General features: G+C 39.8%; 4 protein-coding genes across 6 annotated transcripts in view; 3 read left to right on the plus strand and 1 right to left on the minus strand.

Annotated features, from left to right (window-relative positions):
• The first annotated feature begins 1,849 nt into the window (after window positions 1-1,849).
• LOC110146782 (olfactory receptor 8S1-like) lies at window positions 1,850-2,779 on the plus strand. The gene has a single exon (XM_020907796.2). It carries the CDS (start codon window positions 1,850-1,852, stop codon window positions 2,777-2,779), a length of 930 nt encoding a protein of 309 aa, XP_020763455.2.
• Window positions 2,780-31,969: 29,190 nt separating this feature from the next.
• On the plus strand, window positions 31,970-32,968 carry LOC110146765 (olfactory receptor 8S1-like). The gene has a single exon (XM_020907758.2). The coding sequence runs from the start codon at window positions 31,970-31,972 to the stop codon at window positions 32,897-32,899; it is 930 nt and encodes a 309-aa protein (XP_020763417.2). The 3' UTR covers window positions 32,900-32,968.
• Window positions 32,969-52,600: 19,632 nt separating this feature from the next.
• ZNF641 (zinc finger protein 641) lies at window positions 52,601-65,900 on the plus strand. 3 transcript variants are annotated; one of them, XM_020907751.2, is made up of 7 exons: window positions 52,601-52,735; window positions 52,862-53,077; window positions 57,988-58,196; window positions 58,818-58,909; window positions 60,600-60,729; window positions 61,354-61,467; window positions 62,302-65,900. In XM_020907751.2, exons 3-7 carry the CDS (start codon window positions 58,013-58,015, stop codon window positions 63,051-63,053), a joined length of 1,272 nt encoding a protein of 423 aa, XP_020763410.1. In that variant the 5' UTR covers window positions 52,601-52,735; window positions 52,862-53,077; window positions 57,988-58,012; the 3' UTR covers window positions 63,054-65,900. The 3 variants fall into 3 exon arrangements, with proteins under 3 accessions (XP_020763410.1, XP_070310603.1, XP_020763414.2); XM_070454502.1 differs by lacking the exon at window positions 52,601-52,735 and having other exon boundaries at window positions 52,802-53,077; XM_020907755.2 differs by lacking the exons at window positions 52,601-52,735; window positions 52,862-53,077 and adding an exon at window positions 54,937-55,327.
• A 5,865-nt stretch (window positions 65,901-71,765) lies between these two features.
• The window catches only part of H1-7 (H1.7 linker histone), a 22,633-nt gene continuing 22,309 nt past the window's right edge, over window positions 71,766-72,089 (minus strand). The window contains exon 4 of the mRNA XM_070454848.1: window positions 71,766-72,089. This exon is cut by the window's right edge and continues 722 nt beyond it. Coding sequence (XP_070310949.1) covers window positions 71,881-72,089 — 209 coding nt within the window. The 3' untranslated portion in view covers window positions 71,766-71,880.

Below are 72,089 nucleotides of genomic sequence, written 5' to 3' on the forward strand. Positions count from 1 at the left end.
TTAAATAAACAACAGTTATTCTCTTATGATGTAAGTAGATGGAAATGGCAAGGAAGATGTGTGAAATGAGGTTTGGGGAGAGAGGGAAAGAAGGAAGGGAAGTCAGACTTTTGCTGATGGGTTTCAATATTAAAATACACAGGGTAAGTCAGTGTACCCCAGCAAGAGAGAGAGAATGTCAGGAAAGAAAAAATAAAGTCTTGGCAATCAGGCTGGGATGAATTGGGAACCAGAAAGCATGTTTCTTACTTTAAAAAAATATATTTAGTGAAAACAATTTTGCAACATTGGTGAAATAATTAGGAAAATATATATATAAACTAAATACTCAACAGATCACAAATTTTCATTTACAATAAATGGTTTCACTCTTGTACATATATAGAAGTTTTTTAATTTTTATAAATTAAATAGCAATGAGTCATTTTATTATAAAGATTTTACCACATTTGGCCTCATTTTTTTCCCCAATTTTGACTTGAGTAGGTTATGTCTTGAATAGATTTCATAGCCAGTAATTAACAAGGACAATCTGACTCTTGAGTCTAGTGTTCATTTTACATTACAGAAGCTGCTGTAGAAACCTTAGGGCATACTGCAAATGTACATGACAAAGGAAAGTGGGGGTCACTCCTTACCTCCCAAACCACACCAGTCTCAACCACAAACCCTTTAAATACACAAACATTTGTTGTCTGTGTGTGAAACACTAGAAAGAGAATTCGTTGTAAAATCAGAAACCCTGGCCTAGTCCTGGCTCTGAGATATCTAGATATGGTAGAAGTCATGTCACCTCTCTGTCCCACATTCTCATTTAAAAATAATGACATCAGATAACAGGTCTCAGTTAACATGTCAGATGAGATGTGCCAGGAATTTCAGCTTTTGAATTGAAGTTCTGAAAAGTGGTCATGCAGAAAAGGATGTCATTTGCTTCACCAATGGGGGTCTTTCTGCTTTTGAAAAAAGGGTTCACCAGGTGTTGGATGATATGAAGTGTTGAAGAAAGGCTGGGGGAAAGAGTGAGAAGCTAGAGATTGTAAAGGTCTATTACCTAAGAATTCAGAGGATGGTACCAATGAAGATTAAGACAAGAGATTGCGAGCAAGCATTCATTCTTTCACTCCATAAATGTTTACTTAGAGCCCTATAGCTGGGTCTACTAAATTTCTATGACTAGGACAATTTCCTGATCCTCTTCTCTTACTCAAAAATTATGGAGCCAGTAACTATTATTGGTACTTACCAATTCATCCATGGGGGAAAAAACAAAGATCCTTGCCTGTGTATGATATAAAATTCTATCAGAGATATAATTTTTAATGTGCTGAATAAATCTACTATCCAATATGTTAGGGAAGTGTTACATGTCATGGGAGGGAAATCTGAATTTGATAGAGTACTTAAGCAGGAGAAGAAAAGTTGTAGTATTTAATAGGGTACTAGAATTGACAGATTCTTCTTTAACCTTGGTTTCAATTTCTGACTTCTAAAGGTGGATGCACAAGTATATGCTAAATCACTTCACTCGCGTCTGACTCTTTGTGACACTATGGAACATAGCCCGCCAGGGTGCTCTGTCCATGGGATTCTCCAGATAAGAACAGAATACTAGAGTGCGTTGCCTTGCCCTCCTCCAGGGGACCTTCCAGACCCAGGGAGCAAACCTGCATCTCTTACGTTTCCTGTACTGGTAGGTGGGTTCTTTACCACTAGTGCCAGCTGGGAAGCCCCCAGAAGTGGATATTTTATAGACTAAAAAGTCCTATTCACTGATTGTGACTCATATCATGGTGCCACTAAATGAATAAGTATTTGTTTCTCACAGGGATATGACATATAAGAAACCATGAAAAACCTTAGCATTATTGATGAATTTGTGCTGCTGGGGTTGTCTATTGACCCAGATATCCAGACCATGCTCTTTGTTCTCTTCTTGGGAATTTACATCCTGGCCCTGATGGGGAACCTGATGATGATCCTGGTGATCAGGGCTGATCCTCACCTGCACACGCCCATGTACTTCTTCCTTGGTCATTTGTCTTTCCTAGACATATGCTACTCTTCAGTCACTGTGCCCAAGATGTTGCAGAATTTCTTGTCTCAGAGGAAAGCCATTTCAGTGTGGGGATGCATTACCCAGAGTTTCTTTTTCATATTTTCTGGAGGCACTGAGGGCTGCCTGCTCTCTGCTATGGCCTATGACCGCTATGCTGCCGTCTGTCACCCTCTGCTCTACACTGTGATCATGAATGGACCTCTGTGCACCGCGATGGTCAGTGCAGCATGGCTGATGGGGTTTCTGAGCTCACTAGTGAATAATCTTTGTGCCCAGAGCTTACGGTTCTGTGGTCCCAATATCATCTCCCACTTCAGCTGTGAACTGCCTTCACTGTTCCCTCTCTCCTGCAGTGATACCATGCCTAACACCAGCCTGCTAGCTGGGTCTGCTATATTTCTAGCACTTGTGACACTGCTCCTGATCCTCTTCTCTTACTCTAAAATTATTCTTGCCATTCTAAGTATCTCCTCTAAAGGCGGAGTCAAAGCCTTCTCCACTTGCTCCTGCCACCTCACCGTGGTGCTCTTGTTCTATGGGACGGCTCTATTCAGGTACATCAACCCCTCTTCAGGATCAGTCCTGGAGCGAGTTGTCTCTGTACAGTATGGTGTGATCACATCCTTGATAAACCCCCTCATTTACAGCTTTAAAAACCAGGAGGTGAAGGCAGCTCTGCAGAGGATGCTAAGGCACCAGATATGTGTCTCAGGGTTTTAAAAAATGGCAACAGGATGCTTGTTCTAACAGAGAACCAATCTACAAGGGAAGAGAACTTTGTAAGTTTAGAGCTTGTGTGGTTCTTGATTTTTAATTAAATTTAAGTGTATTTATTTCTTATTCAAAGTTACATGACTTCCAAAAGCTAAGAAATGTAGTCAGAGAAGTATTTTGCCCATCCTGGGTCTGAGGGGAAACATTTAGAGACACCAGCTTTTACCACAGCATCTGGAAGCTAGTCCAGAAGCAGTGACTTCACTACAGTTGAGGGGCCAGAACCAGAACAAAGACCCTGACAAGAACAGAGATCCAGAGCCTAGGACCTTTACCTATGGAGTTACAAAAAGAACTCTATTAGAACAAAGGCAAAGAACAAGTAACCTATACACATTTAACTTCCCAAAATTAGTGAGTTCAGCATCCCCCATTCACCTGACTTGATGGCATCACAGGCATGAAATGGCATGTGTGCCTGCAAATAGTCAAAGAGTAGTGAAAACAAAGGATGAGCACGTTAAATATCTATGAGCAGATGAATGGATAAAGAAAATGTGGTATATGCCTACAACGGAGTATTATTCAGCTTTGAAACAAGATGGAAATTCTACAATGTGTGACAATATGGATGAACCTTGAGGACACTGTGCTAAGGAGATAAGCCAATCAGAGGAGAAAAACCATTCTGTAGTTTTACTTATATGAGATATCTAAAGCAAGCTCATGGAAGCAGAATGTGGAATGGTGGTTGCCAGGAGCTGGGAGAAGAGGAAATTGGGAAGTTGCTATTCAATGGATACAGAGTTTCAGTCAAACAAGATAAAAAAGTTTTGAAGATCTTCTACACATCAATATGCATATAGTTAACAATACTATATGCTTAAAATTTGTGAAGAGGGTAAATTTTATGTCATATGCTTTTTACCACAATAAACATATATAAGAAGACTGAACATACTGTTATACTAAAAACCTTCTCCAAAGTGAAGATGCAAACTGTCCTAATACTTATTGTATCCACCCTGGCTAAATTCATCACTACACATATTCCACCACAGTCCCACTGAATAGCCTGTTCTTTAAAGATACAAGTGAGATCAGCAAAATGAAGGAATAGTAAGGCTCAATCCTTATTCCCTCATAGAAACAACAATGTAAAATGATATATGAACCAAAATGTCTTTATAAGAATTACAGATAGAACAGACTTGTGGACTCTGTGGGAGAACGCGGGGGTGGGATGTTTTAAGAGAACAGCATCTAAACATGTATATCTAGGGTGAAACAGATCACCAGCCCAGGTTGGATGCATGAGACAAGTGCTCAGGCCTGGTGCACTGGGAAGACCCAGAGGGATGGGGTGGAGAGAGAGGTGGGAGGGGGGACCGGGATGGGGAATACATGTAAACCCATGGCTAATTCAATGTATGACAAAAACCACTGCAATGCTGTAAAGTAATTAGCCTCCAACTAATAAAAATAAGTGGAAAAAAAAAAAAAGAATTACAGATAAGATGTTTCAGCACCCCCAGGGAAGCACAGTAACCAAGAACAGTCACATTGAAACAGGTAAGAAGAGCACTTTCACTTTTCCTGCGTTAACCTCCCCCCCAAACTGTGCAGCCCAGAGCCAAGGCCGATCTGCTCAGCCAGTGACCTCTGCCGTGGTGGGGAGAAGAGAATGGCGTGGGCACTCAGCCTCCCAGCCTTTCAGTGCACCCACTCCCCAAGGGGCCACGTCCTACCTCTCCTCACACCAGGTGTTGAAGAAACAGCATAGTCCAGATGCCTGAAGCAGCTAAGAACCAAGGAAAAGCAGAGGGTATCTTCCTGCATCCAGCAAGGATCTTCAAGATTGGGAAAGCATGCGGAACCGAGGCTTCTCCCTCAGAAGGGAGTAAGAGGAGTGGGGCGTGCCTCCAACGCCCTCATCCTTTCAGTGCAGTAACTCAGGGACCAGTTCCTGTGTAGCCTCACATCAAGTGCTAACAGAACCAGCAAAGTTAAACACCAGAGGGAATAAGAGACTACAGCCTCCATTTAAAAAAAAAAAGACTGGTCATTTTGATAATTTAGGAACATAGGCCAATAATCTCTGGCCAGATATATTGATGAAAGTCTTTTCCTGTCAGTCATCATATACACTGGGAGAGGTATTTGTGACTTGAAAAATGCAGACATCAGCACAAAGCTACAAGGGACTTGAATGATCAGGAAAACTATAACATAATCAAAAGAGTAAAATAAATCTCTAGTAACTGACCCTAAAGAAATGGAGATCTATGAATTTGCTGACAAAATTCAAAACAATCTTCTCAAAGAAGCTCAGAGAATTACAATAGAATTCAATTAAATGAATTCAGGAAAATGATACAAGAACAAAATGAGAATATCAATAAAGAGATAGAAACAATAAAAAGAAGAACAAATCAGAAATACTGGAGAGGAGAGGAAACTAGTGGTTGCTATAGGTGGAGGAGTTGGGTAAAATGGGCAATGGTGGTCAAAAGGTATTAACTCGCAGTTACAAGACAAACAAGTCCTAGGGATGTAATGTACAGCATGAAGATATGTCAACAATGCTCTATAGTATATTTCAAATTTGCTAAGAGAGCAGACCTTGAAAGTTCTCATCACAAGAAAAAAAAATCTAACTATGTGTGGTGATCATTTTGCAGCATATATTAATACATATATCAAACACTATGTTGTGCTCCTAAAATGAACACAAGGTTATGCATCAATATCTCAAAAAAAAAAAAAAAACTCAACCATTTAAAAAATGACCATAAAGATATAGAAAAGGAGAAAAACTGGCAATGACACTATGGATTTAAAATGAGAGAAGGGACTTCCCTGGTGGCCCAGTGGTTAAGAATCTGTCTGCCAATGCAGAGGACACAGGGTTGGTCCCTGGCTGGGGAAGATTCCACATGCAGCGGGGCATCCGTGCATCACAACTACTGAAGCCCACATACTTTACAGCCCATGCTCAGCAGCAAGAGAAGTCACTACAATGAAAAGCCTGTGCACTGCAACTAGAGAGTAGCCCCCACTCACTTTAACTAGAGAAAGCCTGCAAACAGCAATGAAGACCCAGTGCGGCCAAATAAATAAATAAAAATTTTTAAAAAGAAGAAAGACTTTAAAAGATAAAATGAGACAGGAATAGTTGCTAAAGTCCATGTGAAATTTCAACAAACTGCTTTATTGATGATGGACTAAAAAACATACTTTTAAACTAGCTTCCATAAGCCCCTACCTCTGAAACATGACAGATGTTCTCAAAACCCAGGAAAATGTTGGCATCTCCCACCCATACTAACTGCATTTAACTCCAGTATACAGGTGGTTTGCTGACCATAAACACCTCTCCCTCCTCTCCTCTCCAGTATTTCTGAGCCAGGGAGAACTGAAGTTCTATCACTTACCTTCTCTTTCCCCTACCTAATCTTATTAGCCTCTCTCTCTCCATCCATTCAGAAACAAGTCCCAGAAACAATACGGCAGTAAGAGGGGTTCTGTGGGTCAGAAACTGGAAAGGGCACAGCAAGGATGATTTGTATGTGCTTCACCAAATCTGAGCTTCAGCTAGGAGGAGTCAGAGGCTCAAAGGATAGGGAATGAAGTCACCTAAATGCTCATTCAGTCACAGTATCTAACACATAGGCTGAGAGAGCTTGAAGACAAGGACATTCCATCAAAGCATCTAAAGAAGGCCTTACCATGTGGTTTGGCTTCAACAATGCATAGTACCCTTAGGATAGTCAGATTTATGCATGGCATCCCAGAGCTCTGAGTATGAGAGGTCAAGAAAACAGGGTAAAAGTATCATAGCCTTTTCTGACCATACCTTGGAAGTCATCCAACATCACTACTTAACTCTTATTACAAGACAGTCTAAGCCCACTCAGATTTGTAGTCAAGAGCAGACCCACTAACCAGTGATAATGTCAAAGGAAATATCATCTTTAGATTTAAATCTGCCATACCCTGTAAAAGTAATTAATAAAAAATACTTGAGCTAAAGAATGCAATGATTGCAATAAAAAAATCACTAGTAGACTTGATAAAACATAAGAAGGAATCAATGAACTCAAAGATGGAGAATGTAAATTATAAAGTCATAGAATCAAAGAAAAAGGAATGAAAACAATGAAGAAACCCTAAAGGACTCAGGGAACTCTTATCAGTTGAACTACACATCTTAGGAGTCCAAGAAGGAGAAGAGGTGGTGAAGGGGGCAGAAAACTTATTTAAATAAATAATAGCTGAAAACTTCCCAGATATAAGGAGGCTAACTGGCATCCATATTCAGGATGCCAAAGGATGTCAGAGAGAATAAATCAAGTCTATACTGACACATTATAATTACATTTTCAAAGATAAAGAATTTTGAAAGCAGCAAGAAAAAAGCAACTCATCACATGTTAGGGAACCTAAGTCTATCAGTGAATTTCTCAGCAGAAACCTCTCATGCCAGGAAAGATTCAGATGATATATTCAAAGTGCTGAAAGAAAAAATTAACAACCAAGAATATGGTAGCCAGTAAAACTCTTCCTTAGAAATAAAGACAAGGGGGGAAGAAGAGGGGGATGAGATAGTTAGGGAGTTTGGGATCAACATATACACTGCTATATTTAAAATGGATAACCAATAAGGACCTACTGTATAGCACAGAGAACTCTGCTCAATGTTACATGACAGTCTGGATGGCAGGGGAGTCTAGGAGAGAATAGATACATGTATATGTATGGCTCAGTCCCTTTGCTATTCACCTGAAACTATTACAGCATTATTAATTGGCTATACTCCAATATAAAATAAAAAGTAAAAAAATGTAAAAAAGAGAAAGAAAGGTAAAATTAAATTCTTCCCAGAAAAACAAAAGAAGAAATAGAAAACCTTCAGTTCAGTTCAGTTCAGTCGCTCAGTTGTGTCTGACTCTTTGCGACAGCATGAATCTCAGCCCGCCAGGCCTCCCTGTCCATCACAAACTCCCAGAGTTTACTCAAACTCATGCCCATCAAGTCGGTGATGCCATCCAGCCATCTCATCCTCTGTTGTCCCCTTCTCCTCCTGCCCCCAATCCCTCCCAGCATCAGGGTCTTTTCCAATGAGTCAACTCTTCTCATCAGGTGGCCAGAGTATTGGAGTTTCAGCTTCAGCATCAAGCAACATATTAATGATCTCTTATTCAAGAAAAATATTACATCCTATAATACAAAATTCCATCCTTTCAGGATGTTACCTCTCAATTGTGCCATAACTGACTCTTCAGTAAGCCTGTCCCATCTTTCAGATAGCCAAGTCACTTCTGGCTGGTGGGGTACATGATAAGCATGATTAAATTCATGGGCATGAATTTGCTTATTTGTTTTAGGGAGGCCATTTAAGATCTACTCTCTCACTAACTTTAATACAGTATTGTTGACTACTGTCAATATGTTGTACATTATATTTCCAGAACTTACTTATCTTACAACTGGAAGTTTGTACCCTTTGATCAACATCTCATTTCTCCTACCACCCAGCACCTGGAAATCACCATTCAACTCTATTTCTATAAATTCAGTTTTTTTTATATCTCAAATATAAGTGAATTAATTCAGCATTTGTCTTTTATTATCTAACTTTTTTCACTTAGAATAATGCCATCATGGTTCATCCATGTTGTTGCAAAAGGTAGGATTTCCTTCTTCTCTATGGCTGAGTAATAGTCTATTATATATCATATATAACAGATTATTCTATACACACACATACACATATATACCACTGGTTCATTATCTTTTCATCTATCAATGGACACTTAAGTTGCAACCGTGTATTGGTTATGTAAGTAATGCTGCAAAGAACATTTCTTTGAACTAGCTCCTCAATATATCTCTTTGATATAGTAATTTAATTTCCTTTGGGTATTATCCAGATGTGCGATTATTCAGAGGTGGGATTATTAGGTTCCAATTTATAGTACTTGGATTTTTAGGTTTTAGAAGCACATATATACTGTTTTCCACAGTGGCTGTACCAATTTACATTCCCAAGAACAGTGCATAAGTATTACCTTTCTCCACATCCTCACCAGCTTTAATTATTTTTTAATTAAGTATAGTTAATTTACAATATTTCAGAGGAACAGCAAAGTGATGCATTTACATATATACATACACATACATGGGGCTGCACCCCTTGTTCTGGGCAGATATAGCCCAGCCTTTAAGTTGGGCTTCCTTGATGACTCAGATTGTAAAGAATCTGCCCGCAATGCAGGAGACCTGGGTTCAATCCCTGAGTCAGGAAGATCCCTGGAGAAGGAAATGGCTACCTATTCCAATATTCTTGCCTAGAAAATTCTATGGACAGAAGAGCCTGGCAGGCTATGGTCCATGGGGTCACAAAGAGTAGGACATGACTGAGTGACTGACATACATACACATATATGGGCTTTCCTGGTGGTGCAGTGGTAAAGAATCCACCTGCCAATGCAGAAGACATAAGAGATAATGGGTCTGACCCCTAGGTTGGGAAGATTCCCTGGAGAATGTAGTGGCAATTCACTGTAGTATTCTTGCCTGGAGAAGAGACAGAGGAGTCTGGAGGGGCACAGTCCATGGGGTTGCAAGGGTTGCAAAGAGTCAGACATGACTGAAGTGACTGAGCATGCATGTATAGTACTACTATGTACTATAGCAGTACTGTATATAGTAGTGTATCTGTTACATCCCAAATTCTCAATTTAACCCTCCCCCTCACTTTTCTATCTGGCAACCATAAATTTGTTTTCTATATTTGTGAGTCTATTTCTATCTTGTTTAAATTAATTAATCTATTTATTTTAATTGGAAGCTAATTACTTTACAATATTGTGGTGGTTTTTGGCATACATTGACGTGAATCAGCCATGGGTGTACACGTGTTCCCCATCCTGAACCCCCTCCCACCTCCCTCCCCATCCCATCCCTCAGGTTGTCCCAGTGCACCGGCTTTGAGTGCCCTGTTTCATGCATCGAACTCGGACTAGTGACTTGAACTTGGACTATTTCACATATGGTAATATATATATTACCATATATATATATATATTTCAATGTTATTCTCTCAAATCATCTCACCTTCTCCCACAGAGTCCAAAACTCTGTTCTTTACATCTGTGTCTCTTTTGCTGTCTTGCATATAGGGTCATCGTTAACATCTTTCTAAATTCCATATATATGCATTAATATACTTTACTGGTATTTTTCTTTCTGACTTACTTCACTCTGTATAATAGGCTCCAGTTTCATCCACCTCATTAGAATTGATGCAAATGCGTTTTTTTAATAGCTGAGTAATATTCCATTGTGTATATGTACCACAGCTTTCTTATCCATTCGTCTGCCGATGGATGTCTGGGTTGCTTCCATGTCCTAGCTGTTGTAAACAGTGCTGTGATGAACACTGGGGTACACGTGTCTCTTTCAGTTCTGGTTTCCTCAGTGTGTATCATTTGTATCACTATTTTTAGAGTCCACATATAAGCGATATCATATGACATTTGTATGTCTCTGTCTGACTTACTTCACTTAGTACGATAATCTCTAGATGCATCTGTGTGCTGTAATGGAACTGTTTCATTCTTTTTTAGGACTGATATCCCACTGTATGTATGTATGTATGTTATTTACTTATGTAAGTAAGTAAAGGACTGTGCTCAGTTGTGTCTGATTCTTTGCAGCCCCATTGTCTGTAGCCCACACAGGCTCCTCTGCCCATGGAATTTTCCAGGGAGGAATACTGGAGTGGGTTGCCATTCCCTACTCCAGGGAATCTTCCCAACCTAGCAATCAAACCTGCATCTCTCACACCTCCTGCAGGTGGATTCTTTACCACTAGCACCACCTGGGAAGCCTATACATATAGATTTAGGTATATATATTTACACACACACACACACACACACACACACACACACACACATATATAAAAACACAGATACATATATATCACATATTTACCCATTCATCTGCTGATGGACATGTATGTTGCTTCCATGTCTTGGTTATTATAAATACTGCTGCTGCTGTGAACACTGAGGTGCATATCTTTTCTAATTAGAGCTTTCATATTTTCTGGATGTATGCCCAGGAGTGGGATTGCAGGATCATATGGTAACTCTATTTTTAATTTTTTAAGGAGACTCCATACTGTTCTGCATAGTGGTCGTACCAATTTACATTCCCATCAACAGTGTAGGAGGGTTCCCTTTTTTCCACACCCTCCCCAGAATTTATTATTTGCAGACGTTTTAATGATGGCCATTCTGACCAGTGTGGGGTGATATCTCATTGTGATATCTCTGCAAAGTCACCTGAGCGATTGCCAGAAGAAGCCATTCAAAGGGTGGTGTCAGGCCAGCAGCACCCTATTACAGACATGCAAGGGATGCCAAGGAAGCCATTCATGAGAGGTGCTGAGCTAAGCCCTGCTGAAACCAGGCACTACATAAGCCATTCGAATTAGTGAAGCAGGCCCTGTATAAGTAATATGCACTGAATGAGCCTGGCATTTCAGAAGTAATGAGAACCGCAGGAGTAATGCAGAAGACACTTAACTACAGGAGCCTGCCTAGGGGAGTACACCAGAACCAGAAGAGAACCTCTTTCTTTACCACTATCCCTCTGCTGCCCTCTACTGACAAAGTTAAAATCATGTCAGCTGGCAAGGGAAAAATATTCAGATTCCAGCTCTGTTATCAGAGATCAGGCAATGAAAGGTAGATTCGGAGCTAAGGAGCAATAAATTGATAGCTGGCACAGTCGATTTGGGAAAGATTGACATCCTTACATTGTTGTGCTTTTGAACCCATGAACATGAATAACACACCATTCATCTAGTTCCTAAATTTCTCTAATAATGTATTATAGTGTTCTATGTAGAGATAGTGAACATCTTTTTATTAGATCTATATTTAGGTATTCAGTGTTTGTTGATGCTATTATAAAACTGAATTTTTATTTCATTTTCCAATGGCTTCTTATTCATAAAAATACAATTTCAGTTCAGTCAGTTCAGTCACTCAGTCGTGTCTAACTCTTTGTGATCCCATGGACTGCAGCATGCCAGACTTCCCTGTCCAACACCAACTCCTGGAGTTTGCTCGGACTCACTTCTATCAAGTTGGTGACAACATCCAATCATCTCATCCTCTGTCATCCCCTTCTCCTGCCTTCAATTTTTCCCAGCATCAGGGTCTTTCCCAAGGAGTCAGTTCTTCGCATCGGGTGACCAAAATGTTGGAGTTTCAGCTTCAGCATCAGTCTTTCCAATGAATATTCAGGACTGATTTCCTTTAGGATTGGCTGGTTGGATCTCCTTGCAGTCCAAGGGGCTCTCAAGAGTCTTCTCCAACACCACAGTTCAAAAGCATCAAGTCTTCAGTGCTCAGCGTTCTTTATGGTCCAACTCTCACATCCACACATGACTACTAGAAAAACGATAGCTTGAGCTATACAGGCCTTTGTTGACAAAGTAATGTCTCTGTTTTTTAATATGCTGTCTAGGTTTGCCATAGTTTTTCTTATTTATAAAAGTACAATTTAATTTTCATATATTGACCCTGTATGTGGTAAATTTCCTAAATTCACTTGTTAATTCTAATAGTTTATCTGTAGATTCTTTTGATTGTTCATAGAATATCATATAATTTTCAAATAATGGCAGTTTATCTTATTATTTCCAATCCTTACAACTTTTATTCTTTTTCTTGCCTATTGCATTGGCTGGTGTTTCTGGTATAAAGTTTAAGCTGTATAGTGGGTATTCATGTTTCATTTCAAGCCTATGGGGAAAAGTTTTTAATATTTTACCATTAAATACGTTTGTTGCAGGTTTTGTGAACACTGTATCAGAATGAAAAAGTTCCCTTCTCCCTTTTATGTTTAGTTTTCTGACAAGTTTTAAACATGAAAGGGTGATGAATCTGATCAAACAATTTTTCTATATCTACTGAAATTCATATGATTTGTTTTCATTTATCCTGTTAAGTAGTGAAGTTATACTGATCTATTTTTCAGATGTTAAAGCAATGATACATACTATAAATAAATTCAAGTTGTTCAGGTTGAATTATAATTTTTCTACATTTACTGAATTATGTTTGTTAATACTTTGCTTAGGAATTTTACATCTAGGATCATGAAAGAGATTGGCCTGTAACACTCCTTTATTGCAACGATTTTTTCAGTTTCAGGGTCAAGGTTATATTAGGCTTGTAAAACAAGTTGGAAAGTGTTTTTTCAGTCTCCAAAAGAGTTCGTTTAACATCGGTGTCACTGTTTCTTTAATGTTTAAAATATATACTGGTCAAGCAATTGGACCTGGAGCTTTCATTATGCAAAGATATTTAACAATTTTTGATTAGGTATAAGAAATGATTCTGATGCAGAAAGTATAATGAGTTTTAGAAAAATACAAATCTACCCCCTTTTGTATTATAGTGAAATTCAGATCATCAAAAACAAAAAGACCTTAAAATTAACCTGAAAGAAAAGGTTTATATTCTACAAAGAAACAATTTGACTCTCATCACAACAGTGAAGTCAAAGAAAGTGGAATACTACCCTCAAAATGCTGAGAAAAAACTGTGACTTATAATTGCACAATCAGTAAAGTCTTAATTCGACAATAAGTATAAGATTAGCTTTTTCAGACAAATAAATGCTATAAAAGTTCACTCTCCCTGTTAAAGGTTGAATTTTGCCTCCAAAATAGGTATGTTGAAGTTTTAACACCCAGCACCTCAGACCTTCTTTGGAAATAGGATCTTTACAGAGATAATCAAGTTAAAATGAGTTCATTAGGATGGGTTCTAGTCCTATATGACTGATATTTTATAAAAGGGTGCAATTTGGACACAGAAACAGACATATAGAAAGGAAAAATGACAAGACACACAGGGAGTAAATGACCACGTGACTGGATTAATACACCTACAAGGAACGCCAATGATTGCCCCCTCCCAAAAAAAGAAAAAAACAAACAAAAACACCTAGAAGCAAGAAAGAATTCTTGACCAGAACTGTCAGAGAACACAGCCTTCCTGACATCCAGCCTCCAGAACCACGGGACTAAACACCTGTGTTTTAAGCTGCCTGATTTTCGGTAATTTGTTACAGAAATCCTTGAAAACTAAAACACTGAAGTAGTTTCTAAGGGATTTCATCAGTTTTTCATTCATTTACAAAATAGTCATTAAGTTATTATACTCCAGGCACTGCTGTATGCGCTACGGATACAGTCATGAACAAAATAGATAAAATCTATCTTCATAGATTAATACTCTAATGAGAGGAGACAGACAATAAACAAGCAAATAACATCATATAACATGTGACACAACATTGAATGCTATGGAAAATCTAAAGCAGTATGACAGTATGACATATATGACAGTATGCTAAAACTTTGATATTTTTCATAGGTGACCATAGAAGTCTTCTCCAATAAGGCGACATTTGAGCAGAAGTAAGGGGGAGAAAAGGCGTTAGTGAACCATATGGCTATCTGGGAAAGTGCACTATGCACAGAGCAGACAGCAAGCACAGTCATAAAATGGAATGTGTGTTGTATATCCAAAGAACAGCAACAAGACTAGAGCTACTGGAGAGAACTTAGAATGGGTAGTGTGGGAAAAGATGAGGTCCTAGAGATATCTAGGCCACATCACAAAGATCTTGAGGCCACACTAAGCATTTGGCTTTTATGCTGAGTGATAAGGAATATCTCCTAAAAAGAAGAAAAATAACTCTAAAAGGAAGATCTAAAGTACAACTAGGAATAATAAGCAAAGACATTAATAAACATGTGGGTGAGGCAGGGTTCTATTTTTTTATCCCAATCCATTCTTCCCTTGATCCATGGTTCTATAGTTTTAGCTGGACACACGGCTACCCAGCTAGAAACTAAATTCTGTAGTCCTCCTTATAACTAGGTATGTTGGGGGTTCTCAAGATCACTCCCAAGGCTTAGTGATTTACTAAGAGGACTCACAGAACTCAGCACATAGTTGTAGTAAGATACAAAATAAAATCATCAGCAAAAGAAAAAGGTACATGGGGCAATGTCCAGAGGAAATGAAATACCAGCTTCCAAAATTCCTCTCCCAGTAGAGATGTGTGCATGCTAAGCCACTTATAGGACACACTTATTCCTCAAGCAAGGAGTTGTGACAGCATATGTGAAATGTTGCCAACCAGAATAACTCATTAGAGACTCAGTGCCCACAGTTTTAAATTGGAGGCTGGTCATGTGGGCACCTCCAGTATAACATACACATAATTCTACACTCCAAAACAGAAAGCAGCTGTTGAACATAAACCATATAATTTGTAGAAACAATTAAGGCACAATGAAACACTCTTTATCAGTTGTAGAATGGTAGGAACCATGTTGAAATCATCAGCCAGAGCCAATGTTACAAGTGGGCTTTTCCAAAGATAGCAGTTGTCTTACATCATACACAAAAATTAACTCAAAATGCCTTGAATATATGACCAGAAACCATACAACTCCTAGAAGGAAGCAGCCAATAAGCTCATTGACATCACTCTTGGCAATGTTTTCTTGGACCTGACTCCAAAGGCAATGGCAACAAAAGCAAAAACAAACCAATGAAACAACATAAAATGAAAACATTTATGCACAGTGAAGAAACAACCAACTAAATAAAAAGGTGATCTACTGAATGAGGGAAATATTTGCAAACCATATAGCTAATAAAGGGTTAAAATTCAAATATATAAAGAACTTATACAGCTCAATAACAAAAAAACAACTTTTAAAAATATGGACAGAGGATCTGAATAGATATCTTCCCAAAGAAAACATAAAGATGGCCAATAGGCATATGAAAAGATCTCAACATCATTAATCATAAGGAAAATTAAAATCAAAACCAAAGATCTATCACTTCACACCTATCAGAATGGCTATTTTCAAAAGGACAAGAAATGCCAAGTGCTGGCAAGGATATGGAGAAAAGCGAACCCTCATGCACTATTGAAATGTAAACTGGTACAGCCACTAAAAAAACACTATGACGATTCCAAAAAGAATCAAATACAGAACAACCATAAGACCCAGCAATTCTACTTCTGAGTATTTATGTAAAGGAAAAAACCACTAATTCAAAAAGAAATATGCATCTTTATGCTCATTGCAGCATTGTTTACAATAGCCAACATATGGAAGCAACCTAAATGTCCATTGATAGATAGAGAAGATGTGAGATTAGATAGAAAGATAATGGAATATTACTCAGATATTAAAAAATGAAATTTTGCCAGTTGGGACAATGTAGATGGATGTGGGAGGTATTAAGCAAAGTGAAATGCTCCAATCATCCAACATCACTGTGATACCAAAACCAGACAAAAAAATCACAAAAAAAGAAAAATATAGGCCAATATCACTAATGAACATAGATATAATAATCATCAACAAGTATAAGCAAACTGAATTCAACATCATTAAAAGGATCATACATCATGATCAACTGAGATTAATTTCAGAAAAAAAGATGGTTCAATATTTGCAATCAATGTTATATAGCATATCAACAAATCAAATAATAAAAATCATATGATCATTTCAATTGACACAGAAGAAGCTTTGACAAAATTCAACATCCACTTGTGATAAAAACTTACAACAACTAAGAAAGTTAGACATGAAGTATATCAACATAATAAAGGCCATATATTACAAGCCTACAACTTATATTACAATAAATGGTGAAAACCTGAAAGCTTTCCTCTACGATCAGGAACAAAACAAGGATACCTACTCTTACTACTTTTATTCAACACAGTATTGGAAATCCTAGCCACAGCAGTCAGACAAGAAAAAAGGAATCCAAATTGGAAAGGAAGAAATAAAACTGCCACTGTTTGTCGATGGCATGATACGTTACTGAGAAAATCCTAAAGATACCATCAAAAATTTTAGAACTCATAAATGAATTCAGTAAAGTTGCAAGATACAAAATTAACATACAGAAATCTATTGCATTTCTATTCACTAACAATCAACTATCAGAAAGAGAAATTAAGAAACCATTTCCATTCATAATCATATCTAAAAGAATAAAATGCCTGGAAATAAATCTATCTAAGCAGGTAAAAGACCTGTAAAGAGAAAACTATGACACTGATAAAAGTAATTGAAGGTGATACAAACAAATGGAAAGCTATACCATGCTCATGGACTTGAAAAATTAATATTGTTAAGATAGCTGTACTATCCAAGGCAATCTACAAATTCAATGCAATCCTTATCAAAATACCACTGGCATTTTTCACAGAACTAGCACAAATAATCCTAAAATTTGTATCAAAACACAAAAGAATAGCCAAAATAATGTTATTAACAAAATAAAATGGTAGGTATCATGCTCCCTGATTTCAAACTATACCACAAAGCTATAGTAATCAAAACAGTATGGTACTGGCACAAAATTAGACACATAGATCAATGAACAGAATAGAGGGCCCAGAAATTAATTTATGACAAAGAAGACAAGAATATACAAAGGAGAAAAGGCAACCTCTTCAATAAATCCTGTTAGGAAACCTGAGCAACGACATGTAAAAGAATCAAATTGGACTATTTTATTATAACATATACAAAAATAAATTCAAAATGGATTTAAGGCTTCAGAGTAAGACTTTACACCATAAAATTCCTAGAATAAAACATAGGCTGTATGTTCTATGATATAGTTCTTAGCATTGCAATTTTTTAATCTGTCTCCTCAGGCAAGGGAAACATGCTAAAATAAACAAATGGGACACTACATCTAATTAAAAAGCTTTTTCACACCAAGGAAATTACCAACAAATGAAAAGGCTGCTTTTGAACAGGAGAAGATATTTGTAAATGATCTCTGATGAGGGGTTAATATCCAAAATATGAAACTCATACACTGAACATTATAAAAACTCTGATATTTTAAAAGAAGAGAGGGCCTGAATATTCATTTAAAAAAAAAAATACAGATGATTAAAAGGCACATAAAAATTCTCAATATCACTAGTCATCAGGGAAATGCAAATCAAAACCAAAATGAGACATCACACCTGTCAGAATGGCTATTTTCAAAAAGACAAGAAATAAATGTTGGCGAGGTTGTGGAGAAAAGGAAACTCTTGTGTACTGTTGGTGGGAATGTAAATTTGTATAGCTACTATGGAAAACTGTATGGAGATTCCTCAAAAAATGAAAAATAGAAATGCCATACAATCTAGCAATTCCACTTCTAGGTATTTATTGGGATAAAATGAAAATGCTAATTCAAAAATATATGCACCTATATGTTGATTACAACATTATTCACAATAGTAAAATATGGAAGCAACCTAAGTGTCCATCAATAGATGAATAAAGAAGATATATGTCACACACAATGGAATATTACTCATCCATAAAATAAAATAAAATCTTGTCATATGTAGCAACAGAGATGGACTTACAAGGTACATGTTAAATTAAAAAGTCATACAGAGAATGGTAAATATTATATGATTTCATTTCTATGTAGTGTCTAAAAACACAAAATAAGTGAACAAACATAACCAAACAGAAACAGAGTTCCTAGAGAAAAACTTGGTGGTTTCCAGATGATAGGGGGGTGAGGGGGGATAGAAATAGGTGAGGGAGATTAAGAGGTACAAACTTTCAGATATAAAATAAATGAGTCATGGGTAATAAAGTATACAATGTGGGGAATATAGTCAATAATTACATAATATCTTTGTATGGTGACAGATAACCACTAGACTTGTGCTCATCATTTTAAAATGTATTGAAATATTGAATCACTATGTTATGTAACATGAACTGACATAGTGTTGTAGGTCAATTATACTTCTAAAACAAACTCATTAAAAAGAAATTATGGATTAAAGACCTAAACATAAGACCAAAAACTATAAAACTTTTAGAGGAAAACATAAGCAGAACACTCAATGGCATAAATCACAGCTATATCCTCTATGACTGACCTCCTAGTGTAATGGAAATAAAAACAAAATTAAACAAGTGGGACTTCATTAAACTTAAAAGTTTAATTAATTAAATTTACACAGTAAAGGAAACTATAAACACGGTGAAAAGACAACCCTCAGAATGAGAGAAAATAATAGCAAACAAAACTGACAAAGGATTAATCTCTAAAACATACACACAACTCATACTACTCAATATCAGAAAAACAAACAACTCAATCAAAAAGTGAACATAAGGCCTAAATAGACATTTATCCAAAGAAGACATACAGTTGGCTAATAAACACATGAGAAGATTCTCAACATCACTCATTATTAGGGAAATGCAAATCAAAACTACAATGAAGTATCATTTCACACTGGTCGGAATGGCCATCACCAAAAAATCCACAAACAAGAATGCTGGAGAGGGTGTGGAGAAAAGGAAATCCTTTTGCACTGTTGGTGGGAATACAAACTGATGTGGCCATTGTGGAAGACAGTATGGAGATTCCTTTAAAAACTATGAATAAAATTACCATAATACCCAGCAATCCCACTACTGGACATATACCCTAGGGAAACCAAAATTGAAAATGACACATGTACCCCAATGTTCATTGCAGCACTATTTATAATAGCTAGGACATGGAAGCAACCTAGATGTCCAGTCAACAGATGAATGGATAAAGAAGCTGTGATAATTATATACAATGCAATATTACTCAGTCATAAAAAGGAATGCATTTGAATCAGTTCTAATGAGGTGGATGAACCTAGAGCCTATTATACAGAGTGAAGTAAGTTAGAAAGAGAAAAACCAAATATCATATATTAATGCACATATATATGGAATCTAGAAAGATGGTACTATTGAATCAATTTGCAGGGCATGGAGATGCTTCCCTCATAGCTCAGTCAGTAAATAAGCTACCTGCAATGCAGAAGACCCAGGTTCCATTCCTGGGTCAGGAAGATTCCCTAAAGGAGGAAATGGCAACCCACTCCAGTATTCTTGCTTGGAGAACCCCATGGACAGAGAAGCCTGGCAAGCTACAGTCCATGGGGTCACAAAAGTTGGACACAACTTAGCGACTAAACCACCACCAATGGAGATGAAGACATAGAGAACAGACTTACGGACACGGGCAGGGGACTGGGAGGAAGGACAGGATGGAATGAATGGAGACAGTAGCATGGAAACATATATACTACCATATGTAAAATAGATAGCTAATGGGAATTTGCTTTATGACTTGGGGAACTCAAACCAGGGCTCCGTAACAACTTAGAGGGGTGGGAATAGGCGGAAAGGGGTGGGAGGTGGGAGGAAGGTTTGAGAGGGAGGGGACATATGTATACCTATGGCTGATTCATGTTGATGTATGGCAAAAACCAACACAACATTGTAAATCAATTATCCTTCAATTAAAAACAAATTTTTAAAAAGACAGATGAGATTTGTGCTACCTGAGGTGGAGGGTAAGGGAGGGGGAATTTGACAAAAATAGTCAAAAGGTAAAAACTTCCAGTTATATGACAAGTGAGTACTAGGGATGTAATGTGCAACATGATAAAAATAATAATGCAGTACATTATAAATGAAAGTTATTAAGAAAGCAAATTCTAAGAGTTCTCATCACAAGGGAAATAATTTTCTACTTTTTAAATGCTGTGTCTATATGAGATGATTATTTCATGGTACATGTAATTTAAATTGTTATGTTGTATATCTTATATAGTACTACATGTCAATTATAGCTTGATAAAACTGGGAAAAGATAGATAGATATGTTAAATAAATTTTTTAAAAGCTGGAAGACAGTTCTTTGAAAAACAACTTCTGGCAGATTGAAGAAAAAATATTGGGGATAAAGAGGGGTTATAACCGTAGGTACCAGAAATATTTTTTAACTATGGTGGAAATTTCTCTGCTGATTTGTGTTCTGTTTCCATTTAGATAAGATCTGGCCGTATGTATGTGTAAACAGACTCAAGGGTGATTATTAAATGGTGTGATCTGAAATGTTAGAAGTTTTTCTTTTTTTCTAAAAGTCAACCTCTAATATCTGGCACTGCTACACAGAAAAGCTTGCATAAGCTGTTTGACTCCCAAGAGTACTCCTCTTATGTTGCTACTATCAATATTTTGTTTAAACCATTTATTTGTGCAATAAGTTGTTTGGAATCCTCATAATGAAGCTATTGCTAGCCTATTACTAGCATATTTATAATGTTATCTGCCTTTTTTCTACTACAATTAGTACCAATTAAAGCTCTGACTCTTTTAGTTCTGGAGTTACAGTATGGAATCCTCTACCACACATCTATTTAGAAATGATGGAGAGGATAAAGCCTTACTACCTTGTTCTTGTCATTCAAAACTAGATGTTGTTGGTAGTGTTTAGTTGCTAAGTTGTATCCAACTCTTTTAGAATAAACTAATGGTTACTAGAGGCAAGAAGGAGCAAAATAAGCAAAAGGAAGTAAGAGGTACAAACTAACAGTTACAAATAAATAAGTTACAGGGATGTAATGTACAGAACAGGGAATAATAGTTGATATTTTACAGTAACTTTGTATAGATATTGAAGGAATCTATAAGGATATTGGATGACCATGTTGTATGCCTGAAACTAAAAAATACTGTCAACTGTACTTCAATTTTTAAAAGCACAGATAAGCTAATCCATGCTAATAAAGCTCCAAGGTGCAATAGGAAATACAGCTAAAAGTGCCTGTAGCATGTGCTGTACTAAGCCGCTTCAGTCGTGTCCAACTCTGTGTGACCCCATGGACTGCAGCCCACCAGGCTCCTCTGTCCATGGGATTCTCGGGGCACGAATACTGGAGTGGGTTACCATGCCCTCCTCCAGGGGATCTTCCTGACTCAGGAAATCAAATTGGCATCTCTTACATCTTCACATTGGTAGGCGGATTTTTTTCCACTAGCAACACCGGGGAAGCCCCCAAATCTGACCTAAATGCTAACTAACCATGCCAGTAATATGTATTCCAGATTGGAACAGTTGGCCAACTCCAAAGTATAGAGTAAAATAACTAACACAATATAATATGCTTAGATTTTTTAAAGCAAATCATAGATCTCATAACACCTTGAAATTTGACAAGCTTTATAATAAGCTTGTCAAATTTCAAGAATCTACACACAGCTGAAGAATAACAATATGAGTAAATTCTCTTTACTGGATATCAAAATTTATAATAACGCTAATGTGGCATTAGTGGCAAGATAGACAAATAAGCCAATTGAACAGAATAGAGAAGTCAGAAATAAAGGAGTATACCCTTGGGAAATTGATGGTACAGCTTATACTATAAACCAAAGATAAATTTCCCTAAATTTTCCAGGAAACTTTTAAAGTATTTTTTACATTTAAGCCTGTAATCCACATAGAAATTATTTTATGAATGTCTGATATAAGAAAAGATCCAATTTTATTTTTTTCCAAATGTATCCCAATTGTTCCATTTACTGTAAAGCTCCTTCCTTTCCTACTGATTTGACATCTCCATCCTGCCAAATATTGTTTTCATCTCATAAACATAATTTTGAGAGAATGAAACATGTCACTGCATAATACATATTATTATTTCCTTTATGTAGGGTTAAAAAATACACAAAACTAAACATACAGCTTAGGAATATGTACATTTGAGGTAAAATCATAAAAACAAAAGGAAAAAACAATACACTCAAATTTTAGGATAATGGTTATCAGAGGGAGGAGTGTACAGGGATCTTTCAAAGTGTTATCATGTTTTTACCCTTCAGTTGAGTGTAAACAGAGGTCCATTTGTTATAATTTTTACCACACATAGACAAAATATATAGCCTTTTTCATGTCTGATATACTTCACAAGAATTCAAAGTGCCAAGCTGGATAGATAACTTTTAAAAAACACAATGTAATCACTTAATATACAGTGAAACTTGGGAACTTCAAAGATGAATAAGACATTCTTAAAAGTTTCTAAAATATTTCTAGAGATAAAGAATTCCCTACTAAGCAAAAAGATCACTGACACTAAAATTAACAAAAGATACAGAGAGTGAAGTAAGACTTTTAAAGCACTGAAGGAAAGAAATTTTAAGATTAAGAATATCTGTCCAGTGATACTTTCTCTTAAAAGTTAAGGCCCAATAATATTTTTTGATAGAAAGCCTTGGAAAATTTACCCAATGTCCGCTTTTTTTTTAAACATTTTTTGGTAACATATGCTAATAAGAAGAGAATAAATCAAGCAGGATGCTATATTTCTTGTTGAGGATTGTACCACCCAGAGTATGTCATCCTTCTCAGGGTACCCTGAAGCCTGAGTACTTTCTGCCATGGCCTATGACAGGTAATCTGTCTACTGTCACTCTTGTTCTATTCCTCAATCAAGAACAATGGAGGTAAGAATAAACAATGGGGAAAAGACAGTCTCTTCAATAGGTGGTTTGAGAAAAACAGTCAGATACATGTAAAAGAATGAAATTAGAATATATTCTCACACCAGAAACAAAAGGAAACTGAGAATCTATTAAAGGCCTAAATGTAAGATTGGAAACCATAAAAACCAAACCTTGGGCAGAATACTCTTCGACTTAAAACACGGCAGTAGTTGTTTTGGATCTGTCTCCTAAGCAAAAGAAACAAAAACAAAAGTGAACAAATGGGACCTAATTAAAAGCTTTTGCAAAGTAAAGGAAACCATCAACAACAACAAAAAAGACAAGCTACTGAATGGGAGAATATGTTTGAAAATGATATGACCAATAAAGGGTTAATATCCAAAATACATAAACAGTTCATACAACTCCATATCAAAAACAGAAGTGTAAAATATCAGCAGAAGACCTGAATAGATATTTTCCAAAGAAGGTGTGCAGATGACCAACAAGCACTTGAAAAAATGCTCAACATTGCTAATCATCAAAGAAATACAAATCAAAACTACAATGAGATATCCCCTTATATCTGTCAGAAAAAACTATCATCAAAAAGGCCACAAATAGGGCTTCCCCAGTGGTCCACTGCTTAAGAATCCACCTTGCAATGCAGGGAATACCGATTTGACCACTGGTCCAGGAGGATCCCACATACTGCAGAGCAACTGAGCCTGTGAGCCACAACTACTGAGCCCATATGCCTATAGCCTGTGCTTGGCAACAGAGAAGCCACCACAATGAAAAGCCCATGCACCACAACTAGAGAGGAGCTTCCACTCACAGCAACTAGAGAAAGCCTGTGTGCAGCAACAAAGATCCAGCAAAGCCAAAAAATAAATAAATAGTTAAAAAAACACACACAAATAACAAATTTTGGTGAGGAAGTGGAGTAAAGGGAACCCTTTATACTGTTGGTGGGAGTGTAAATTGGTATAGCCACTGCGGAAAACAGAATGGAGGTTCCTCAAAAAACTAAAAATAGAACTACCGTATGATCCAAAAATTCCACTCCTGGTTATATACTGAAAGAAAATAAAACACTAATTTCAAAAGATACATGCACCCCAATGTTCACAGCAGCATTATTTGCAAGATACAGAGGCAACCAACAGATGAATGGATAAAGACATGGCATGTATATGTGTGTGTATACACACACACACACACACACACACACACAATGGAGTACTATTCAGCCATAAAAATGAAATTTTGCCATTTGGAACAATTTGGATGGACCTGGAGAGTATTTTGTTTAGTGAAATAAAGACAAATACAGTATGTTAGCACTTCTATGTGGAATCTAAAAAAAATAAAACAAATGAATCAGTATAACAAAACAGCAACAGGCTCACAGATACAAAGAAACTAGTGGTTACCTGGGGGGAGAAGGAAAGGGAGCTGGGCAAGATAGGGATAGTAGATTAAGGACTACAAACTACTATGTGTAAAATTAATAAGGTACAAGGATAGACTGTTACAGCAAAGGAATATAGCCAATATTTTACAATAACTAGATGGAGTATAATCTATAAAAATTTGATTCATTGTGTTGTATATCTGAAACTGATAAAATACTATAAATCAACTATACCTAAATAAAAAAATACAAACAAACTCAACTATTTGCATTTATATAGACTGAGAAGACAAAGCATTGAAAGCAGGTTTTGACCTCCTTTGCTGACCATTAATTCTTTTCCCAACATGGTTTTGTATCACTGTTCAAATTACTTGCTAACTCCTCCTGGGGAAGAGTCAAAATTTCTCCACAGTCCATGCACCTCAGGTTTTACCTGTGCCTCCTGGTGGGAGGATGATACACCTCTGCTCTACTGAAGCCAAGTGTGGCCATATGACATGCTTTGGCTAGTGAAGTGTGGTCCAAAGTCCCATATGGTTTCTGAGCAGAAGCTTCAAGAACCAGCTCACAGTTCATCATTGTACTCTTTTCTAACAGCCCAAACAATAGCCATACCCGTTTAAAGGCTGCTCCAAAAGTCCAGGTCCTGAAAAAAACTCTGTGCAGTAACAAAGTCACAGCTATCCTAACACACATAGAATGAGAAGTGAATCTTTACTGTTGTTAAGCTGGTGAAATTTTGGGTCACTTACCACAGGATAACTTGGCCTAAGCTGACTGATACATTCAACTTCAGTTCAGTTCAGTTCAGTCGCTCAGTCGTATCCGACTCTTTGTGACCTCATGAACTGCAGCACACCAGGCCTCCTGGTCCATCACCAACTCCCAGAGTTTACTCAAACCCATGTCCATTGAGTTGGTGATGCCATCCAACCATCTCATCCTCTGTCATCCCCTTTTCCTCCTGCCCCCAATCCCTCCCAGCATCAGGGTCTTTTCCAATGAGTCAACTGTTTGAATGAGGTGGCCAAAGTATTGGAGTTTCAGCTTCAGCATCAGTCCTTCCAATGAACACCCAGGACTGGATTCCTTTAGGATGGACTGGTTGGATCTCCTTGCAGCCCAAGGGACTCTCAAGAGTCTTCTCCAACACCACAGTTCAAAAGCATCAATTTTTCGGCGCTCAGCTTTCTTCACAGTCCAACTCTCACATCCATACATGACCACTGGAAAGACCATAGCCTTGACTAGATGGACCTTTGTTGACAAAGTAATGTCTCTGCTTTTTAATATGCTATCTAGGTTGGTCATAACTTTTCTTCCAAGGAGTAAGCGTCTTTTAATTTCATGGCTGCAATCACCATCTGCAGTGATTTTGGAGCCCAAAAAAGTAAAGTCAGCCACTGTTTTCACTCTTTCCCCATCTGTTTGCCATGAAGTGATGGGACCAGATGCCATGATCTTAGTTTTCTGAATGTTGAGCTTTAAGCTAACTTTTTCACTCTCCTCTTTCACCTTCATCAAGAGACATTTTAGTTCCTCTTCACTTTCTGCCATAAGGGTGGTATCATCTGCATATCTGAGGTTATTGATACTTCTCCTGGCAATCTTGATTCCAGCTTGTGCTTCCTCCAGCCCAGCATTTCTCATGATGTACTCTGCATAGAAGTTAAATAAGCAGGGTGACAATATACAGCCTTGACATACTCCTTTTCCTATTTGGAACCAGTCTGTTTTTCCATGTCTAGTTCTAACTGTTGCTTCTTGACCTGCATATAGGTTTCTCAAGACGCAGGTCTGGTGGTCTGGTATCCCCATCTCTTTCAGAATTTTCCACAGTTTATTGTATGTGATCCACACAGTCAAAGGCTTTGGCATAGTCAATAAAGCAGACATAGATGTTTTTCTGGAACTCTCTTGCTTTTTCGATGATCCGGCGGATGTTGGCAATTTGATCTCTGGTTCCTCTGCCTTTTCTAAAACCAGCTTGAATATCTGGAAGTTCATAGTTCACATATTGCTGAAGCCTGGCTTGGAGAATTTTGAGCATTACTTTACTAGCGTGTGAGATGAGTGCAATTGTGCGGTAGTTTGAGCATTCTTTGGCATTGCCTTTGTTTGGGATTGCAATGAGAACTGACCTTTTCCAGTTCTGTGGCCACTGAAGAGTTTTCCAAATTTGCTGGCATATTGAGTGCAGCACTTTCACAGCATCATCTTTTAGGATTTGAAATAGCTCAACTGGAATTCCATCATCTCCACTAGCTTTGTTCATAGTGATGCTTCCCAAGGCCCACCTGACAGAATGTGGTCCACTGGAGAAGGGAATGGCAAACCACTTCAGTATTCTTCCCTTGAGAACCCCATGAACAGTATAAAAAGCCAAAAAGATAGGACAGACACTGAAAGATGAACTCCCCAGGTCAGTAATTGTGCTATTTGTCTCTGTATGTTTATTCTTTAATTCTTCTAAGTCTTTGTTAATTGATTCTTGCATTTTCTCCATTTTGTTTTCAAGGTTTTTGATCTTTACTATCATTATTCTGAATTTTTTTCAGGTAGTTTCCCTATTTCCTCTTCATTTATTTGGACTTCTGTGTGTCTAGCTTGTTCCTTCATTTGTGTAGTATTTCTCTGCCTTTTCTTTTTTTTTTAACTTTTTGTGTTTTGGGTCTCCTTTTCCCAGGCTTCAGGGTTGAATTCTTTCTTCCCTTTGGTTTCTGCCCTGCTATGGTTGTTAAGTACAAACAAAGCTAGTGGAGGTGATGGAATTCCAGTTGAGCTATTTCAAATCCTGAAAGATGATGCTGTGAAAGTGCTGCACTCAACATGCCAGCAAATTTGGAAAACTCAGCAGTGGCCACAGGACTGGAAAAGGTCAGTTCTCACTGCAATCCCAAACAAAGGCAATGCCAAAGAAAGCTCATACTACCACACAATTGCACTCATCTCACACGCTAGTAAAGTAATGCTCAAAATTCTCCAAGCCAGGCTTCAGCAATATGTAAACCATGAACTTCCAGATATTCAAGCTGGTTTTAGAAAAGGCAGAGAAACCAGAGATCAAATTGCCAACATCTGCCGGATCATTGAAAAAGCAAGAGAGTTCCAGAAAAACATCTATGTCTGCTTTATTGACTATGCCAAAGCCTTTGACTGTGTGGATCACATACAATAAACTGTGAAAAATTCTGAAAGAGATGGGAATACCAGACCACCAGACCTGCGTCTTGAGAAACCTATATGCAGGTCAAGAAGCAACAGTTAGAACTGGACACAGAACAACAGACTGGTTCCAAATAGGAAAAGGAGTATGTCAAGGCTGTATATTGTCACCCTGCTTATTTAACTTATATGCAGAGTACATCATGAGAAATGCTGGGCTGGAGGAAGCACAAGCTGGAATCAAGATTGCCAGGAGAAGTATCAATAACCTCAGATATGCAGATGATACCACCCTTATGGCAGAAAGTGAAGAGTAACTAAAATGTCTCTTGATGAAGGTGAAAGAGGAGAGTGAAAAAGTTAGCTTAAAGCTCAACATTCAGAAAACTAAGATCATGGCATCTGGTCCCATCACTTCATGGCAAATAGATGGGGAAAGAGTGAAAACAGTGGCTGATTTTACTTTTTTGGGCTCCAAAATCACTGCAGATGGTGATTGCAGCCATGAAATTAAAAGACGCTTACTCCTTGGAAGAAAAGTTATGACCAACCTAGATAGTGTATTAAAAAGCAGAGACATTACTTTGTCAACAAAGGTCCATCTAGTCAAGGCTATGGTCTTTCCAGTGGTCATGTATGGATGTGAGAGTTGGACTGTGAAGAAAGCTGAGCGCCGAAAAATTGATGCTTTTGAACTGTGGTGTTGGAGAAGACTCTTGAGAGTCCCTTGGACTGCAAGGAGATCCAACCAGTCCATCCTAAAGGAAACCAGTCCTGGGTGTTCATTGGAAGGACTGATGCTGAAGCTGAAACTCCAATACTTTGGCCACCTCATTCAAACAGTTGACTCATTGGAAAAGACCCTGATGCTGGGAGGGATTGGGGGCAGGAGGAGAAGGGGATGACAGAGGATGAGATGGCTGGATGGCATCACCGACTCGATGGACATGAGTTTGAGTAAACTCTGGGAGTTGGTGATGGACAGCGAGGCCTGGCGTGCTACAATTCATGGGGTCGCAAAGAGTCGGACACGACTGAGTGACTGAACTGAACTGAACTGAACTGATGTCAAAGAGTGTTCTACCTGTTTTCCTCTAAGAGTTTTACAGTTTCTGGTCTTTAATACATTTTGAGTTTATTGTTGTGTATGGTGTTAGGAAGTGTTCTAATTTCATTATCTTACATGTAACTGAACAACTTTCCCAGCACCACTTACTGAAGAGATTGTCTTTTCTCCACTGTATATTTTTGACTCATTTGTCAAAGATAAGGTGCCCATAGATGCATATATTTTTCTCTGGGCCTTCTATCTTGTTCCATTGGTCTGTATTTCTGTTTTTGTTCTTACTACCTTTTTAAAAATGAAAAACATGAGCAATAACCAGTACTAAAGCCTAACAGAGGAAGAGATACAGCAAAATTAAAATAAGCATAGAAACATTTCCTCCATGAAGTAGGAGGCAAGAGCTTAAGCTGATTGCTAGAGAAACAAGGGTTTAGAAAAGAGCAAATAGCTTCATAAGAGTAATACATTTTCAAATTGTATAGACCTGGGTATATGTGTTTGTGTGCATGCACATACTCATGCTCAAAATCCAAGAGAGCTGTCAGAGACAAGATGAATCCTTTATAGAACTTCTGGACCCTCTGCTTCTTAATTAGTAGAGCAATTTGTGGTCAGGAGCTTTCTAAACTCATGAGTATCAACCAGATACCCTTGGAAACAGCCATGTCTTTAACCACTCGGTCCCAGGACCAGTGTCCCCTCTGGTTCTAGCTAATGCTACCTCTCCCATGGGCAGTGGACAATTCCTGACTCTGGAGCATCTTCTCACCATTCCTCCCCAGGGCCCACCTGGCACAAGATCCCAGGACTCTGATGAAAGAGGAAATACAAGTCACACAAACTATATAGGATCTCTCCCTGGGACTGAGGGAGAAAACAAGAGAAAAACCTAAGTCCTAAGAGAGCCCTCTCCAAAGAGACTCACACCCGAACACTTTGGCTCTTAACCACTTCCTGTCTCTATCCATCTCTGGCCATTTTAGTGGCTGGGAAACAAGGTCCACCTTTCCTGGCATCTAACTGAAGCCTCTCATCTCTAACCGCTGGAATGAAGTCTCCTTCCAGCAACACTGTCCTGTGGCAAGCAGCCTGGCTGAAAATTTGAAAGATGCAGCAAACCCTGAGCAGACATGCTTTGTAGGGCAGGTGAGGGACTTAAAGATGCATAATTATATGTAACTAGTGAGAGCAGTACAGGTATCTGGTCCAAGCCCCTCCTGTTTCCACAGAAGGAAATTGGATCCAGATTAGGGAAGTATCTTTCTCAAAGTCAGACACGGCTACCTCCATTCAGCTGGAAGATTGAGCCTTCTGCCCTTTGTCCATTTGGAGTCTTCCTGTTTGTTCCTTTATGTATCAAGTTCTGGGACCCCTTCCTCCTCCAGAATTTAGGCTTTTATTTTGAATGGGAATGTTTTTACTGGCTGCAAATCCAGATGAAGAGTAAGGAGGAGATTTCCTGGAGGACTGAAAATGAGAAGGGTGGAGGATATAGTGAGAAAGAACTTTATTCTGGCCAAGGAATCCCTAGTTTGCAGAGGTTTCAAAAGTTTGTACTAATGGGACACTTTGCTTTGATGGAATCCTACCACCAAACTGCTACCATCAAGTATGATTAAACAGATGAATGTAGAGATGGGGTGACTGAGATAGATGTGAGAACCCCAAACACCCTGTAACCCCTCAGCCTCTTGATACTTAGGGTGTCTCCCTAAAGCACTATGGCAAACTGTTTTCACACTTTGAAAACAGTGGCCCTGAAGTATTCTGAGATCCTGGGCCTGGAATATTTTTAAATGGCACCAGGTTCAGTCCCACGTACCCAAGTAGGACTTGGGACATGTACTGAGTAGTATCAGACTACTGAGATGCCCAATGGTAATGGGGAAGAAACCACAGAACATTTGCCCTTTAGAGGTTAAGCTTCCTTTGCCCAGGAGCTTTCTCTCACTGCAATTCAGTATTTCTCTCTGAAGAAAACAGAGCTAAGCTGAAAGTTTCCTGAAAGTCTCCAAATCTTTTCTTTATATATAAAAAAAGAAATGTTCAATGGAAAAGTAATTTTACAACATTAGAGAAACTGTCCAAAAGAAATGAATGCCCATAAGCCTACTAACCAATAGAGAAATCACTTCTATTTTTCAAAATTCTGTGTCAATCTTTCTTCATACACACGTTTGATGTTTTTGTGCAGGGTGTCATGGGCAAGGCAGTTTGCAAAAGCATATGTTTCATTTGCCCAGTTTCATAAATGAATAAGGGAAGGTTTCAAGAAACTGAGTAACTTTTCTCAGATGATACCATTAGAATGTTTGAGCCAAGACTCAAACTAAGGTTAGTACTCTAAAACTAGCACTCTTTCCACTTTAATAGCTGCTGTCATAGAACTGTAGGGAGCACTATATCAGAGCCAAGGAATACCTGGACATAATTTAGGTGAACTTCCTACTAATGAAGTCATTCATGACCCCAAAACCACACAAAACTCATCTTAACAATCAGTTTAAAACCAGTAAGTGTGTTACATGAGGATGCATGCAAGACTAATTGAAACATCTGGACTGATCCCAACCTTGACTTCACTTTGCTAAGAGGCCTCAGGCATTGTATTCACCTCATTTATAAAATGAAAGGGTTAAAAGCCATTATGACAACATCCTAGCATACTGTGAGTCTATGATCTCACTAGTCTAAGAAGGAATCACTTTCCCATGGGCCTCTCAGCCCTTAACCAGGGAGGGTTTTCTGGGCTCTGCCCCTTGTTTTGAATCCAGAACCTGATTTTCCTATATATGATACATTGTTATTATTAAATGCACATGAGTTATTATTAAGTGACAAAGTAGGGTGAAGGATAAAGATCATGACAAGATAATGCTAGCGATTAGAAAAGAAGGTCAAGCGAGAATATAGTATCTGAGGAGACACTCCCTTATCCTGAGTTTTCCATTTTGGTCTATAGGTAAGAAGGTATATGACTAAAGCGGCTTAGCACACAGCACAGAAGGAGGTATACTCTCTTTGAGCAAAAGATTCTTGTTCATGGAAAATGACTCAGATTAATGTCTCACAAGTGTAGAACCATTCATTTCTGGTGAGGGACGGAATCTCTAAGCAACCATGAAAAATGTCAGTATTATTACTGAGTTTGTCCTTCTGGGATTGTCCAGTGACCCCCAGATCCAGACCGTGCTCTTTGTGCTGTTCCTGGGGATTTACCTGCTGACATTAGTGGGGAACACAGTGATGATCCTGATCATCAAAGCTGATTCTCGGCTCCACACACCCATGTACTTCTTCCTCAGACACCTGTCTTTCCTGGATCTCAGTTTCTCCTCAGTCACTGTGCCCAAAATGCTACAGAACTTCTTGTCGCAGAAGAAAAGCATCTCAGTGTGGGGCTGCATCACCCAGAGTTTCTTTTTCACTCTCTCAGGGGGGACAGAAGCCTGTCTTCTCTCCGCCATGGCCTACGACCGCTATGCTGCTATCTGCCACCCTCTGGTCTACACTGTGCTCATAAACAGACCTCTCTGCACTGGGATTGTGAGCATAGCTTGGGCAGTGGGATTTTCTATTTCCTTGATAAATAGTCTCCTCATTCACAAGCTACATTTCTGTGGTTCCAACATCATCTCCCACTTCAGTTGTGAGCTACCTCCACTCTTCCCTCTGTCTTGTACTGATCCCACTGTCAACGAGATTCTTCTGGCTGTGTCATGTACATCTTTAGGGCTGCTGACACTTCCCCCGATCCTCTTTTCTTACTCAAGAATCATTTCTGCCATACTGAGTATCCGCTCCTCTGAGGGCCAAGGCAAGGCCTTCTCCACCTGTTCCTCCCACCTCACTGTGGTGCTCCTGTTCTATGGGACGGCTCTGTTCAGGTACATCAGCCCTGACTCAGGCTCAGTGTTGGAGCAAGTGGTCTCCATTCAGTACAGTGTGATCACATCCTTGCTGAACCCCCTTATCTACAGCCTCAAGAACCAGGAGGTAAAAACAGCTCTACTGCGAATGCTGAGGCAACAGAAGTGTGCCAGCAGGTAAGAGAAAGCTTCTGATCAGGAAAGAGAAAATGTATCTCTAAAGGAGAAAGATGTTTACAGGCACAGAGCATTTGAGGGGAAATTGAATTTCAGTTATATTTAACTATTTGTTTCGATTTTGAAGTAAATAAGCTGCCAAAAAAAAAAGAGAGGAGGGGGCTGGGGGAAAAAGAGCTTGATGTACACGTTCCTATCCAGGAGCCCTTTGCAAAATAATGAGAGAGAGACCTTCATAACTCTCTCATAGCTTCCCTCATATGAGGGGCTTCCCTCATAGCTCATTGGTAAAGAATCCATCTGCAATGCAGGAGACCCTGGTTCAATTCCTGGGTCGGGAAGATCTGCTGGAGAAGGGATAGGCTTCTTGGGCTTCCCTTGTGGCTCAGATGGTAAAGAATCTGTCTGCAATGAGGGAGACCTGTGTTTGATCTCTGGGCTGGGAAGATCCCCTGGAGAAGGGAAAGGCTACCCGCTCGAGTATTCTGGCCTGGAGAATTCCATGAACTGTATAGTCCATGGGGTCACAAAGAGTCAGACACAACCGAGCAACTTTCACTTCACACACATGTTCACAGAGAGAGACCCTGGTTCTGTGTGAGGAAATAGCAGGGCTTGCTGACATACATAAAGTATATCGAAGCAGAACAGGATCTCTGGCCAAAATGTCAACTTTTTCTTGGCATTTTCACAAAGGCACACAATAAAGAAAGGAGCCTACAACAAAGAAGAAATCAGGTATAACTAATACTCCAGAATGAAAACAGTCAGAGCCATCCATTCATAAGACCTGGTGGTATTCTCTGGCATCAAAAGGCCAGTGAACCTGAATAGACTGATGTGCTGGTTAATGTTAATGTCAACTTGACTGGATTAAGGGATGCCCAGATAGCTGGCAAAACATTATTTCTGGGTGTGTCTATGACGGTGTTTCCAGGGGCTTCCCTGGTGGCTCAGAGGTTAAAGCATCTGCCTGCAATGCGGGAGACCCGGGTTCAATCCCTGGTTCAAGAAGATCCCCTGGAGAAGAAAATGGCAACCCACTCCAGTAGTTTTGCCTGGAGAATCTCATGGATGGAGGAGCCTGGTAGGCTACAATCCACAGGGTCGCAAAGAGTCGGACACGACTGAGCGACTTCACTTCACTTCAGCAAAGAAGACTTCCTGGGTATCATCCAACTGCTAAGGCTAAAATGGAACAAAACAGGGTGAGTGTGCTTTCTCTGCCCAATATCCAAATATTGATGCTTCCAGTTCTTGGACCTTCAGACTAAAGCTGGGACTTCTCTCACTAGCTCCCTTGGTTCTTAAACCTTCAGTTTAAATTAGAATTACAACACTGTCTTTCCTTGGCCTCTGTCTTGCAGATGGCAAATCTCAGCTTCCATAATTGTGTGAGCCAATGTCTCACAATAAATCTCTTCTACATATCTATATGTTTATGTATATAGTCTATCAGTTCTGTTTTTTTAGGAAAATTGTGACCAATATGCAGGAAAACGTGAAAAAAATTAAATTATTCTCATATTAGAAATCCATGTATCATGCCTATCTTATTTTTCCTAAGCTTTCTTGCCTAAGATCTTATGTTTAAAAAATACAGCATGTGCATTTGATCCAGGTACATATTGTATAACAGTATATGGAGTAGGGGGTACGCATGAATAATTATAGGAGTAAAATTAAAAGGCCAATAAGGCACCCCTTTGCATCTATATAATTAATAAACAAATACATAATAGCAGCCTATTGAGAAACATTAATGAAGACCTAAATAGAAAGTAATATATCATGCTTATAAATGGTAGATGATTTTAAAAATGTCAGTTGTTCCCAAATCATTTATATATTTAGTCTGTTGTTGTTGTTTTAGTTGCTACATCGTGTTCAACTCTTTTGTGACCCTATGGACTGTAGCCTGCCATGCTCCTCTGTCCACAGGATTTTTCAGGCAAGAATACTGGAGTGGGATTGCCATTTCCTTCTCCAGGGGATCTTCCTGACCCAGGAATCAAATCCACATCTCCTGCGTTGGCAGGCAGATTCTTTACCACTGAGCCACCAGAGAATATTTTTAGCATAATTTCTAATAGTATAATAGTATAATTTCTAAAATTTCTAAAATTTCTAAAATACCATATTTTTAGTATAATTTCAATTAAAATTCCAGAACAATTTTTTATTAATTTGAAAAGTTGATTCTAAAATGCATGCAAAAGTAAACAACTCAACAAAGGCCAAATTAAGAAGAATAAGACATCAAGATTTATCATAAAACTATGTAATTAAAACTTTATATTACTGACAAATAAACAAATACGCTAATGGAAAAGAGAACTCAGAAATGGACCCCAAACTCAGAAGTAAACACTGAGATGGCAAGGTAGATTAACTCATTGAGGGTGTACTTTTCAATCAATACTGCTGGGATGATTAGCTCTTCATGTAAAAAATTAATAAAATTTTATCCTCACCCAGCATAAGTAAAAAACAGTCCCAGTCAAAGTATTATATGTGAAAGGCAAAACTAAAAATCTTTTATAACATAATGTAGGACAATATATTCATGGCAGAGGAGGATTTTTAAAAACCAGATATGAAAAGTACTATAATCTCAGATATGCAGATGACACCACCCTTATTGGCAGAAAGCAAAGAAGAACTAAAGAGCCTCTTGATGAATGTGAAAGAGGAGAGCGAAAGGGTTGGCTTAAAACTAAACATTCAGAAAACTAAGATCATGGCATCCAGTCCCATCACTTCATGGCAAAGAGATGGAGAAACAGTGGAAACAGTGACAGACTTTATTTTGGGGGCTCCAAAATCACTGCAGATGGTGACTGCAGCCATGAAATTAAAAGACGCTTGCTCCTTGGAAGAAAAGTTATGACCAACCTAGACAGCATACTAAAAAGCAGAGACATTACTTTGCCAACAAAGGTCCATCTAGTCAAAGCTATGGTTTTTCCAGTAGTCATGTATGGATATGAGAGTTGGACTATAAAGAAAGCTGAACGCCGAAGAATTGGTGCTTTTGAACTGTGGTGTTGGAGAAGACTCTTGAGAGTCCCTTGGACAGCAAGGAGATCCAAGCAGTCCATCCTAAAGGAAATCAGTCCTGAATATTCATTGGAAGGACTGATGCTGAAGCTGAAATGCCAATACTTTGGTCACCTGATGTGAAGAACTGACTTATTTGAAAAGAACATGAGTTTGAGTAAACTCCGGGAATTGGCAATGGACAAGGAGGACTGGCATGCTGCAGTCCATGAGATCACAAAGAGTTGGACACGACTGAGCAACTGAACTGAACTGAACTGAACTGCCAAAAAATGTTGATAAATGTAATTCTATTAAGATTATATTATAATTAATTATAATCACATTAAGATTGTTAATATTATTAATAATTATATTAAGATTATTAATTAAATTAAGATCCACTAATCTTCCCAATGGAAACAGGAAATGGCAATCCACTCCAGTATTCTTTCCTGGAAAATTCCATGGACAGAGAAGCCTGGAGGGTTTCAGTCCATGAAACTGCAAAAGTCAGACATGACTGAGCAGACATGCATACGTTATGTATGTATGAAGTGAATACAACCAAAGAAAATGAATAAACATTTCCACACCAAGTAGCATGGATCAACCTTAGATATAATATTGTACAAAATGTTATATGAAACTATTTCATTCATATAAAGTTCAAATAAAGGCAAACAGGACTATATTATTTAGGGATGCATGTATAAATGGTAAAACTACAAAGAAAGTAAGGAAATCAGTAAGAATGTTAGGGCAACCTGTGTTAGTACTAAGAGAAGGGACAGGGCTCCTGTAGCAGAGTGATGTACATTCCCAGTGCTGGCAATGTACTATTTCTTAACCTTTAAATTTTTTTCTTATATAGTGATCACATAGATCTTTGCTTTATTAAGTAATTGTTAAGTTATACACAAATGTTACATGGAATTTTTAGTAAACATGGTAATTTTAATTTCTTGGATAAACTATAAATAGTGAAAAATGAAGTGATTTCTATTAAAACCAGAAACCAAGCAGACATGACTGTTTTCGCCACTGTTTCCTTACATTGTTTTGAAATTTATAACTATGATAATAAGACATGAAGAGGAAATACTTAAAATAATTATCAAATACCAAATTACTTATTTTGTATACAGATGATATGATTCTTAGACTCAATAGGCTGACATGAAGGGAAGAATGAGAATTAATAAGAGAAATTAAGTTGACAATACAAAAAATAAACACACACAAAGTTTCTTACTATCCTATCAAAAACCAATTTGAATTGAAAGTGGAAAAAAAAATCCATTCACATTATCAACAAAATCATAAAACAACTAGTAATAAATTTAACCAAAAAATACAGAATTTATATGACTAAAACTATATTTAGTCATAAAACAATATCTGAATAAAAATTTCTTTTAAAAAAAGTTTGTAGAATGTTGGGGTCCTTTAATGGACTGGAACCTGGTGGTCCAGAGTCAACGATAAGAAAGTGAAAGAAGGAAAGAGGCTAATATTCCCTGGGTTACGCAGCCAGCCTTCGCGCTCCAGGGAATCAGCCAGAAATAGAGAGAGAGAGAGAAACAGAGAGAGAGAGAGAGAGAGAAAGAGAAAGAAGGACACAGGGACCCAAGTCTCTGGTGGAGCAAGGGTGTTTTATTCAACATAGTGTGGGAATATATACTGTCTTACAAGGTAGCTTTTTTCAGAAAAGATAAAGTTCAAAAATCCAGACGGTCCATATCAAAGAGAGAGGGTTATAAATAATCACTTGGTCCATAAAAAGAAAGAGGGTCATAAATAGTTACTTTTCTCCTGTATGGAGAAACTAACGAAGGAAATGCATGCATTCCTCACCCTAGGGAGTGGTTTGCCACTCCTCTTAATTCCTGAATACTCAGGAATTAATAAGGAACAGAGGATTCATGACAGATCCAAAACAGCACACAGGGAGCCTCCTGCTAAATGCTTCCTGACAGTAGAATTACTATCCTTTTGTTTAAGTTTGATCAGATTCACCAGTAAAACCATCTGGACCTTGAGTTTCCTTCTGATTATGGTTACAAACTCAATAGTTGATAGTGCTACTGTGGTTTTCTACATATTCTTGTAATTCGTTAATCTGTGTCTTTCAAAGAATTTCTCCATTTAAATCGTCAAATGCATTGGCATAAAATCATTCATAACACTCTCATATTGGCTTTTAAGTCTATGAAGGATCTGTAGTGATACACTCTCTCATTCATGATCCTGATAACTTATTCACTGAAAAAGACCCTGATGCTGGGAAAGACTGAAGGCAGGAGGAGAAGAGGATGACAGAGGATGAGATGGTTGGATGGCATCACCAACTCTATGGATGTGAGTTTGAGCTTAGGGAGTTGGTGATGGACATAGAAGACAGGCGTGCTGCAGTCCATAGGGTCACAAAGAGTCAGACATGATTGAACGACTGAATTGATAACTTGTTTTTTCACTTTTTCTCTTAATCTCATGAAGATTTATTGGCTTATCGATTAAAACACATTTTTAAAATTTTCTTTATTGTTTTTTGTTGCTTATTTTGTTAATTTCAACTTTTCATTATTGCTTTTTTATATTAATTTCCAGTCTAAGTTGATTTGTTCTCACTTCTTGAGATCTTTATTCTTTTCTAATATAAACATTATATTTTCCTATAAGTGTTAATTTATCTGTATCCCATAAATGTTAATATTTCATTTTCATTCAGTCAAAAAATAACTCACTATTCCCTTTGTGGTTTCTTTGTTGACCGCTGGGTTATTTGAAAGTGTATTGTTTGATACCTAACTATTTGGGGATTTTACAGATACTTTCAATTATTGATTTATAATTTAGTTCCATTTGATCAATTTAGGGGTTTTCTCAATGGCTTAGCTGGTAAAGAATCTGCCTGCAATGTAGGAGATGCAGGAGACATGGGTTTGATTCCTGGGTCAAGAAGATCCCCTGGAGGAGGAAATGGCAACCCACTCCAGTATTCTTGCCTGAAAAATCCCATGGACAGAGGAATCTAGTGGGCTACAGTCCAAAGGGTTGCAAGGAGTCAGACATGACTGAGCATAGACCATATATATATATAGTGATCAGTTTGCTTAATGGCTCAGCATTCTTTTAGCTTAAGACAGCTTCGTATGTATTATGTTGTTGCTCAGTGGAGTCTATAAATGTCTATTAAAGTTTATTGATAGTGTTATTCAAATCTTCTATATCCTTACTGCTTTTCTGCCTACTTTTTCTATCAATTACTGAAAAAGGAGAGTCAAAATAACAAAGTATCATTAGCCTCCAACTAATAAAAATAAATGGAAAAATAAAAAATAAAAATAAATAAATAAATAAAATAACAAAGTATCATTGTGAATTTTTCCATTTCTCCTTTCAACTCTATCAGTTTTTCTTTCATTATTGTAAATCTCTGTTGTGTCTTCTTAGAAAATTGATTTTGTTATTATTATGAAGTGTCCTTATTTATCCCTAGTAGTATGGCTTGTTCTGAAGTCTGCTTTGCCCTAGATTTCTATAACCCCTTCTGCTTTCTTACAGTTGTATATAAAGATATGTCCTTTCCCATCCCTTTACTTTTAAACTAAGGCAACGTCCACCATTGTTAATGAGATTGCGCCCACATAGAGGGAACAGAGCTGACTCGAACTCCATACCTGCCTCTGACCAGGGCAGAAGCAACCATTTCCAATGTCTGTGTCCCTGCCCACATTTGGGAGAAATAAAACTACCTCTAGGGTGGAGATCACCAAAGCCTGTAGGAGCAAAACCAGCTCAACAGTGTGGTACCAGGCACTGTAGCCCCAAACATGTCTAATGCACACACACTAGGGGAAAAGTGAAACCAGCATAGAAATATAGTCCTTCAGGCCACAGCCATGACCCTAACCAAGGCAAAGACTACCATCACACCAAGGAGAAATACAACTCATGCAGAGCTTCTGCTTCAACACCTTGGGCCCCAAACCTGCGTCCAACAGAGTGGAAATAGCCAATCAACACAGGAAAAGTTCTGGTTAAACTTGGCTCTGGCTCTATCCCTTTCAACTCCACCCCTACTTCCCATACCAAGGTGGTGGCTCCCTACAGAACCCAAGGTAAGATGTGACCCATGTTCACTTTAGAACCAGCTCTCCCACCAAAGCCACTGGACACATGCAGATGACATAGGGATGCTCCCACACAAGGAAATGACTTCATGACTGAGATAGGTAACTGCTTCACCTAATTTTGTAATGACAGAGAAAGTAAAAACAAAATGAGAAGACAAAACAATATTTTTCAAACAAAAAAACAAGAAAAAGACCCTAATGTAACAACCCAGGTCTCCCACATTGCAGGCAGATTCTTTACCAGCTGAAACAACAGGGAAACCCTAATCTAACAAAGATAAATAATTTATCTGATAAAGAATTCAAAGCAAAAATGATAATAATGCTAACTTAACTTGGGAAAAGAATAAATAAACATAGCAAGAATTTTAATAAAGAACTAGAAAATATTTTAAAAGAGGCAGTCAGAGCTGAAGAATAGTCGAAATAAAAAAATCATACTAGAGGGAACTAACAGTAAATTAAATGAAAGAATACAGAAGTGACCTAGAAGATAAAATATTAGAAACAACAAAAAAACAAGAACAGCAAAAAGAAAAGCAAATTTTTAAAAGTAAGGATAGTTTAAGGGACCTCTATAACAGTATCAAACATACTCCAAGAAGGGGAAGAGAGAAAAAAGGGGTAGAAAACATATTTGATAAAATTATAGTTGAACATTTCATGAACCTAAAGAAACAGATGTCCAGTACAGGAAGTAAAGAGAGTTCCAAAGAAGATGAAACCAAAAGACTCACACTAAGATAGATCATAATTAGAACAGCAAAAGCTAAAGATATAATTTTAAAGGAAGTAAGAAAAACACAAAGGGTCACATACAAAGGAACACCCTCAAGGTTATCAGCTGACTTCTGCAGAAACTCTGCAGGCCAAAAGGGGGTGGAATAATATATTTAAAGTGCTGAAAGAGAAAAACGTATATATAGATCATCTAGACAGAAAATCAATATGAAAACAATGGCTTTAAACGACACATTAGATCAGTTGGACTTAATAGACATTTATGGCACATTCCAGGCTGCCCTAGAAGCTTAGCTGGTAAAAAACCACCTGCCAATGCAGGAGACACAGGAGATTCAGGCTCAGTCCTTGGATTGGGAAGATCCCCTGGAGAAGGAAATGGCAACCCACTCCATAATTCTCACCTGGAAAATCCTTGGACAGAGGAGCCTGGAGGGCTACAGTCCATGGAGTCACAAGAGTTGGACATGACTGAGCATGGGGCCTTCCATTCAAAAAACAGAAGAATACATATTTTTTCAAGTGCATATGGACCTTTCTCTGGGATACCTCATATGTTAAATCACAAAGCAAGTCTCAACAAATAGGATAGAAATTATATTGAGCACATTTTTCCAACTCCAACTGCATGAAACTAGAAATCAACCATAGGAAGAAAAATGAAAAAAATACAAATATGTGAAGATTAAACAATATGCTACTAAAAATGCCTAGGTCAATGAAGATATCAGGGGAAATTAAAAGATACCTTGAGACAAATGAAAATAAAAACACAAATTTCTCAGTCTATAGGATGCAGTAAAAGCAGTTCTAAAAGAGAAATTTATAGTGATATGAACATACCTAAAGAAACAGGAAAAATCTCAAAAAAACAACTTAAACCACCACCTAAATAAATTAGCAAAAGAAGAAAAAACAAAGCCCAAAGTCAGGGGAAGGAAGGAATAAGGGTCAGAGTGGAAATAAACAAAATAACTTTTTAAAGATCAGTGAAACCAAGAATTGGCTCTTTGGAAAGATAAACAACTGATGTTAAGGAAATTAAATCGAAGTAGTCTTGTTCAGGCTTCAGAGACACGAAAGCAGAGCAGGCCTCTGACCTTGCTTCTAACCTGCCTGGACACTGCCTTGACTACATGCCTGCTAGCAAGTGCAACCTGAGAGGAACTATAGATGAGATAAGGTGCAGGTCTTGGAATTCTTGAGCCCCCCAGAGGAAGTCGGGCCAAGCATACCCAGGACTTAATAAATTCCTATGACTCACAAGATAAAACAAATAGCATTGTAAAAAGATGAATGTGAAATCAGAATTTCAATTTGCTCACAAACTGACAATGATATCAGTTTGTAGCCAGGAATTATAAGCGGTACCCAAAAACTGCAATTTGAAGTCTCACTTGTGGAGCAGATGTGGTGTGCCCAGGATCTTTTCCCAATTGGGACTCCAGATTGCTGTTATATGGGACTTCCCAGTGCTGTTTGAGTCTAGATGCTGTTTGAGTCAATGCATTTTCTCTCCTCTACAGTTCCTATTTCTCTTTTCTTTTATTTATTGTATACTGAAGATAAATTAGGCAATTCTCTATTAAATATTGAAATTGTTTATTTGTGTATATCTTTTGCTAATGAATCCTTCAAACCTGAAGCGAAAGTTAAAACTTTTGGCAAAACAATTGATAAGCCTTTAGCCAGGCTCATCAATAAAAAGAGAGGACCCAAATAAAATAAGAAATAAAAGAGGATAAATTATAACCAATATCACAGAGATACAAATACTGCAAACAATGTAGTATTCATAAGAGCATACAACAAATAGTTACATACCAACAAACTGGACATACTAGAACAAATGGACAGATTCCTAGAAATATACAATCTTTCAAATCTCAACCAAGAAGAAATAAGTAATCTGGACAGACTGAGTACTAGTACTGAAATTGAATAAGTAATGAAAAACTTCCCAAGAAACAAAAGTCCAGGACCAGAAAGCTTCACAGAGCAATTCTGCCAAACATGTAAAGAAGAGTTAATACTTATCCTTCTCAACTATTCGAAAGAAATTGGAGTGGACAGAACACTACCAAATTCATTCTATGAAGTTCCCATTACTCTAACACCACAATAAGACAAAGAAAATTATAGGCCAATATCCACAATTAATACACATGTAAAAATCTTCAACAATATATTAGCAAGCTGAATTCAACAATACACAGATCAAATCATACACCATGATAAAGTGGGATTTATTCCAAAGATGCAAGGATGGTGTAATATTCACAAATCAACAGTGTGATACACCCCATTAACAAACAAAGGATAAAAATCACATGGTCATCACAACTGACACAGTAAAAGCATTTGGCAAAACTCAACATCACACATGATATAAAACAAAAAACAAAAAACCTCTATACCCTCAACAAAGTTGGTACAGAGGAAACATACCTCAACATGATAAGTCCATCTATTACAAAACCAAGGCTAACATCATACTCAATGGTGAAAAGCTGAAAGTTTTTCCTCTAAAATCAGGAAAAAGACAAGGATGCCCATTCTCACAATTTTTATTTAATATAGAACTGGAAACCCTAGCCAGAGTAATCAGACAAGAAAAAGAAATACATGGCACCCAAATTAGAAGGAAAGAACTAAAACTATAACTATGTACAGATGACATGATGCTAAATATAGAAAACCTTAAAGTCTCTACCAAATTTATAAATGAATTTAGTAAATTTGTAGGATATAAAATTAATATACAGAAATCCATTGCTTCTCTATACACTAATGAAGAACTATCAAAAAGAGAAAGCAATAAAACAATCCCTTTCAAAATCACATCAAAAAGAAAAAAATATCTAGGGATAAACTTAATCAAGGAGATAAAAGAACTGTACTCTGAAAAATATAAGACATTAATGAAGGAAAGTAAAGATGATACAAATAAATGCAAAGATATCCCATGTTCATGAATTACAATTAGAAAAAAGTGATATTGTTAAAATTACTATATTACCCAAAACAATCTACAGATTTAATATAATCCCTACCAAAATACTCATGCCATATTCCACAGAACCAAAAAAATCCTAAAATTATAGGAAACTGCAGAAGACCTCAACAGTCAAAGCAATCTTGAGAAAGAATAACAAAACTGAGGTATCACATTCCCTGACTTTAGACTAAACTATAAAGCTACAGTAATAAAAACAGTATGGTATAGGCACATGCACAGACACATAGATCAACAGAATAGAACAGAAATCCCAAAAATAAACCTATGCATTTATGATCAATCGATAACAAAGGTGGAAAAAATGGGGAAAAGACAGTCTCTTCACTAACTGGTGCTGGGTAAACTACACACAACTACATGTAAGAGAATAAAATTAGGACATTTTATCATACTACATACAAAAATAAATACAAAATGGATTAAAGACCTAAATGTAAGACCAGAAACCATAAACGTCTTAGAGGAAAACATAGGCAATACACTCTTTGACATAAGTCTTAGGAATATTTTTTGGATCTGTCTCCTTAGGCAAGAAAAGCAAAAGGAAATAAACAAATGAAGTCTGATTAAACTTAGAAGCTTTTGCACATCAAAGGAAACCACTGACAAAAGAACAACCTACTGAATGGGAGGGCTTCCCCAGTGACTCAGCAGTAAAGAATCTGCCTGCAATACAGAAGGGGGGGAGACACCGGTTTGACCCCTGGGAAGATCCCCTGAAGGGCAGCTTGGCAATCCTCTCCAGTACTCTTGTCGGGAAAGCCCCATGGACAGAGGAGCCTGGCAGGCTACTGGCCATGGGGTCAGAAAGAGTCGGATACAACTGAAGCCAATGAGCACTGAATGGGAGAAGATATTTACACGGGTAAGGGGTAATATCAAAAACAAACAGAGTTCATACAGCTCAGTATCAAAAGACACCCTAATTAAAAATAGGCAGATTGCCTAAATAAATGTTTTTCCAAAGAAGGTATACAGATGGCCAATGGGCACATGAAAAGATGCTCAACATCACTAATAATCAGCAAAGTCCAAATTTAAAGTATGATGAGTTACTACCTCACATCTGTCAGATGACTACCCTGAAAAGGATAACAAATAATAAACGTTGATGAAAATGTGGAGAAAAGGGAGCCCTAGTACACTGCTGGTCAAAATGTACATTGGTACAGTCACTGTGGAAACAGTATTAAGTTTTCTCAAAAATTAAAAATAGAATGATCATATGATCCAGCAATTCTAATCCTGGTTATATATCCAGAGAAAATGAAAAAAAAAAAACACTAATCTGAAAAGATATTTGCACTCCCAATGTTCATAGTAGCATTATTCACAACAGCCACCTAAGAAGCAATCTTAGCCATCTAAGAAGCCATCTAAGAAGAATCTGCCATTCACAGAAGCAATCTAAGTTCATCAAAAGATGAATGGACAAACAAGCTGTCCATTCATATGTCCAAACTGTTCATTCAAATAAACTGTTCATCATGAACAAACTCTCACACACACATACACACACACAAATGGCATATCAGCCATAAAAAAGAATTTACCATTTGTAACAACATTCATGTAACAACATGGATGAACTTGAAGAGTATTATGAAAGGTGACATAAGTCAGAGAAAGACAAATACGTTTTCACTTATATGTGGAATCTTAAAAACAAGAGAAATAAATGCATATAACAAAACAGAAACATACTCAGATACAGAGAACAAACTATGTTTACCAGTGGTGAAAGCAGTGAGCAGAGAGACATGATAGGGAATGGGATTAAGAGGTATGAACTAGTAGGTATAAAATAAATAAGCAATATGGACACAGTACAACACAGGGAATATAACCAATATATTATAATTACTTTAAATCGTGTATAATCAATAAAAATATTCAATCATTGTTGTATACCTGAAACTAATATAATATTATAAATCAACTAGTCTTCAATGAAAAAAGCAACAAATAACTAAATTAAGATACCATACTGTGTCAATGAGTAATCTGTTTAGAATTAAGTTTTTGTACTATAAAATAATGGCAATTTGTGATTACACCACTTTGAAGTTGTCTGAGTATAACGTGATATTTCACAGTGCTGGAATTCCCTGGCAGTCTAGCAGTTAGGACTCCACAAGCATTTCCAACAGTTTCAGCTTACTGTTACCTGTCCCTGGGTAAAATTCCTGTGTAACCCTGTGTGACAGCCTTCTCTGGTTTATATCTGTGAGTAACAAGAGTTCTGCCTTTCACCTGTCTGTCTCTGAGTTGTGTCCTACCACCAAAACCTCTTTGAATCTTATAAAAGCATCTAGTCTTACCCTGGTTGCAGCACCAGCTGTCACTGATGGCCGCTGGCACTTGGTTCACTGTTTGCACTGACTACACATTATTTCTGCCAAGTAACATCAGTTGCCAGCATCTTGCTTTTGAATTGTGTTTTTAAAGTTTTACACCATGTGCCTATATTATTACTTAATTTAGTCCTCATAACCGCTTTTAAGGAGAAGAATGAGTAACATTATACCAAGTTGATTTATCTGTCACCTAGAGGCAAAGCCAAAACTAAAAACACATCTTTTGGTTCCTAGTTTAGTGCTATTTCTAGCAGGACTCTGTGCCCACTATTCAATTTAGCACTGTCTTTCAAGTTAAGATTTTCCCATTTAAAGAGTACACAAGAGGGACTTAACTGGCTGTCCAGTGTTTAAAACTACGTCTTCCAATGCAGGGGGTGTGGATTCCATCCCTGGTTGGGGAGCTAAGATCCCACAAGCCTCGTGGCCAAAAAACCAAAACATAAAACAAAAGCACTATTGCAACGAATTCAATAAAGCCTTGAAGAAATGATGTTTTGTCACTAAGTCATGTCTGACTCTGCAACCCCATGGACTGCAGCACAGCAGACTTTTAAAATGGTCCACATCAAAAAACTTTAAAAATAAAATAAAATCAACAACAAAAAAAAAGTACACAAGAAACTGTTACCTCCTTATAAGGCTACTCCTTCCCTCCCTTCAATATCAAGGAAAGTAAGATTTAAGGTTAAGCTGCAGAATCCCTTAATCCTTCACACCACCACCATTGCCAAGCATGATTTAAGGGACCTTGGAGCTCTGGCACTTCTGGAAAGACAGCCCCTCTGGCCTTAACTCTGTTCACAACATGACTGAAAGAGGATGTACAAGTGCAGCACACTTCTAGTGAGACTTTCATTCTATCACAGACACCTCATCTACTCATCCCAAGCCAACCCTTAAACCTCACCTCACCACTGACAAGATGACTATCATAAGAACTGACTATACACCTCCCCCTGAGAGTACTAATTCTATCATGTCCTATATCTCTGCTTACAACACTAGCCACAAGAATACTTGGCCTCCAGATCATCCCTCAGCATAGGGATTCTTACCCTATTACTGTCTTCTACATTGCCTAATTTGAATCAGACTCTAACCCCCAAAACAACTTTTAACTTCTTCCACTGTGATCTCTGGAATTCAGGATCCATCATCAACAAAATCCCATTGCTGTAGATTGAATGCTTGTACCCTCCCAAAATTCACATGTTGGAACCTAATCCCCAGTGTGATGGTATCTGGATGTGCGGCCTTCAAGGAAGTGATTAGGTCTTTTGGGCAGACCCCTCATAAATGGGATTAATGCCTTTATAAAAGAGGCCTCAGAGAGCTTCCTGGCCCCTTCTGTCATGTGAAGACAGAGCAAGAAGACACCAGAAGCAGTTTTTCACCAGAATCTGTGTGTCTCAGTCAGGCTTCCCACCCTCCAGAATTGTGAAAAATAAATGTTCACTGTTTATAAGCCACCCAGTCTATGGTATTTTGTTACCACAGCCTGAACAGACTAAGACACTCCTATATCCTTCAACCTCTTTGACAGACGTTTCTTTCACCTCTTTTATCTAACTGAAACTTGGCTACCTCTTGAGAAAAAGCATGCTTCTTTTTTTTTTTTTTCCATTTATTTTTATTAGTTGGAGGCTAATTACTTTACAACATTGCAGTGGTTTTTGTCATACATTGAAATGAATTAGCCATGGATTTACATGTATTCCCCATCCCGGTCTCCCCTCCCACCTCCCTCTCCACCCGATCCCTCTGGGTCTTCCCAGTGCACCAGGCCCGAGCACTTGTCTCATGCATCCAACCTGGGCTGGTGATCTGTTTCACCCTAGATAATATACATGTTTTGATGCTGTTCTCTTGAAACATCCCACCCTAGCCTTCTCCCAGAGTCCACAAGTCTGTTCTATACATCTGAGTCTCTTTTTCTGTTTTGCATATAGGGTTATTGTTACCATCTTTCTAAATTCCATATATATGTGTTAGTATACTGTAATGGTCTTTATCTTTCTGGCTTACTTCGCTCTGTATAATGGGCTCCAATTTCATCCATCTTATTAGAACTGATTCAAATGAATTCTTTTTAATGGCTGAGTAATATTCCATGGTGTATATGTACCACAGCTTCCTCATCCATTCGTCTGCTTATGGGCATCTAGGCTGCTTCCATGTCCTGGCTATTATAAACAGTGCTGCGATGAACATTGGGGTGCACGTGTCTCTTTCAGATCTGGTTTCCTCGGTGTGTATGCCCAGAAGTGGGATTGCTGGGTCATATGGCAGTTCTATTTCCGGCTTTTTAAGAAATCTCCACACTGTTTTCCATAGTGGCTGTACTAATTTGCATTCCCACCAACAGTGTAAGAGGGTTCCCTTTTCTCCACACCCTCTTCAGCATTTATTGCTTGTAGACTTTTGGATAGCAGCCATCCTGACTGGCGTGTAATGGTACCTCATTGTGGTTTTGATTTGCATTTCTCTGATAATGAGTGATGTTGAGCATCTTTTCATGTGTTTTTTTGCCATCCGTATGTCTTCCTTGGAGAAATGTCTGTTTAGTTCTTTGGCCCATTTTTTGATTGGGTCATTTATTTTTCTGGAGTTGAGCTGGAGGAGTTGCTTGTATCTTTTTGAGATTAATCCTTTGTCTGTTGCTTCATTTGCTATTATTTTCTCCCAATCTGAGGGCTGTCTTTTCACCTTGCTTATAGTTTCCTTTGTTGTGCAAAAGCTTTTAAGTTTCATTAGGTCCCATTTGTTTATTTTTGCTTTTGTTTCTAAAATTCTGGGATGTGGGTCATAGAGGATCCTGCTGTGATTTATGTCGGAGAGTGTTTTGCCTATGTTCTCCTCTAGGAGTTTTATAGTTTCTGGTCTTACATTTAGATCTTTAATCCATTTTGAGTTTATTTTTGTGTATGGTGTTAGAAAGTGTTCTAGTTTCATTCTCTTACAGGTGGTTGACCAGTTTTCCCAGCACCACTTGTTAAAGAGGTTGTCTTTTTTCCATTGTATATTCTTGCCTCCTTTGTCGAAGATAAGGTGACCATAGGTTCGTGGATTTATCTCTGGTCTTTCTATTCTGTTCCATTGATCTATATTTCTGTCTTTGTGCCAGTACCATACTGTCTTGATGACTGCGGCTTTGTAGTAGAGTCTGAAGTCAGGCAGGTTGATTCCTCCAGTTCCATTCTTCTTTCTCAAGGTTACTTTGGCTATTCGAGGTTTTTTGTATTTCCATACAAATTGTGAAATTATTTGTTCTAGTTCTGTGAAAAATACCATTGGTAGTTTGATAGGGATTGCATTGAATCTATAGATTGCTTTGGGTAGTATAGCCATTTTGACAATATTGAATCTTCCAATCCATGAACACGGTATATTTCTCCATCTGTTTGTGTCCTCTTTGATTTCTTTCATCAGTGTTTTATAGTTTTCAATGTATAGGTCTTTTGTTTCTTTAGGTAGATATACTCCTAAGTATTTTATTCTTTTTGTTGCAATGGTGAATGGTATTGTTTCCTTAATTTCTCTTTCTGTTTTCTCATTGTTAGTGTATAGGAATGCAAGAGATTTCTGTGTGTTAATTTTACATCCTGCAACTGTATTCGTTGATTAGCTCTAGTAATTTTCTGGTAGAGTCTTTAGGGTTTTCTATGTAGAGGATCATGTCATCTGCAAACAGCGAGAGTTTCACTTCTTTTCCTATCTGGATTCCTTTTACTTCTTTTTCTGCCCTGATCGCTGTGGACAACACTTCCAAAACTATGTTGAATAGTAGCGGTGAGAGTGGGCACCCTTGTCTTGTTCCTGATTTCAGGGGAAATGCTTTCAATTTTTCACCATTGAGGGTGATAAAAGCATGCTTCTTTTGCAGTCCTCTCAAGGGGACTTTTCTCCAACAATATACAGACCAGTGCTTCGCAAATGGTAAATCGCAACCTATTTCTGGTGGCTCAGAGGTTAAAACGTCTGCCCACAATGTGGGAGACCTGGGTTCAATCCCTGGGTAGGGAAGATCCCCTGGAGAAGGAAATGACAACCCACTCTAGTATTCTTGCCTGGAGAATCGCATGGACGGAGGAGCCTGGTAGGCTACAGTCCACAGGGTCGCAAAGATTCGGACCTGACAGCGACTGTACTTTCACTTTTCACTTTCATGGTTTATGAAATCAATTTATTGGGTAGGAAATAAAAAAACTTTTAAAATAAATAGAAAAATATCAGCATATAAGGTATTGTTCTATGAAAGTAAGCTATTTTTTCAAGTATATAAATGATGACTTTCAAATATACGGGTTTTTTTTCCAAATACAATATATGAAATTTGAAAGCCACTGCTTTACACCTTTTAGGGTTAGAAGTAGAATAAATACACTCTTTGCCCTTTATTACGGTCTCAAGTACCACTTCCCTCCTTTCTCCCTAAGTAATGTCCTGCTCATTTGAGACATCAGGCCATTCCACACATTACCCTTCCTTTTTATTATCACCTACCATAGTCCTGGTCATTCTCCTTCTTTCATTAACAACTCCCTCAACTAGCTTGCTATCTTACTCTATGTAACCTCATCATCATTCATGGTAGTATCCATGTAGATGACCCATCTTATGCCCTGGGTTCAACTGTGCAAGCATGATCATTAAAATACTGAAACATTTTCATTGCCACTAGTGCCTCCAGGACCCTGCACCGAACTACAAGCTACTTCATTTTAATGAACCCATGCCCACACTAGTACTGGTAGTTAAATATTTTGATTACTATCCCCACTAATATCCAGCTTCTCCATTCCTTGACTTTCTCTTACCTTAAATAATCTTGTCCACAACCTCAGTCATTCACTTTTACAGTCATACCCTATATCTAGTTATTACCAATAACTGTAGCCCCTATCCCAAGCTCCAGTTAAAGCTCCCACTCTGCCACCTACATCTTCAGCTCCAATCAATTTGTCTACCTCACTGAGACTCAGGAATAAATTTATTTTTCATCCCATCTTTGCTCTGTCCCACCCTACTAAAGTCCTTTTTTCACCAATTATACAGCTCCATACCTAGGTCTTCATCATTTACTGAATTATTCCTATGCGTTAAATTACCTATTTTGTTGACAGAAAAAAAACCCACAAGGTGAGAGTTGTGTGTTAAGTTTTACTTGGAGCAAAATGAGGACTATAGCCTGGGAGACACCCTCTCAGACAGCTCTGAGGAACTGCTTTAAAGAGGTAGGGGGGAGGTCAGTATATACGTGATTTTGCTGAAGGGGGATACATGTATCCAGCAAATACTTTGGCAGGTTACTGCTAGTCACAGAAGGCTGCTGATAGTCACAAGGAGAAAATGTCTTCATTAATGATATTAGTGCTTACCCAGATACGAGAAGATGCAAGAAACTAGGCTCATAAAACCTTCTTCTGAAAATATCTAACTATCTGAAAGCCTGTTCTGCCAGTTTTTCCCAGAGCACAAAGTGCCTCATCCTTGATCTCCACCCTGAAGTCTTTTTAAGATGTGTTGAAGGTCAGTGACAACAGCGGCTAGTGACCTAATCCTTGTAGAGGCAAATGATGAGTGACAATTTTTAGGTGTCAATTTACATTATTTCATTTATTCTTCAGAACAACCCTACAGAGTAGGCATAATGACATTCATTTTATTGATTAGAAAGCAGATATATCTATATAAATCTGCCCAGAATTATAGAAATAAAAAGTGAGGTTCTGCAATTTTAAATATCTGAACTGCTATTTCCTTAAATGTAAACTAGGGATTACTGTTGTTGCTGCTCAGTTGTATCTCTTTGTGAAGACTAGGGATAAAGATGATTAGTCTATCTCCCTGAGTTATTAAGATCACATGTATACAGAGGCACTTTGTAAATTTTAAAGTGCTCTACAAGTACCAGTTTTAATTAACTACTGACTAAGGGTCCCTTACCTTTCTTTCCACAGGAGTCCTACTACAGTTTTCTCGACCTTCCTCTTTCTTTTATAGACACAGACATAGAGGAAGTAAATAACTGCACTGCCCTGTTAGTGAAAACTCATCTCCAACATCAAGCTTCAGAAACTTTGAGTGGAAGAAAAGCAGTGTTATAAATGGTGATTGGGCTCTAATTAGCAATTGGAAGTATGTTTATTACAGTGGAACAGGTTTTTATAAGCCAAGCTGATAATTACAATCAATTGACTAATAAACTCACAACATGATCATAAACTGGTGAACACCTACATTATACTTTTTTTATTCAAACCATGGCAGAACAAGAGTTCAGAAATGAAGGAGCCAAAGATGACAGACAAGAGACTGAGCCTCTTAAGGCCTTTTGAAGTCCTCACAGAGAACTTGGAACCTTAAATGACTGTGACTTCCCTGAGCCCCAAGAAGAATACTGCTGTGTCCTGAGGAACTCTGTACTGTACACACTAGAATCCAGCTTTGGGTCCAACTCATCCCATTCTATTGTTCTGAACTTTATCAACAGGGCAGTCCTTGGTAAAAGAGTCTTAGAATGATATAATTAGACCCATCAGGTATATCTCTTGCTTATAACACTAAATATAGTGACTCTCTATAACTCGACATGGCAAGTTAGAAATCCTTGACCCACTATTCTAATCTTTCTATCATTTTCCTCATTTCATTCCTTCTCTAAATAGGCACATCTGCATATGTTCTTCACCCCACAGCATGTATGTTTCTGCCTTCTGATTCTAGCCAAGATGCTGTTCCTACATCTTGCCTTCAAAGCTGATCCAGTCTTGATCTAAGACCGAAAAGTCTTAAAAAGATGGAATCATCTGCCTGCTACTCCCTGGATGTTTAATTATTCCACCTTACATAGGAATTTGGATTCATCCATGTATCTGTGAAAGGTAAAGTAACACTCTGGTGACAGGTGCACCACATTATAAATCGAGGCCAGAGTTCAATTCCTAATTTTGCCTTTTGGCTCATGAATGCTCTTAAACCCTTGCTGAGATTATATTTACACCTCACAGTTTGCTGACTGATATCTAAAGAGATGGCACATTAAAGCTAATAATAAAGACATTTTATATTTTTCCCCATGATGTTAAAAAAACAAATTTCTGGCATAAAGTAGATGTCTACTAAATATTAATGTCCCATTATTGTGTCATCAGGCCAAAGATGACTATTTTGCCTCCTTTTTCTTTGTTTTTATATAATCTGCCACCACTCCCCAAATATCTCCTTCAAGTAAAGTCAGGTTTAGGTGGTTGATTAATTATTTGTGTGACAGAAGCAATGCTAACCGTTCATCAAACCCCATTGCCTTCTCTACTGGGGTACACACACTTCACAGTCAGCCCCGGCAGTTAGGTGCAGCCATGTAATCATGTACCTGAACCCTGGCTAAGGAAATGGGGTACAAATGATGTATAGCACTTCCAGGGCTGGGCCCTGATACCTCCACCAAGTCAACCCACAGATTAGATGATTCCAAGGCAACAAGGGATGGTGGAGAAACAAAATGGAAGAAACCTGGTCTTTCCATAATTGCAAGGAGCACATGACCCATTTACTGGCCCCAACAAGCCTGCTACACACTGACTTATATGAAACATAAGCTCTTATTATGTTAAATCACTGAGATACTGGTATTGTTAAATACCCAGATTAACATACCTTGTATTTCTCACCTGTGGAAATATAAATGAAAAGAACCTCTGGATTTAGTTTCAGGAACTGAGATATAAATCCTGGCTCTACTACTTCCCCAAAATACCCTATGATCTGCTCTTGAATATGGTCTATATCCTTTTGCAACTGCATGTCTAGCACATTCATTAATGGAGCCCTCCCCACCCTTCTCTCCCTCAAGACTTCTGTCAGGCCTTCTCTGACCTCCCACCCATGCACATTTACTTCTTTGCTCCTAGTGCAAAGTATACTCTTCCACTTTGGCATCTGTTATATTTTTTTGCAAATATTTGTTAACATGTGTTTCCACAGAGTTTTTTAATCCACAGGCAGACAATTCCTTTGGGATCTTTGACTTCCAGGATTTAGTTACAGTACCTGGCACATAGCAAAAATAACTATATATTAAAGGAATGTCTGTCCCCTGTGATCTTAAGTGAGTCACTTGTTAAGCCTATAAAATACAATTGTACAAAATTGATCTGATGACGAAGAATGTGACTTGTAGATTATAAATAGATTCTAAGAGTAGTGTGTTTATTCTGTTTTGTAGCCCCTTTCTCATCTTTTCCAGTCAAATCTATCTTACTGTTTCGAAGTAGCTTTGTCCAATAGAAATACGTAAGCCGCATATACAAACACCTTAGTAGCCATATTTAAAAAGCTAAAAGAAGTAGGTGAAGTGGATTTAAACATTTTAGCTCAACATATTCAAAATATTGCTTATTAGCTATTGTACATTTCGCTACTTTTGTCTTCCGAATTATCTGGCGCGTACGTTACAACACACCTCTGTCTTGACTGTGGCTGGTGGCTCTCGCAAACTGGACAATGCAGCCGCAAGGCCTACTTCAGACACACGTCTCGGGTGAAGTCAACCTCGTTCAGAATTAGTGACCCCTCCTCAATGCTCTCTCAGCCCCTTATCATCACCGTCATTTTCTTGAAACCTAGAAGGTGAGCTCCTTGAAGAATTCAGACCGTTGTCTCTAGAATTCAGCCTCATAGCAATCGCCGGCGTATAACCAGCGGTTGTTATAATGTCAAGGTAACTAACGAGCCCAAGTGCAAAGGAGCTGGCGGGGGTTCGAGTGGCCGGGAGGGAAGATGACCAGTCTGGGAGAGGGCGGGGCTGAGCCACCGCCGTCAGCCGGGATCCGCGCGCTCGGGCCAGCGGCGCCCCGGGGTGGCGGGCGCTGGAGTGCGGGGCTGGGCCGGCCCGGGGGCACCGGAGCCGCAGCCCGTCCCCGCACCGGCCCCTCCCCTCTTAGCGCCGCCGCGGCCGCCGAGCCCCGGAAGCGGGCGGGGATTTCCTGTGCCCGCCCCACCCGCGCCCGCCGGGCCGCCGTCTCCGCCTGTCGCTGGCTCCGCGGACGCCGGCTCCGACGAAGCGAGCGCGGAGGGGAGGGGCAGGCGGCGCCCGGGAGGGAGACACCGGGCTGCAGGCCAAGCCGACCCGGGTGAGTTGGGGCCGGGCAGGCGGGAGTCACGGCTGGAGGGAGGGACACCTGGCTTCCCCGGGCGGCGAGGGGGCCGGTCACCCATGGGGGCGGGGAGGAGGGTCGACGCGGCCTCTGGGTCCCTTGCCATTCCCAGGGTCGGCAGCGCTGACATTCTGTGCCCGCCCCTCTCCTGTCTCTCCGTCCCCAGCGTCGTCGCTGTCAGGCCCCGTGGGTTCCCGCCGCTGTCACCAAGCGCAGGTTTCCCCGTGGCTCCTTTTTCTTCACTTGCTCCTGTCCCAGTTCACGGGCAACCTGTTTTCTGACCTCACTTCCCCTGCTCCAGCTCTGCCTCTCTGAGTTCTCTGAAACCTGACCCTCTCCCGGCACGGAGACAAGGAGGGACGAAGCAACCCAACTCCGGAGTGGGCACCCGTCCCGCCCACACCCCGCCCGGGACCGGGGCCAGGCTTCTCTGACAGCGACTCACCCTGTGCCCTTGGGCTACTACTCATTTCGGTAGCGTGGCCCTTTCTCTGTCCAACAGCACACGCTGCAGAAACCAACTTCTGCAGGTGCCATGCTCCCCTAAGATGTGAAGCAAAAGGGGAAACGAAACTTCTAGAACCCTGACTCCAGTAGGCCTGAGATACATCCTGAAACCAGGAAAATCCAGGTTAGGGCTGACACCTTAACTGCCCAGGTGCTGGCTCCGAGAGCATGCACATCTCAGCAAAGGCAGTCTGAGGATAAGTACCCGCCCCCTCCTTTGCTGAGATTTCTTCCACAGGTTTTCTGTCAGAGTCTCACATCTGGCCTGCGAAAGAGGCTTCCTATCAAGGGACTCTGCTGCTAGGGTGATGGAGAAATGGATCTCAGATAGGTGTCTATATATTTACCTAGAGGTAAAGCCCTGAAGGAGGACTTTCCAACGAAGCTAGTGGATGAGGAAGACCTTTAGTGAAGAGGGGGAATCCATGCTTTACATATTAGAAGTGAAGAGAACACAGGGGCTGGAATTCATAGGAGAAATCTAAAATGGTACTCCCCCTTTATTGCTTTATTGGGAATTTTCCTTTCTCATGAGAAGTCTCTGAAGAGGAAACCTCCTAAGCTGGGAATTAGTCCAGAATGTTCCCAGGAGGCCCTGAGACATCTTTGGACATCTGAGATGAAAGGGGAATTTGTTCCCTTGCTGTTCATTGAGCTTACAGTTCTCATTTACCTCTCTTGTCAAAGACAGATAGGCAAGAAAATAAACAACTTGACATTTGTCATTATCTGTTCCAGGCTTCTGGGTTCTTGCAAATGTCACTAGATGAATGTGAGTGAGCCAGAACAGTTACCGAGGTTCTGACCTGTTTTTGGAACACTTTCACTGGCTCTGATTGCTTGGGCATTGAATAAGAATCACAAAAATATGATGTTGCCAAGCAAAAAGTGACTTTGCACAGTCTTATAGACTCTTTCTTTGCTGTAAGGCAGGGAGACTGCTATCACAACACAACCTGTCGTGCTCCAAAGAGGTCCAGAGCAAAGAGCCTTCAACTCTGCAGGCTTCAACACTGCAGGATTATTAAGAATTTTTAAATCTTACCTAAATCTATTCTCTTGCAATCAAGAGAAGAGATCTACATAGAGAAAGAAAACATCTTTCTTTTTATTCATTGGCAGCATCATTCATGAGCCTTCTTCCCAAGGCAAGAGAAGACTAGGTCCATTGTTTTGAACTTTTCCCTAATGGACATATTTCCCATCCCTTTCTTCACTTTTGTTTCTTGTGATGGAATACACTCTGGCTTCACCATACCCTTCTTTAAAATTGAATATGTTTTTTTTAATATGTTTTTATAATGAGATCTGACTGGTTCTATCATGTGTCTCAGGTTCTTTGCCATGTCTTAAATCACAGGGCTGTTATTCACCCCAGGGTCATGTTAGCAACACCTGTTTCCCCTTTTTCTACATATACAAAATTCTTTATTTTCTTCTTTTTTTCCTTCTTTAGACATAGCTCCTCACTGCCAACAGTTTCTCTTATCTGTTACGGTTGCTTTAGAATCTTACATCTGCTTTCCAAGTTATTGATCTGTCCACCATATTTACTACCAGTTCTGATTTTCTACAACAGAATGATAGGTTTTAAGTCTCTTTGTTGAGGCTTGTTCTAAGTAAGGCACCATTTGATTCAGCCTTATGGGAAATACACCCTTTGACTATGACTTCTACCTATAGTAATCATTTCATTCTAAACTGATGAGAATGGAGTTTGTGGCAGACAATCTTATGTGGGATTATCTCCTTTTTGTTGAATGCAAATCTGTTTGCATTCCCTCCTGCATATTGCCAGACTGCTTATTTTCAATTGTTGAGATTCCCAGATTAAGTATTTTCAGTGGTTGAAATTAATTGATAGCTTTTGAATTTCCAGGATTTTTTCTAATGAAGTTCTGCCAAACATGAGGTCCCCAAAATAACCACTAGTGACTTTACTATATAGCACTTGCTTATTTCTGGCTCAGGTTCAGTTGATTGGAACACATCAAACTTTTAAAGTTCATCTTCCATCAAGCTCTCCCTATCCAGTTTCATCTTTTATCCCTGGACTGTTCTCCATAACTCCCTTAGGACTATCACCCCCTTCCATTGACATGGGCATAACTGATATGAATTTGTTTCAGGTCACAATTTGGGTTTGCAGCAAAAATGCTTTCAGAACAGACAGCAGCCCTGGGTACAGGATGGGAGTCAATGAATGTCCAGCTGGATAGAACACAGCCCCAGGTGGAAAGGGGAAGCCAGGAAGAGGGGCCATGGAGAACAGCTCCAGGGCCATTGGAGCACCTGTGCTGTGACCTTGAAGAGGAGCCACAGTCCCTTCAGGAGAAGGGTGAGAGCCCGTAGGGTGTGTGTGGGAAGCACAGCACAGAGAATAATCTTCTAATCTCTATTGAAAAAGTAGAATTAAAAACCTCCAAATTGCCATGGACTGACTGAACAGCACAGTTAGTACCAGGACCAGGCCACAGAAATAGAAAGAACTTACAGGCCCTAGTCAGAAAAATATAAGGAGCATCTGGGTTCTGCAAACCATGTGACTGGGTTTCTCCCATTTCTTACATAATCACTCCCTCCACCTGTTACATGGTTAGTGGTAACAAATATGGGAGACAAAGGAAGTGACAGAAACACTGACTGCCACTGGAAAACACACCCAGTAAAACGCACTTTACAAGATGAAAATTACATTTGAATAATATAAATTCAAACCACAGCTAGTTTAGTAGAAATGAATGACATAAATGCTCTACTAAAAACCACTCAATACCCTTTCAGAACATTTGAGGGAAGGTCTCTTCTACTACAGTACATTTATGCATTTGAGTCTTACCAGTGGACATAGATATAGGGGAAAAAATATGACACTTAAGGCCCACTATAATAGGGCCCAGGCTCTAACTGGAAAAAGATGGATGCTCCATCTCTAATGGTTCCTCTCTCCCCTCACCAGCTCAGTCCACTCCCTGGGTTCCTGCCATTCCCCAGGAAGGGAGCACTGGAGATTGGGAGATGGCAGCTGCACTTCTTGCGGCAGGATCACAGGTGGGCTATGTTCTTCTCTTGGCCTCTCTCAAGGTCTCGTCACTGCTGCCTTTCTGTAGCCTTTGTGTCATTCTATTGGGCTTCCCTGGGGGCTCAGATGGTAAAGAATCTTCCTGCAATGCGGGAGACCTGAATTTGATCCCTGGGTTGGGAAGATCCCTTGGAGAAGGGAACAGCTACCCACTCTGGTATTCTGGCCTGGAAAATTCCATGGACAGAGGAGCCTGGCAGGCTACAGTCCATGGGGTTGTAAAGAGTCAGACATGACTGAGCAACTTTTACTTCACTTCACTTAATTTATTTGTCATTTCACTTGATCACTATTGTTATTTAGTCTGATATCTGCAAAGATTCTATCCCTTTCTAAGGGACTCATACCCTTTTGAAAAATGAATGGAGACATGATGAGAAGAAGAAAATTGCTACAGATTGAGTTTGTTTTGTTTTTGATAGCTGTGCTAGCCACAGGGAGAATTTAAGAAAAATTCATTAATGTTCATTAAGAAATAAATCATAGGCTTTCCTGGTTGTCCAGTGCTTAAGAATCTACCTGCCAATGAAGGGGACAGAGGTTCAATCCCTGGTCTGGGAAGATTCCACATGCCATGGGGCAACAAAGCCCAAAAGCTTCACAACTACTGAAGCCCATGCACCCTAGAGCCTGAGCTCAACAACAAGAGAAGCTACTGCAATGAGAAGCCCATTCACCACAACTGGAGAGTAGCCCCCTGCTCACAACTAGAGAAAGCCCATGCACAGCACCAAAGATGCAGCACAGCACCAAAGATGCAGCACAGCCAAAAATAAATTATTTTAAATTTAAAAAAAGAAATCTGGAAAGATTAGGAAAAGAAGACTTGAAGGAAGCTTGGAAGAGCATAAAGTAGACTGAATTAAGTGGATGATGGAGCATTTATGGACATGAATAGAGGACAGAAAGGTATGAAGAGGGGCAGCACCAGAGAAAGAAAACAAGTTTAGATTCAGAAGGCAAGGGGAGAGCCACGGGAAGTTAGTAATAATAGTAGCTGTAGTATCCGTACTCCAGAGTGCTGACCATGCTTGCTGTTCTCTGAGTGCTTTATGTACACTAACTCGTTTAACCCTGAGAGAAACACAGTTATCCCCAGACAAGAAAATTGGACAGGAAGAGATTAAGGCACTTGTGTAAGGTCATACTGCTAATGTTAAGTGACAGAGCTAGGAGTCATCTGGCTCCAGAATCTGGGCTCCTAACTGCCAGACTATGCTGCCTTAAAAGATAAGGATATGGCATAATAGGGGGAGGAGGCCAGAAAGAACAGTTTATCCATATTGTTTCATGCAGATAGGAAAGGAAAGGTCAAGGAGAGAAAGGAGGAACTTGTACACAATTTCTGCAGTGAAGAGAGGCAGAGAAGAGACTGGGCAGACACGTGTAACTACACAGAGGGACCAGTGAGTGCCTCCAACTTCTCATGGTCCCAACTTGGGAATCTCCTCTACAGACATTATTGCTCACACCCTGACCATTACTTTTACCCCTTCCCTCTTCACCAAAATCATGTTCCCTGCCCAGGAACCTCTGGGCAGTTCTCTTTCTAGACCCTCTCTTGCCACCTCTCCTCTACCACCACCTCAGCCTTTTATACTGAGACCCCGTTTTCCTTAAAGAACAGCTGCTGACCAATGATGCTGCATTTTGTTTCAGGGCCTGGTAACCATCAAGGATGTATCACTGTGCTTCTCTCAGGAGGAGTGGCGGAGCCTGGACCCTTCTCAGACAGACTTCTATGGAGAATATGTCATGCAGGAAAACTGTGGGATAGTGGTGTCTCTGAGTAAGCACGACCTTCCCCAGCCACTCAGTGACTGTACTCTGGGAGAGTGGAGCCATCTGCTCTGGGACTGTTGCATAGTGTCCATTTGGGGTTCTTTTCTTGGCAGGGAATCTGTCTAGGTTTCCACTAGGGAAAGAGCACTAGGGTTAATCCAAAGAGAATAGAAGTGTCACTTTTTAAAAAACAACAAAATGCTGTGAATTATTAGAGAACTGTAGGCAATTCTTGGTTGGGAATTGGGAGGTTCTTTCAGAGAGAAGGACACCTAAGGAGTGGAACTGAGTCCTTGGAAACTCAAGAAACCATCTAGGGAAAGATGAGAGTGGGGGTGGGGGTGAGACAGCTGTAGTAGGGCTAATTAAGTGAAGTTATGACCAGAAAGAACAGTTGAGCTGAAAGTATTTGAAATTCACACAAAAGAGAACACTTGTTGGAAAGAGAGTATGATTTTCTGAAAGAAAAGGGGACTTCACAGAAATGGGAGTGGGGAGAGGGAAAGGCTTGTTCTATCTGGCCTTCTTTATCTATAGAGTTCCAAGGAATAATTTAGGAAACAGCTTTTTTCAGAAATGAAAATTACAGTTGAACCAAACTGACATCCCTGTTTTCTTTTCCCATGGTCAGGATTTCCAATTCCCAAACTGGATATGCTTTCTCAACTAGAAGGAGGGGAAGAACAATGGGTCCCCGAACCCCCAGACTTAGAAGAGAGGGACATTCTGAAGGTCACATACACAGGTAATGATGTATGATAGACTCAGCCACGACCTTCGCCCCTTTTGGAGGTCATCATTACATGTCCCTCCAACCCCTCCTCTGCCTCAGACAGTTATAGCATTGAATGGTTCAGAGATCTTTTTCTTCAAAGGCAAGACAGTGTAACATAATAATTTAGAGGGCAGGCTCTAGAGCCAAACTTTGTGGATCTGAATCTAGGACCACACCTGTGGAACCTTGGAAAAGTAATTAACTTCTCTTTGGGTTCCTCATCTATAAATTATTATGAGATTTAAATATGTTACCATAGTCGAACAGTACCAGGCACATAGTAAGCACTCAATAAATGTTAGTCATTGTTGTTCAACCTGCCACCCATTGTGGAAATGCCTTCCACAAGGTCTCCAGTGTTGCTGACAAGGTGTCCCCTGGCCAGTGATTTCAGACCATTCCTCACCTCTCTTCATGGTGATGGTGATTAACAGTTTTCTTTGAGTGCTAAATAAATAATAGTAATAAATAGATAACAACAACAGCATAGACTGTTTAATAGAAGGTACTATCCTATCTGTCTTATAACATCTACCTTATAATTATTCCCATTTTACAGAAGAAGAAATGAAGGCTTACAGAAGTGTAGTGGGAAAACAGATTTTGTGGGTATCTGTCTCCAAAGTCTAAGCTTTAACCACTGTACCTATTATACTGTCTTGTACAACATTAAAATCTGTCTCTCAGCCCTTATGGGGTGAGGTTTAGACCCTAATAGGCATCATACAGCCTCATTTGTGACTCAGTCCTGGACTGCTCCCTTGTGACTCACCTCCTGGGGTCCGTGTTGTCCTTTTTCCACAGGAGATGGAAGTGAGCACGAGGGGGATACCCCTGAACTAGAAGCAGAGCCTCCTAGAATGTTATCTAGTGTGTCTGAAAATACTGTTCTCTGGAACCCAGCGCAGGATGTGAACTGGGATTCCATGCCCAGAAGCTCCAGAGGCATGCTCCTGGGCCCACCTTTTCTTCAGGAAGATAGCTTCTCAAACCTGTGTAGCACAGAAATGGATTCCCTGTTAAGACCACACACGTGCCCGCAGTGTGGTAAACAGTTTGTGTGGGGCTCCCACCTGGCCAGGCACCAGCAGACACACACCGGGGAGAGGCCCTACAGCTGCCTCAAGTGTGAGAAGAGCTTTGGGAGAAGACATCACCTGATCCGACACCAGAAAACCCACCTACATGACAAGCCCAGCAGGTGCCCTGAGTGTGGCAAGAATTTCCGATGCAACTCCCATCTAGCCAGCCACCAGAGAGTGCATGCAGATGGCAAATCCTGCAAGGGCCAAGAGGCTGGAGAGAGCCCTGGGGCTAGGAAGCGGCAGCGCGCGCCACCCGTGCCCAAGTGCCACGTGTGCACCGAGTGTGGGAAGAGCTTTGGCCGGCGGCACCACCTGGTGAGACACTGGCTGACACACACCGGGGAGAAGCCCTTCCAGTGCCCGCGCTGTGAGAAGAGCTTCGGCCGTAAACACCACCTGGACAGGCACCTGCTGACCCACCAGGGACAGAGTCCCCGGAGCAGCTGGGACAGAGGGACAGCTGTCTTTTGAAATCTATTTCTGCTGCAGCTGTAGTCACATCTGTCAGCCGGTGCTACCAGGGGTCTCTGCCAGAGCTGCCCCTCTCCTGCACCCCCATGGTCAGAATCACGAGTCCTGGCCCCATCCCTACAGAGATGCCGTTCCAGCATTAGCCGGAGCCTTTCTCCCCAGTTCTGTGAGAGGCCACATAAAGTAGAGTTCTTTGGGCAAAACTTTTGGGAAACGCTGCTTACTGGGTGGGCTGATATTCAGCCTGATCCCGTTCTCCAGGGTACAGTGGTACCAGCAGTTTGTGGCTAAGGCCCGTTCTGATTGGTTGAAACCTGTGCCATACCAGTTGTTAAATATTTTGAGTATCACCCTTCTATAACGTAACTATTCTCTCTCTATATATAGAGAGAGAGAGAAAACACATACTAGCTTATTAAAGGCTCGAAAATTTATGCATTAGAGCAAATGGTTAAGCCTTTCTTACTGCAGTGTTTCCTAAATTTAGTTGACCTCAGTATCCTTTCTGTCTCGCATCTCACAGAACTGGTGACTCCTTGAACCACACTGGTGAACACTGGGTTAGAGAGGAATAAGGAAACAGGAGAGAGAGAGTGATCAGGCACCCAGAGCCCCCTTTTTTATCCAAATGAAAGCTGAGGGGCAGACCTCATTCCTGTGTGGGCCCATCACCCCTACTCCAGTCATCTGAATATACATCCACACCTCTCACCCCACCTGCTGAAAAACAAAGAGTAACCTTCTCACCCCCTGTTCCTGCTCCCTTCACCCTGCATATACATATATCTAGCTGAGAGATCGCACTACAGTGTTAAGAGATGGACTTATACCCCCAGGTAACCCAGGCCCACACAGAAGAAAAATACTTTATTCCCTTGAACAGACCCCTCTCCTCTTGACAGTGTCTGTATGTGTCTGTGTGTCTGTGTGCAGGGTCTTTGAAGAGAGCATGCAAAGTACAAACTGTATAAGCTAGATTTTCTAGGGGCTGTATTCTGGGGATGAGGGTAGTGGGAATTGTATGGGGTTTTTGGTTTGGTTTGTTTCAAGGTAATAAGCAAGCTGAGAGATTCAGGGAGCCCTAGTAAAAAGGCTTAAGTTTTGGGGGTTGAGGTATACAGCCTTCCCCAGTATCACTGAGATCAAGACAACTTGGGTATGTAAGTCTAGGTCTGAATCTCTGGGCCACAGATTGTTTTTGCCTAAGTGGAGAGAGAGACATCCTCTGTGAGGTGAGCTATGTCTTATTAATTTCAAGTCAGGTGCATATAGCAGCTTTGTGCTGAGTGGGTTTTGGGGTCTTGTCTTAAGTAGTGAGAAGTTACGGCAGGAGTCACAGTGCTTGCAGGTTGTTGTCAACACTCTTGTCTGACCTTGATTGCCTCATCAAGGGGCAGAGTCATTCTTTCGGATCTCATTCCCCTAAATAGAACTTTAGGGAAAATGGCTGTGACTTAACTATGCTGCTGATGCAGGGTAATGAGCTTTCTGGTTGGTTCTCCTCCCAGTTCTGGGAAAATGTCTGCACTGACTCTTAACATGCATAAGTATTCTAGCATCGGTTAATGCATTGGTCATTGTTTCTCTTTATTGATGATGTGTTAATACCAGTCTTATAATTTAAAAATTACCTTGTATGTAAGAATAGCTTGTGGGTAGGGAGGGAGAAAAGCAAAGAAGATGGAAGTGGGATATTTTCTCTTTAATGCTTAGATTGTGGTTTTTCCTTAACACACTTGTTTCTCAACCACAGTTGGTGGAATTAACCAGAAAGACAAGAGGAAGTGAGCTGCAACAATCTAGTTTAATGGCTTTTCCACTTGCTTAGGAAAAACTGAGTGAATCATAGCTCCTCAGAGTCCTGGGCCCAAATGGAGTCGATAATAGAGTCATTTTACTGACTGGGCTTCTTACAGTGGATATAAGTTGAGCAATCCAGCCCCTACCTCCCTTCTGCTCAGGGCAGCCTTCCCATTTTGCCTAGAATGCACTTCTCTTGCTTACGTTCCTATGAATAGAGCAAAATGGCCAGCCATTTGTAAGGCATCCTTGTCCCAGGTCCTCTGAGACAGGAGCATTTTAGGATCAGTATTGAGACACACCCCAGGGCATAGAAAAATACTGGATTCCATTGGCAAAACTGAATGATGCCATTTCTTTTACCTTCTACTATGCCTCATACATTAACACAATCAGCTCTATGTGAGCATCGTCCAGAACCTGTTTTGGATCACAGACCCTTTTGAGAACCTGATAAAAAACAGAAACTCACTTTTGAGAAGAAAAGACATTGGTAGTTCACTCACATTTAGCAGGGTCAGAGCCCATCCATGGAATCACTAAATGGGGGTCAAAGAGAGGGAGTTACCCTGATCCGATATGGTCATTATATATTTGTGTCAAGAATTACACGGCAAGGATCTCTAAACATTTTAAGGACTAAGATACCAGATGCAGTAGGATATCAGGAGAGTGTTCAGTCTTTAATGATTTGAAAGGTATTGCTTACACTCTGTGCTTTCTTAAAAATTTATATGACTTGCTGACAAATCCAGTTTCTCACAAACCTTTTTTTTTAAAGACTTGTATGAGGTGAGCCTCCATACCGTCAGATCACACCTCTTCAAAAACCAGGCATTAACCTCCAGCCTTTGATCTCTTGTAATTTTGAGGGAAAATGAAGCCCCCAAAGTGTAGGTGTGCTCAGCATTGTGGAATCTAAGGGCATTTGGCAGAAGGGACATCCCTTTAGGTCATTTCTACTGTACCACTGTCTTCTCTACCTCTGTCCAACACCACTTCCCTCGGACAAAAAATAAAGTAAGCGACAGCCATCAGCTGTATAAAGAGATTTGAGTGATTTTTCCCTCAGGGAAAACTCCCATCTTCCTCCTAACTCCCTCTGCCACGTGTCTACCCTACCCTACCCCCTTTAAATAAAAAAATGTCTCCGTGTTCTCTGGACAAGATGTAAAATAGGGAAGTCTGTCTTTAGGAACCTGTCCCCTTTTTTCCTCTGTGTGGTGCCTCTACCCTATTCAGAACCCAAGTATCCCTGCCTTTCCACCCCATTAGGGTATCTCTGCAAAGAATCCCTTACAATGGAGACTACAGCCAAAGGGTTGACTTTCCCAGAGCTATCTACATTTTAAGCTGTAGTTCTGATAGTGGAAGAAGGGAAAATTTCCTTGTTAAAATGATGTTATGCATTCAGGGAGCAAAGAGGTGATAATTTGGGATAAAATCCTCCCCTTTCCAGCACTCCTACAATCAAATCACTATTTCTTGTTTCCATCAAGGGCAAAGTGAGCCCTGACTCAGAACCAGAGGTTCCAGAGAACAAGTTCTTTCCAGCTCTGTTCAGTTGAGTGCTCTGGATGGGGGTAAACGGGGCTGGGCAACAACAAAAAGTGAAACCTGTTCCCTTGGATCCCTTAGAGATTCTGAGATGGCAAAATTTATGGGTCTCAAATGAATCTCTGGACAAGCAACATCAACATCATCTAGAAGAAGTTATCTTAGAAATGCAATTTTTCACCCTGGACAAACATTCAAAAACTGTGGGAATGGAATCCAGCAATTGGTCTTTAACCTGCCTTCCAGGCTATTTGATGTGGACCCAAGTGTGGGATGGAACAAATGGAACCAATGGCTAGGAGATCCAGATTCCATTTTAACCAGTGGTTCCTCACCCTCTTCAAATAGGGAGAGATGGAATCTTGACACCTGTGTTCTCAGATTTATTTTCTGCAAAATCCTAGGATAGTTGCTCCTCAGTTCAATTCCTCTTGAGTCCCAAGGTATTCCACTATACTTAAGTCGGGAAAAGAACTGGGTTAGTCACCAATTTCAGAAACTGGTGGGGTAACTACTAAGCTTCTGTAATTGGTTGAGGCTGGAGCTTCTAAAACTGAGGTTTCACCAGTCTAGAAATCTAAAAAGACAAAAATGAGCAGACATCTCAAAGAAGGTAAATCCAACATAAAAATGGACATCCAAAGAAATGGTCCTCCTTACCTGGTCCTTTTCAGGCCTAATATCAGTTGCCCTGCAGGCAAAGGGGTGGGCATTTACTCAGCACAGAGGCAGAGTAAGGCCATCTGTCCCAAGCCCCTAAGGACCCAAGTATTCTTACCTCACAATTGCACTGAAGACCAATAAGGTGCCATGCAAAGAATTTCTCACCATGATTTGGCCAACCCTGTGGGCAAGGGCAGCAGGAGGATCAGAGAAACCCCCAGGACATAAGAGGAAACCAGGCTCATTTAGTAAGATATGACATGAAATCTGAACCTAGACTGTTCACTAGGTAGATGTTGTAACTAATTAAGCCACAGTGCCTATATCAAAAATGTATTCTGCTTTGAAGATTCTGTCTTGGCCCTGATACCTCCTTCACCCTCTGTCCTAGACATACCCATGAGGATCCTTGCAAACCTGCTACCTCTTTGGGGCTCTGCAAGGTCAAAAGATTAGCATGAACCCCGGTCTCTTTGGAGATCATTGGCTTCTCCTAAGGCAGAGAAACTCTAGGCCTCAGGCTCTACCTCTCTCCTGTCACTGCCTCCATCTGTCCAATAAACAGCTCTTCTTCCACTCTTCACTCCCACTTCTCTTTCATTTGGTTTGGTTCTCTCGTTTTTCCTGGGGAATGCCACACCTTCCCAAGGGCATTTGTTTTTCCCAATTCCTTCCCAATTTCCTACCCTTCTTCCATTATAGTTTCTCTCTTCCAGTTTCTAGCCAGTTCCATTCTATTGTGAGCCTACTTGCTACTTGTACCTCTGCCTATTGTCCAGTTTCTTTTCTTTCATCTTCAAGCCTACTAAGAAGGGTCCTTTCGTCACACTTCCCACTTTCTTCCCTCAGATTCTTGGCTTCGCTGTAGCAGCTCAGCTACCATCACCCTATTCTACCCCTCTCTCTTGTACATACCTTCCCATATCTGGACTTGGCCAAGGTTGCCTGTACTGCCAAACCCAGGCCCTTTACACCCTCCCTACAGACTGTTCTTCCCTTGATGCAGTTTCCAAAACAGTCCCCTCCTGTCTCTTTTGGCTCCTGAGAATAAGCTTCAATTCTACAAGCCATTTTTTGTGTGCTTACTATGTGCCAGGTGTGGGCTGTTCCAGGCCTGGAGGATTGAGTACGGCCATGGTCCCCATACTCAGCATCCTCCTCAGCTGACCCCTCCCTTGCTAGCACTTTGCTGCCATACCTCAGAACACCATGCATCAGGCAGCCTCAGGGGTGTGTACCCACTGGCCATCCAGCCCAACTTCAGACTTCTAGCTATTGTCTGACTTAGTTCCCTCTGATGGACAGTGAACTTCTATGGATCATCCAACCAGGGACCTTCATCTCTACCTATAGAGATCTATAATCTACTCTTCATGGTCCCTGTCAGTTGAATAAAGAATGTACTGGCTGTGTCACTGGCTTCCTCTCTCCATCCTCTCCTCTCCCCTCCATTCTCAGCTCTTCTTTCCTGATACAACAAAGTGGGGAACACCAGCTCTAGGGGGAGTCACACAGCCATGCAGGAGTCCCCTTGCTGCCCTTCCTGAAAGAAACACCTTACGGTGCCCACGTTAGGTCTTCCCACCTCCCTCCCTCGTGACTTGGCTCCCAGATGTCACTTCCATCATCTGGGGACGCACCCCATTCTGGAGACTGAGGGAGCAGAGTGCTGAGGAGGCCAGGCCAAGGGTGAGGGAACAAGGGCCTTGCACACAAATATAAGGAGGCCTTCCATCTCAGGGTCGATTAAGTGCTGACCCACTCTTGGGAGACCCTTAAAGTGCTGAGCCTAAGTCTGGAACCTGAGATGGTGACTGAATTGACCTCCCAAGACAAATTCACAATTACTGGAAGTTTGGGGGGACCCAGAAAAAACCTGCACAATTGAGTCCACCAGATACATTCACCGTTTAGGGTGAAGAGGATGGGCATCTGGTAGAGGGTATCAAGAGGCCAGGGTGAGAAACAACATGGGGAAAAAATCATGGAAAACTGGCCTAGGGGAAACCAACCAGCCTGTGACCCACTGACATGGCCTCTTACCCATGTAGCTTCACTGGGATGGGGGCAGGAAACCACTCTGCAGGCACTGGGTACACCCCAAAGGCTTTGCTCTTCTCCATGGGAGTTGCCTTCAAGAGCTTCAGTCCTACTGCTTAGGGGTGATGTGTCTCTGCAGCTTTCTTAACACCAGCCAGGCTGTTTGCCACCTGCCTTGTGCTCCATGTGCTTCCTTATTTTCGATCATTCACTCTTAATTCCCCCCAGTCACTTGGAATAAAGCTTTCGGCATGTCTAGCCTCTCCGTGAACCAACACAGGGAAGAGGCAAAGAACTGACAAGAGGAGGAGGAGAAACACAACTGTGACTGTTCATTGATGGGCCTGTTCTCTCTGCCAACTCCAGTGGACTACTGACATCCTGACTTCGTTCTTCTTACCATATCGATGTCTTTCCTAGCATTGACAGGACTCAGGCTAACACCCCCTCAGCCAGTCTTCAGTTCCTCTCTTCCAAATCCTTTGGCTTTCTTTGAGCCCCTTTCAGCATGGTGTCCCTCTATCAATTCCCCAAATGGCCTATCTTCCTGTCCTTACTAGGCACTTATGTTTTGGATGAATCTGCAGTCCAACCAGACAGCCTTGCCATGTTACAGATCCCCAGAGGAGAAGGAAGAACAGGAGAAATTTAACCAAACAGGAGATATTTAACCAAAGTTAAATATCCAAATATGCCACCAGAATGTGAGCACTAAAAAGTGGGGATTATGTTTTATCCATCTTTATTCTCAGCAAAACATCCAGAATCTTGCAGACACTTAATCACCAATGAACAGTAGGGATGAAGTGAGCTATTCTTTGCCATTTCTCCACAGAAGTATCCAGTTAGAATCATGACCTAAACAATCTGAATGGCCTACCTACGAGTTAAGATCATGCCTTATATTTAATCAGAGTACAGTCACCCTAAAGCTTATCAATGAAAATAATCTGAAATGACCATTGTTAGCTATGTAAATTATATAAATAATTTACTTAATTTGGTAAGTTTATAAGATTAATAACATTTGCTTAGATGAAGAAAAACATAATACAAACAGAAGCATGAAGATTCCTAGGAAATATAGAAAACAAGTTGTTGCCAGTGTCCTTCCCATCCTAATTTAGGGGAAAGGGATTTCTAATTTGAGACAATCTTGTTGGTCTCAAAACATCCTGTTGGTCATAAAAACATCCTGGAACTATAAAGGCGCAGTAACATCTGGCGATCATACAGGCATTTGATTAGTTTGTTCTAATCGTGTTCAGTAGACAATGTTTCTCTCTGCCTTTTCTTCAGGTGGCTATTTTCTGATTGTTTGCTTCATTCTGCCTCTTACAGACATTTCAAGTGCATAGTAAAACTAATTACAGCTGGGGGAGATTTCAAAGTTCAGATCATCTATAGATGAAATACAGGGCATGCGTTTTGCTGTTACATTGTATAGGCTTAAAGGAGTGATCCTCATTTAAAGGTGCAAGTGAATATTAGCATCACTTAAGTTTGTTTTAAATATAAATCCCGTGCCCCCTTATAAAAGATACCAGAATTTTCTGGGGAAAGTTTGGTCAGGTATACTGTAAAAAGCTCTGATATTTACTTCCCAAAGAACCATTTCTGTGTCCTGTCCTGGCCAACGGCATGAGAACTCTTCTCATAGTGGGCTTTATGCCTGCTTTCAGAACCCAAAGAAATCATATATTTGCTCCAATTTGGTATACAGTGCTTAGCACATGTGTTTTGAGAAGAGCAAAGATCTAGCTATTCATTATTTGGCCTTCCCCATCTTCTTTTATTTCTGATATGCATTCTGTATATCTTAGTAGTTTCCTCCCTATGAGCTAGTGCTTTCCCAGCTGATAATTCCCTTAAGCATACACCATGATATCTAAGTCCCTCTCATCATTTTACGGACACTTAAGATCACCTAAAATAATCCTACTCTAATTCCAGCATTTTTTTAAACAGAGAAGGAAACCAAGACCATGAATGATTAAATAACTTAGTTAAGGTCAGAGTGGCAGCACTTCGACTAGGATCCTGGTCTCTTAAGTACTGATCCAGTATAGTTTTCTGTGGTAGCACATTATCGCTCTATCACAAATCATTTATATTCATATATAATTCTTGTGATAAGCACCTACCATGACTCAAGCCTTGTGCTAGATGCTTTCACACACAGTCACTCAACTGAGAATTAACATATACGACATATTTTTCTAAGTTAAAACAATTATCAAATCAGGGCAAAAATTACAAACGCATTACAATCAAGTGCGGGAGACAGGTCGTCTTCTAAAAGGAATTTCCAGTAAGAACACTTTGGATTAGTGGGACCACTTAACCTAAAGGCTGTCTATTCTCTTGCCCCAGTGAGGCCCCCCACTTCGCTCCTTACTTGCCTTTCTCTCCAAAACTCAATTTAGATTTGCTAGGCTGCCTAACATTAATCCAACACATCCTCTAACCCCGTGAAGTTGCTGGCTCTCTTCTGTTTTTTTCCCTTTTGAAAGGCATTTTCCTGGCTCCTGCTGCAGAAACAGAATGTCATACTCCTTGTTTTGTCTTCAACCGACAGGCTTCTGCTATAGGTCTCAGCTCAACACCCACCCTTTCCCCTTCAGGTGCGGCAAAGAGGAAACAGACACAATGTGGTGGAAAGGTCTTGTACATAGTTTTGTTCATTTCAACGAAGGTGGGGAGCTGCACTCACTGAAGCCTATGGGGAAAGGCATCTGTGCCTGGAGGAAGGGGCGTGGCTCCCACACTATGGACTCCCGGTGGCGCTCCGAGCACCTTGAGCTTTAGCGGAAGTCTTGGTGCGAGTAGCCCTCGAGTCGTAAGTCTTCGCCTGCCCAAGTGAAGTCTGGTCAGTTTTAGCGGAAGTTGGCCTTTGGATGGTCCGTTTCACCGGCTTCTCCGGGTCCTGCTTCTTTTCTTCCCTAGCCTTGGAGCTTGGCCTTTTCTCATTCCGGG

The sequence above is a fragment of the Odocoileus virginianus genome, chromosome 24, assembly GCF_023699985.2.
Source record: "Odocoileus virginianus isolate 20LAN1187 ecotype Illinois chromosome 24, Ovbor_1.2, whole genome shotgun sequence".
NCBI classification, from domain to species: Eukaryota; Metazoa; Chordata; class Mammalia; order Artiodactyla; family Cervidae; genus Odocoileus; species Odocoileus virginianus.

Excerpts from the sequence above, each read along its gene's own strand:
- LOC110146765 (XM_020907758.2), top strand. The coding sequence starts at position 31,970 with ATGAAAAATGTCAGTATTATTACTGAGTTTGTCCTTCTGGGATTGTCC.
- ZNF641 (XM_020907755.2), top strand. The coding sequence starts at position 54,975 with ATGACCAGTCTGGGAGAGGGCGGGGCTGAGCCACCGCCGTCAGCCGGG. Across the intron at positions 55,328-57,987 it reads TGCAGGCCAAGCCGACCCGG|GTCACAATTTGGGTTTGCAG; the intron begins GTGAGTTGGGGC and ends AATTTGTTTCAG. Across the intron at positions 58,910-60,599 it reads TTCTTGCGGCAGGATCACAG|GGCCTGGTAACCATCAAGGA; the intron begins GTGGGCTATGTT and ends ATTTTGTTTCAG.
- LOC110146782 (XM_020907796.2), top strand. The coding sequence starts at position 1,850 with ATGAAAAACCTTAGCATTATTGATGAATTTGTGCTGCTGGGGTTGTCT.